At 34.4% G+C, this 72,089-nt stretch overlaps 1 protein-coding gene across 2 annotated transcripts; it reads right to left on the reverse strand.

Moving 5' to 3' along the window:
* Positions 1 to 18,962: 18,962 nt before the first annotated feature.
* Positions 18,963 to 31,598, reverse strand: LOC139852534 (zinc finger CCCH domain-containing protein 3-like). 2 transcript variants are annotated; one of them, XM_071841829.1, is made up of 7 exons: positions 31,329 to 31,598; positions 30,901 to 31,067; positions 30,723 to 30,779; positions 30,508 to 30,624; positions 30,205 to 30,420; positions 19,465 to 19,686; positions 18,963 to 19,384 (listed from the first exon to the last, which is right to left on the reverse strand). In XM_071841829.1, exons 1-7 carry the CDS (start codon positions 31,363 to 31,365, stop codon positions 19,112 to 19,114), a joined length of 1,089 nt encoding a protein of 362 aa, XP_071697930.1. In that variant the 5' UTR covers positions 31,366 to 31,598; the 3' UTR covers positions 18,963 to 19,111. The 2 variants fall into 2 exon arrangements, with proteins under 2 accessions (XP_071697930.1, XP_071697931.1); XM_071841830.1 differs by having other exon boundaries at positions 19,172 to 19,384; positions 19,508 to 19,686.
* Positions 31,599 to 72,089: the final 40,491 nt, after the last annotated feature.

The following is a 72,089-nucleotide window of genomic DNA, read 5'->3' on the forward strand; positions in this document are numbered from 1 at the left end:
TACCATTTGCTAATTCGAGTAAAAATTTACTATCCAAAGGCGTCAATGGACAACTTAATTTAGCACAAAAATCTCTACTCATATAGCTTCTATCCGCACCCGAATCAAATAAAACGTAAGCAGGTTTATTGTCAATAAGAAATGTACCTGTAACAAGCTCTGGGTCTTCCTGTGCCTCTGCCGCATTAATATTGAAAACTCTTCCGCGGCCTTGTCCATTCGTGTTCTCCTGGTTCGGGCAATTTCTAATAATGTGGCCCGGTTTTCCACATTTATAACAAACTACATTGGCATAACTTGCTCCGACACTACTTGCTCCGCCATTACTCATTCCGACACCATTTGTTCCTTTCGTTCTATTAACCCCTGGTCCGTAGACCTCACACTTCGCCGCGCTATGACCATTTCTTTTACACTTGTTGCAAAATTTGGTGCAGAACCCCGAGTGATACTTTTCACACCGTTGGCATAGCTGCTTCTGATTGTTGTTGTTGCGGTTATTATTGTTGTTGGGATGATTGTTGTAGTTGCTGTTGTTGTTGTTGTTGTTGTTGTTGTTGTTGGGCCGTTTGTTGTAGTTGCGATTGATGTTGCGATTGTTGGGATAATTGTTGCGATTATTGTTGTAATTGCTGTTGTTGTTGTATTGGTGATTCTTATCACCGTTTTCCTCCCACTTTCTTTTGACTTGCTTCACATTGGCCTCTTCAGCAGTCTGTTCTTTAATTCTTTCTTCAATCTGGTTCACTAGTTTGTGAGCCATTCTACATGCCTGTTGTATGGAGGCGAGATCGTGTGAACTTATATCTTCTTGGATTCTTTCCGGTAATCCTTTCACAAACGCGTCGATCTTCTCTTCCTCATCTTCGAACGCTCCCGGACACAATAGGCACAATTCTGTGAATCGTCTTTCGTACGTGGTAATATCAAATCCTTGGGTTCGTAACCCTCTAAGTTCTGTCTTGAGCTTATTGACCTCGGTTCTGGGACGGTACTTCTCGTTCATCAAGTGCTTGAATGCTGACCACGGTAGTGCGTACGCATCGTCTTGTCCCACTTGCTCTAGATAGGTATTCCACCATGTTAACGCAGAACCTGTGAAGGTATGCGTAGTGTACTTCACTTTGTCCTCTTCAGTACACTTACTTATGGCAAACACTGATTCGACCTTCTCGGTCCACCATTTCAATCCGATCGGTCCTTCGGTTCCATCAAATTCTAAAGGTTTGCAGGCAGTGAATTCTTTGTAGGTGCATCCTACACGATTTCCTGTACTACTAGATCCAAGGTTATTGTTGGTATGTAGCGCAGCCTGTACTGCGGCTATGTTTGAAGCTAGAAAAGTACGGAATTCCTCTTCATTCATATTCACGGTGTGTCGAGTAGTCGGTGCCATTTCCTTCAAAATAGTCAAATGGAACAAGTTAATCATATAGAATATTAAGAGTAGTTAATAGTATTTCGTAGCATAATATGAACTCATTTATAAAAGCTTTTTCTTCATATTAGCATTTTATAAGTTTAAATTCGGGTAGTACCTACCCGTTAAGTTCATACTTAGTAGCTAATATACAATTCAACTACTACAATTCTATATGAAAAACTGATTATAATAATATTTCGCGTTCAAACTTTTACACAATATTTTACAAACTTACAATACCGCTTATTTTACATATAGCATGAAATATATCACACAATAAATTTGATACAAGATGGTTGTGAAGATAATTCTAGCTAGTACACAAGTCGTTCAGCAAAGGCAATAAAGACACGTAATTCATACGTCCAGAAACAAGTCATGCATTCTGGTTTTACTAGGATTACTTCCCATCCTTGGTCTTGTGGAACATAACCGTTATGACCGTTGATAAGACAGCGTGTTATAACGTCGTCAAAGGGACGAGGGTTACGTAATGTCCAACAGTCCCTTAACAATCTAAAAACCTCATTTCTTACCCCAATTACCGACTCCGTCACTTGTGGAAACGTTTTGTTTAATAGTTGTAGCCCGATGTTCTTGTTCTCACTTTGGTGAGAAGCGAACATTACTAATCCGTAAGCATAACATGCTTCTTTATGTTGCATGTTAGCCGCTTTTTCTAAATCACGAAGTCCAATATTCGGATATATTGAGTCAAAATAATTTCTTAACCCATTGCGTAAAATAGCATTTGGGTTCCCCGCAATATATGCGTCAAAGTAAACACATCGTAACTTATGGATTTCCCAATGTGATATCCCCCATCTTTCGAACGAAAGCCTTTTATAAACCAAGGCATTCTTGGAACGTTCTTCGAATGTCTTACAAACTGATCTCGCCTTAAATAGTTATGCCGAAGAATTCTGACCGACTCTAGACAAGATTTCATCAATCATGTCTCCGGGTAGGTCTCTTAAAATATTGGGTTGTCTATACATTTTGTGTTTTTATACTGTAAAATAGACAAGAGTTAGATTCATAAAAAAAAAATACTTATTAATACAAGCAATTTTTACGTATATCATAAAGCATAAGCACACTATATTACATATATTACACCACACGAATACAACTATCTTATTCCGACTCGCTCGTTTCTTCTTCTTCGGTTTTGGTTCGTTTTGCCAAGTTTCTAGGGATATATGATGTTCCCCTAATACTAACTGTCATTTTCCACAACAGTTTAGAAAAACCTGGTGGTTTAGAGGTTCCCGGGTCATTGTTACAACTTAAGGACTTCGGGGGTTGACGATACATATAAAGTTCATCGGGGTTGGAATTAGATTTCTCTATTTTTATGCCCTTTCCCTTATTATTTTCTTTTGCCTTTTTAAATTCAGTTGGGGTAATTTCTATAACATCATCGGAATTCTCGTCGGAATCCGATTCATCGGAGAATTTGTAATCCTCCCAATATTTTGCTTCCTTGGCGGAAACACCATTGACCATAATTAACCTTGGTCGGTTGGTTGAGGATTTTCTTTTACTTAACCGTTTTATTATTTCCCCCACCGGTTCTACTTCTTCATCCGGTTCCGATTCTTCTTCCGGTTCCGATTCTTCTTCCGGTTCCGACTCTTCTTCCGGTTCCTCTTCGGGAACTTGTGAATCAGTCCACGAATCATTCCAATTTACATTTGACTCTTCATTATTATTAGGTGAGTCAATGGGACTTGTTCTAGAGGTAGACATCTATCACATAATATCAAACGCGTTAAGAGATTAATATATCACATAATATTCACATGTTAAAAATATATAGTTTCCAACAAAATTTGTTAAGCAATCATTTTTCAAGTAAACACGGTCGAAGTCCAGACTCACTAATGCATCCTAACAAACTCGATAAGACACACTAATGCAAAATTCTGGTTCTCTAAGACCAATGCTCTGATACCAACTGAAATGTCCCGTTCTTATTGATTAAAAACGTTCCATATTAATTGATTTCGTTGCGAGGTTTTGACCTCTATATGAGACTTTTTTCAAAGACTGCATTCATTTTTAAAACAAACCATAACCTTTATTTCATAGATAAAGGTTTTAAAAAGCTTTACGTAGATTATCAAATAATGATAATCTAAAATATCCTGTTTACACACGACCATTACATAATGGTTTACAATACAAATATGTTACAACAAAATAAGTTTCTTGAATGCAGTTTTTACACAATATCATACAAGCATGGACTCCAAATCTCGTCCTTATTTAAGTATGCAACAGCGGAAGCTCTTAATAATCACCTGAGAATAAACATGCTTAAAACGTCAACAAAAATGTTGGTGAGTTATAGGTTTAACCTATATATATCAAATCATAATAATAGACCACAAGATTTCATATTTCAATACACATCCCATACATAGAGATAAAAGTCATTCATATGGTGAACACCTGGTAACCGACATTAACAAGATGCATATATAAGAATATCCCCATCATTCCGGGACACCCTTCGGATATGATATAAATTTCGAAGTACTAAAGCATCCGGTACTTTGGATGGGGTTTGTTAGGCCCAATAGATCTATCTTTAGGATTCGCGTCAATTAGGGTGTCTGTTCCCTAATTCTTAGATTACCGGACTTAATAAAAAGGGGCATATTCGATTTCGATAATTCAACCATAGAATGTAGTTTCACGTACTTGTGTCTATTTTGTAAATCATTTATAAAACCTGCATGTATTCTCATCCCAAAAATATTAGATTTTAAAAGTGGGACTATAACTCACTTTACAGATTTTTACTTCGTCGGGAAGTAAGACTTGGCCACTGGTTGATTCACGAACCTATAACAATATATACATATATATCAAAGTATGTTCAAAATATATTTACAACACTTTTAATATATTTTGATGTTTTAAGTTTATTAAGTCAGCTGTCCTCGTTAGTAACCTACAACTAGTTGTCCACAGTTAGATGTACAGAAATAAATCGATAAATATTATCTTGAATCAATCCACGACCCAGTGTATACGTATCTCAGTATTGATCACAACTCAAACTATATATATTTTGGAATCAACCTCAACCCTGTATAGCTAACTCCAACATTCACATATAGAGTGTCTATGGTTGTTCCGAAATATATATAGATGTGTCGACATGATAGTTCGAAACATTGTATACGTGTCTATGGTATCTCAAGATTACATAATATACAATACAAGTTGATTAAGTTATGGTTGGAATAGATTTGTTACCAATTTTCACGTAGCTAAAATGAGAAAAATTATCCAATCTTGTTTTACCCATAACTTCTTCATTTTAAATCCGTTTTGAGTGAATAAAATTGCTATGGTTTCATATTGAACTCTATTTTATGAATCTAAATAGAAAAAGTATAGATTTATAGTCGGAAAAATAAGTTACAAGTCGTTTTTGTAAAGGTAGTCATTTCAGTCGAAAGAACGACGTCTAGATGACCATTTTAGAAAACATACTTCCACTTTGAGTTTAACCATAATTTTTGGATATAGTTTCATGTTCATAATAAAAATCATTTTCTCAGAATAACAACTTTTAAATCAAAGTTTATCATAGTTTTTAATTAACTAACCCAAAACAGCCCGCGGTGTTACTACGACGGCGTAAATCCGGTTTTACGGTGTTTTTCGTGTTTCCAGGTTTTAAATCATTAAGTTAGCATATCATATAGATATAGAACATGTGTTTAGTTGATTTTAAAAGTCAAGTTAGAAGGATTAACTTTTGTTTGCGAACAAGTTTAGAATTAACTAAACTATGTTCTAGTGATTACAAGTTTAAACCTTCGAATAAGATAGCTTTATATGTATGAATCGAATGATGTTATGAACATCATTACTACCTTAAGTTCCTTGGATAAACCTACTGGAAAAGAGAAAAATGGATCTAGCTTCAATGGATCCTTGGATGGCTCGAAGTTCTTGAAGCAAAATCATGACACGAAAACAAGTTCAAGTAAGATCATCACTTGAAATAAGATTGTTATAGTTATAGAAATTGAACCAAAGTTTGAATATGATTATTACCTTGTATTAGAATGATAACCTACTGTAAGAAACAAAGATTTCTTGAGGTTGGATGATCACCTTACAAGATTGGAAGTGAGCTAGCAAACTTGAAAGTATTCTTGATTTTATGAAACTAGAACTTTTGGAATTTATGAAGAACACTTAGAACTTGAAGATAGAACTTGAGAGAGATCAATTAGATGAAGAAAATTGAAGAATGAAAGTGTTTGTAGGTGTTTTTGGTCGTTGGTGTATGGATTAGATATAAAGGATATGTAATTTTATTTTCATGTAAATAAGTCATGAATGATTACTCATATTTTTGTAATTTTATGAGATATTTCATGCTAGTTGCCAAATGATGGTTCCCACATGTGTTAGGTGACTCACATGGGCTGCTAAGAGCTGATCATTGGAGTGTATATACCAATAGTACATACATCTAAAAGCTGTGTATTGTACGAGTACGAATACGGGTGCATACGAGTAAAATTGTTGATGAAACTGAACAAGGATGTAATTGTAAGCATTTTTGTTAAGTAGAAGTATTTTGATAAGTGTCTTGAAGTCTTTCAAAAGTGTATGAATACATATTAAAACACTACATGTATATACATTTTAACTGAGTCGTTAAGTCATCGTTAGTCGTTACATGTAAATGTTGTTTTGAAACCTTTAGGTTAACGATCTTGTTAAATGTTGTTAACCCAATGTTTATAATATCAAAAGAGATTTTAAATTATTATATTATCATGATATTATGATGTACGAATATCTCTTAATATGATATATATACATTAAATGTCGTTACAACGATAATCGTTACATATATGTTTCGTTTCAAAATCATTAAGTTAGTAGTCTTGTTTTTACATATGTAGTTCATTGTTAATATACTTAATGATATGTTTACTTATCATAATATCATGTTAACTATATATATAACCATATATATGTCATCATATAGTTTTTACAAGTTTTAACGTTCGTGAATCACCGGTCAACTTGGGTGGTCAATTGTCTATATGAAACCTATTTCAATTAATCAAGTCTTAACAAGTTTGATTGCTTAACATGTTGGAAACATTTAATCATGTAAATATCAATCTCAATTAATATATATAAACATGGAAAAGTTCGGGTCACTACAATGTGGACTTTTGTTTAAATCATATTTTGTAATAACGTAACACCGTTGTGTAAACTTAAACTTAATTACTTAGATTAATGTAATGACGCGACTTATAGCGTGTTTGTTAATAAAGTCTTCCGCTGTGTTTTTAAAAAAAAAAAAAATTGCCGGTGTTACAACTAACTTTAAAAAAAAAAGGAACGCTAAAAGAAACAACTTTCACAAAAGGAACAACCCTTCAATTTTAGATGTCGAAAAAATTCTTTTTTACAAAATAGATCAAGACTTTTTTTTAACTCGCATTCAAAACGGATCCCCCGGCGTGAAGCGAGGGCTCTACAACTAGTTGTTTTTAAAAAACTACATATTATTATAGTAGCCAGGAAGGGAGAAATGATTTCTACCATTTTCATGACGTCTGACATTTTTTTAGCCTACTTATTGGCTGGAGGTCCATTCGAAAGCAATCTCTCTATCCATAAAACATTTGAGAGGGATAACTTTCTCTACTCTAGGAGTGTTCCACTCTGGTGGAGAGAAATGATTTCTCTTTATTCTAAAATAGGAGAATGATTGTCTACATCTTACATCCACATACCCCACTTATGTGGGATTGAGTTTTGTTGTTGTTGTAGCCAGGAGGGGGTAGTAGCTTTGGATTTTATTGATAAACTTCAAATCAGAAACTCTCGGAAGGTTTTAGAGTATGTATCCAAAACTTGAGTCGTTTTTTTTGTGGGGTAATATAATCGATGTCGAATTGATGCTAACAAGAAGGAACCAATAGAGGATCCAAAATCAAAGCATCCAAGCGTTTGATAAAAACGATAAGAAAAAACGGAAGAGGGATGAGAATCGCCAGAGCCGGAAGGTTCCAGCGCCGGTGGTGAATTGAAAAATGTGAAAGGAAAAACAGTATTAATACCTGAAACAGTGATAAGATCAAAATACCCTTATTCCATGGTGTAAAATGAGGAAAATACTCTTTTGTAATAAAAAATAGTGATGGTAAATGACATTTGCTCAAATAATTTTAAGAATACCCTTTTGTATTAAAAGATAGTGATGAACGGTAAATGACATTTGCTCAAATGATAGAATAATGTCACAATCATATATTCATATATTCATATTCATATATTAGTAAGGCATCTTGTAGATCGTAACATTTTTATTTTTACTTGTATGATTGCCTTCTATCATAATTTAAGATACGGACTGATACTGATTTGATCTACAGGATCTCATTTTATTTATTTATTTATTTATTTTTATTTTTATTTTATAGAGTACCGAAAACTAGACATGAAAACGAGTATGCTAACGTGTCAAAACAGTGAAAGTGCAAATTGACGGGTTAGCTTGGCCGTGACCCTCAAATACATTACTCGTTTTATAAAGGGAAGTGATATATCCAACCTCCATTTTACTTCATCCACCAATTTTTTATGCAACTTCCCAAAATGCCCTCAAGATAAATATTTTATATTAATAAATTTATAGCATTACCGTTCATTCCTCTTTCTACTTCATTCCTCATTTCCTTGTTTTTGTCTCTTTGTTTTTCATCTCCTTCATGTACTCCTTTGTTCCTTCTTTTGTCTTTTTCTTTTTTATTTTACTTCTACATATTGAATATTAATGCACAGATACAACTTCGATCTCTTATTCATTTGTCATTTTATTAATATTTGAAGACTATTTTTCAACCACTAATTGTTTAGGACAGAGCTTCATTAAAAAAAATTTCACTAATTGTTTAAAATTGATAACTTAAAATCCACCACTGTTAGTTTAATAGGCTTTTGTTCATTTTGATTTTTCAACTCAGAAGGTAAGCGAATATGTAAACTTAAATCTTGAGAGTTCTAACTACGCCAAGTAGCTGTTGGAGTTATTGCAGTCACCATTAATCCAGATCTTTTTATGCTTTGTTCAGATCTGGTTCGTAAGTTTTCCGATTATAATTTTTATGAGTTGTAATTGATTTGTTAGGGGTGGTGGTGAGCACCGTACAATAGGTTTTCAAATTCTCATGTTGTATTGTTGTTGTTGTTGTGAAAGAAGAAAATGTAGTATAGTGTTCTTGATTTATAGTAGTAAAAGAGAAAAAAGAAGATCAAGGTGAGAAAGAAGATGAATATGAGTTAAAATTTAAAAAGACATGTGTGAGAGAGAAAAGGATAATAAGAAATGGATATGAACGTTTATCAATAATGTAAATTTATTATATTAAACATTTGTTTTATAGGGGTATTATAGGAAGTTATTTGAAAATGTGGTGGAAGTAGTGAAATTAATGTTGGATATATCATCCCCTTTTATGAAACAAAATCTATAATAATATAATTACTGACTATCAGGGCCGGTCCCGAGAATATAGGGGCCTAGTGCGAGATGAAAAAAAAGGCCCTCTAGCCCTTACGAATAAAATATAAAATAAACTATTTAAAAGCGACAAATAACACATAGTAATTCATAAGTTATCAACTTTATTTTTGTATTCTTTTTCATTCACGAAGTTGTTGCTTTTGTGAACTTATAGCTACTTTATATCTCTTTTATCTTATAATGTTATCATATCAAACTTTGATAATGGACCAAAAACAATAACTGATTTATGTAGTTCTATAAAAATTAGGGATGGCAAAATGACCCGTACCTGAAATGTCCCGTTCATATCGATTATAAACGTTCCATATTAATTGATTTCGTTGCGAGGTTTTGACCTCTATATGAGACATTTTTCAAAGTCTGCATTCGTTTTTAAAACAAACCATAATCTTTATTTTATCGACAAGATTAAAAAGACACCACTTAGATTATCCAGAAATGATAATCTAAAAATATCACACTTACACACTACCAATATATATTGGTTTACAATATTAATATGTTACAACAAAATAAATCTCGAATGCAGTTTTAAACAATATTATACAAGCATGCTGACACCAAATCTTGTCCACATATTAGCATGCAACATCGGAAGCTCTTAATAATCACCTGAGAATAAACATGCTTTAAACGTCAACAAAAATGTTGGCGAGTTATATGTTTAACCTATATATTTATCAAATTGTAATAATAGACCACAAGATTTCATATTTTAATATACATCCCATACATAGAGATAAAAATCATTCATATGGTGAACACCTGGTAACCGACATTAACAAGATGCATATAAGAATATCCCCTATCATTCTGGGAAATCCATCGGACATGATAAAACAACATCGAAGTACTAAAGCATCCGCAACCATGGATGGGGTTCGTTAGGCCCAATAGATCTATCTTTAGGATTCACATCAATTAGTAGATCGGTTTACTAATTCTTAGGCTACCAAGCAAAAGGGGCATATTCGGCTTCGATCATTCACCCATATAATGTAGTTTCATTTACTTGTGTCTATTTCGTAAAACATTTGTAAAACTGCATGTATTCTCATCTCAAAATATTAGATTTTAAAAGTGGGACTATAACTCACTTTCACAGATTTTTACTTCGTCGGGAAGTAAGACTTGGCCACTGGTCGATTCACGAACCTATAACAAATATGTACATATATATATCAAAGTATGTGCAAAATATATTTACAACATTTTTAATACGTTTATGTTTTAAGTTTATTAAGTCAGTTGTCCTCGTTAGTAACCTACAACTAGTTGTCCACAATTAGATGTACAGAAATAAATCGATATATATTATCTTGAATCAATCCACGACCCAGTGTATACACGTCTCAGGCTAGATCACAACTCAAAGTATATATATTTTTGGAATCAACCTCAACCCTGTATAGCTAACTCAAACATTACTGCATATAGAGTGTCTATGGTTGTTCCAAATAATATATATACATGGGTCGATATGATATGTCAAAACACTTGCATACGTGTCTATGGTATCCCAAGATTACATAATATATTAGAATTCATGTATAATACAATATAAGTTAGCTAGGATATGATTTGTATAGAATTGTTACAATATTTCTCGTAGCTAAAACAATCAAAAAATATCCAATCTTGTTTTACCCATAACTTCTTCGTTTTAGATCCGTTTTGAGTGAATCAAATTGATATGGTTTCATATTGAACTCTATTTTATGAATCTAAACAGAAAAAGTATAGGTTTATAGTCGGAAATATAAGTTACAAGTTGTTTTTGTAAGAGGTAGTCATTTCAGTCGAAAGAACGACGTCTTGATGACCATTTTGAAAAACATACTTCCACTTTGAGTTTAACCATGATTTTTGGATATAGTTTCATGTTCATAAGAAAAATCATTTTCCCAGAAGAACAACTTTTAAATCAAAGTTTACAATAGTTTTTAATTATCAAATCCAAAACAGCCCGCGGTGTTACTACGACGGCGTATATCCGGTTTTACGGTGTTTTTTCGTGTTTTCAGGTTTTAAATCATTAAGTTAGCATATCATATAGATATAGAACATGTGTTTAGTTGATTTTAAAAGTCAAGTTCGAAGGATTAACTTTTGTTTGCGAACAAGTTTAGAATTAACTAAACTATGTTCTAGTGATTACAACTTTAAACCTTCGAATAAGGTAGTTTTATATATATGAATCGAATGATATTATGAACATCATTACTACCTCAAGTTTAGTAGGTAAACCTACTGAAAATGATAAAAAATAACTTGAGCTTCAAAGGATCTTTGGATGGCTTGAAAGTTCTTGAAGCAGAATCATGACACGAAAACAAGTTCAAGTAAGATTTCCACTCGAAATAAGATTGTTATAGTTATAGAAATTGAATCAAAGTTTGAATATGAGTATTACCTTGTATTATAAAGATATATTAATGTAAATAAGAAAGATTTCTTGAGGTTGGATGATCACTTTACAAGATTGGAAGTAAACTAGCTAACTTGGAAGTATTTTTGATTTTATGAAACTAGAACTTATAGAATTTATGAAGAACACTTAGAACTTGAAGATAGAACTTGAGAGAGATCAATTAGATGAAGAAAATTGAAGAATGAAAGTGTTTGTAGGTGTTTTTGATCGTTGGTATATGGATTAGATATAAAGGATGTGTAATTTTGTTTACATGTAAATAAGTCATGAATGATTACTAATGTTTTTGTAATTTTATGAGATATTTCATGCTAGTTGCCAAATGATGATTCCCACATATGTTAGGTGACTCACATGGGCTGCTAAGAGCTGATCATTTGAGTGTATATACCAATAGTACATACATCTAAAAGCTGTGTATTGTACGAGTACGAATACGGGTGCATACGAGTAGAATTGTTGATGAAACTGAACTATGATGTAATTGTAAGCATTTTTGTTAAGTAGAAGTATTTTGATAAGTGTCTTGAAGTCTTTCAAAAGTGTATGAATACATATTAAAACACTACATGTATATACATTTTAACTGAGTCGTTAAATCATCATTAGTCGTTACATGTAAATGTTGTTTTGAAACCTTTAGATTAACGATATTGTTAAATGTTGTTGTCATGACCCGGAAAATTTCGACTAATTTTAAATCAAACTTTCGATACGATTTAATATTTTTTTGACACGATATAGCCATCCGTGAAAAACTGTCGGTACACTAATTCAATTCTTGTGATTTCAATTCTATTTACACTGCACGTTTTCAATCATCCATTTGAATTATAAAAAAAAATTATATTATATAATTATTACTATTAATTATTAAATTAGTTTTATGATTACATATATAGATGATAATACTTGTATATGAGCTGGATTACATTTCATCTAACAATTGAACACTCAAAACCAAAAACACCACTGTATATGATTGTATCTATGATTGATACTATGCTAGATATTAATATTATGATATTGATAATTTATTTATATCTTCTATCATATATATGTATATATGAATCATGAACCAGATAACTCACCACAACTACACAATCACAACCTCTCTTCTTTCTTTCTTTCTTTTGCACAACCACAAAACCAACCATACGTACATTACTACTTATATTTCTTTTCTTTCTGTTTTGATTCCTTCGTGAACCTGAAAACCCACCATATATCCATTCAAACCCTAAACCACCACCTTTAATCTCTTTATCTCATATTATATATACACACATATATTAGACATACACCTCTAATGTATCAACCATCGAGACCACTATGACCACCACCTCGTAAACCATTAAACCACCATCAAAGATCAACCATGACTATTGCATCTGCTATGTTTCTGTTTCACGTTCCATTCAACCCAGACCCAACACTATATAACCACAATTTATGATCGTCTCTTGCATACAATATATATTCGAGCGACTGTTGCAGCTAACCTCCTTCTCTTTCGAATATTGTACAGCTCGATTCCATTTATTTCTGTTACCTTTCGGTATCAAATCACACAACAAGAAAACCCATTTAATATATTATTCACTGTTGCTAGCTACTCCTACTATTCTTTTAGCGAATAATGATAGAAAGAGAGAGTGGTTGGCTAATGCAAAAGCTTTTTATGTTTTGTTGCTATTAGAGGATGATGAAACGAGTTTTTGTTTGTGCCTGCTTTATTTATTTCCATGTGGCCGACAAATTTGATAAACCAATAAACCCCACAAAGAATATTAACACTTTAGCAGTTTTTATTTTTTTGTTTACCTGCTACTTGTTTGTCTCTCTTGAAAGTCGAACCCCACATCACCTAAACTGCTACTTCTGTTTTTGCTGTAAAAACAAACGAGACCCAAATGTATACCACCGTTTATTCAACACTTGTGTTTTTTTTTATAGATTAACTGAGAACAAAACCCAACTCGCAATCACTATTACAGTTGCTGCTATTCCTTCTTGTTTTCTGATTCATGATGTCGACTACAATTAGTTTGTGAATGTTACTGTAACCGAAAAACAACCCTCATGATATAACCGTATGATGCAAATTAGATTTGTGATTTCACTTAGGCCGAATACCTTCTTATGTTGGGCCATCGTAATCATTAGTAAGTAGGCCGTACACTTGTGGTTTTTGTGTGGGCCGAGAGCTTGCTCTCTGTTGGATCGAGCTACACAAGGGCTTGTGGATTGAAATGGTAACAAGATGATATCGATCATCACATAAAATGACGGGTTATATGAGGGTGATGATTGTGATGTTTGTGTTCAATTAGGGAGATGATACATGATACGAATATTAGGATGATACAGATATGATGAAGGATGGATAAGATGATAATATATGATTATGATTATGGTCGAGTAATGAAAATGATTATGAATTTATGATTTAGTTAATGATCATGATGACGATTAAGTATGATGAATCAAGATGATACGTTACTATGATTAATTCATGATTTTATGTGTATGATAATGATACATTGAAAGATAGATGATGTCATAATGATATGAGACACGATGGAGATGAATAATAAAGATGTGAAATAGTTGCTATTTATACATTTTTTTTTCCGGACGAACTTAGTTAGAAAAACAAACAGGTTGAAAATATTGTTGCGGCTTATTGAATTGCAATATGGGCAGTTATGATCTAGTTTTCCTATTGTGGGCCGAAACCCAATCTTTTTCCATTGGGCCCTTAAATGCTATTTAGGCTAGTGTACAATATGGGATTTATCTAATGGGCCATGAATGAAAATGATAATAGAGATACTTGGTATACAATATTGATTCGATTATAAACTGGAAGTGGATGTGAATATGATACGTGATTTAGATGGTGTATTAAGTTGGACTATAATGATGAGGGTGATTATAATGATAACTAGATCATAATAATGATAAGTGATGAGGATGAATTGATTAGTGAAAAAGAAAGAACAAACGGAACAAACGGTTCTTATTTATATCTGTTGGTAGTAAAACAGAAAAGAGGACACAGAGGAGTGGTTTGGTATGTTAACGGGACGTCGCGTGTTCAAAATTCGGGCTTGGACATTTTTTTTAGGGCTACTTCTTTGAGGTAGTTTACTTATTACTCATTATTATTATTATTAATATCATTATTATTATTATTAATATCATAATCATTAGTAAGTATTATTATTATTAATATTATTATTAGTATTATCATAAAAATTATCATTTTTCAAATTATTATTATTAACAAAAGTATTTTTATTAAATTTATCAATTTAAGTATTATCATTCTTAATATCATTATTAAAATTATTATTATTATTATTATTATTATTATTATTATTATTATTATTATTATTAGTATTATTTTTATATAAAAAATTATTGATTTACAATATAATGCGATCTATATATATGTATTAATATAACTATATGTACAAATATTAATATACAAAGTAAATATATATAGCTTTAAAATAACAAATATATTACTAAATTAAATAAACTGGTTTGATTATTATTACATGTCCATTATATGTGTTAATATATATATATATATATATATATATATATATATATATATATATATATATATATATATATATATATATATATATATAAATGTTATAGGTTCGTGAATCCGAGGCCAACCCTATACTTGTTCAATGTCGTCATATGTATTTTTACGACAAAATACATTAGGTGAGTTTCATTACTCCCTTTTTATATATATTTTTGGGCTGAGAATACATGCGATGTTTTATAAATGTTTTACGAAATAGGCACAAGTACTAAAACTAATTATATGTGGGTTTAAACCAGAAATATACCATTAGCTTGGTAACATTAAACTACTTGTCTATGTACGGTAGGCGCGAATCCTAAAGATAGATCTATTGGGCCTGACAAACCCCATTCTGACTATGGGATGCTTTAGTACTTCGAGGTTATTTTAAACACACCTGATCTGATGTACTTCAGAGGGTAAGACATGAATGTTAAGGCTTGTTACCGGGTGCCTACAACTTATAGAATACTTTTATACACTTGCGAGTGTACATATATTTATAAACAGAAATCTTGTGGTTTATTAATTTATTGAAATGATTGTTACCATAAACCTATGAACTCACCAACCTTTTGGTTGACACTTTTAAGCATGTTTATTCTCAGGTATGAAAGAAATCTTCCGCTGTGCATTTGCTCATTTTTTTAAAGACATTACTTGGAGTCCTTCATGGCATATTTAGGTCAGTACCTCGCAATGGGACCAGATGTTGATGACTTCGTCCAGGTGGATAAGGACGGGTCGTCACAGTTGTTAACCCATTATTTATTATATCTAAAGAGATGTTAAATTATTACATTATCATGATATTATGATATATTAAAATATCTTAGTATGATATATATACAGTTAAATGTTGTTACAACGATAATCGTTACATATATGTGTCGTTTCGAAATCATTAAGTTAGTAGTCTTGTTTTTACATATGTAGTTCATTGTTAATACACTTAATGACATGTTTACTTATCATTTATCATGATTAAACATAGTGTATCAATATCTTAATATGATTCATATGTATTTAGTAAGACGTTGTTATAACGATAATCGTTATATATATCGTTTCGAGTTTCTTAATTCAATAAACTCAATTTTATGTATATAACTCATTGTTAAAATACCTAATGAGATACTTATTTATCATAATATCATGTTAACTATATATATAATCATATATATGTCATCATATAGTTTTTACAAGTTTTAACGTTTGTGAATCACCGGTCAACTTGGGTGGTCAATTGTCTACATGAAACTCATTTCAAATAATCAAGTCTTAACAAGTTTGATTACTTAACATGTTGGAAACATTTAATCATGTAAATATAGTTTTCAATTAATATATAAACATGGAAAAGTTCGGGTCAATACAGTACCCGATGAAGAAATCCGAAACCCGTTATAATTGGGTCGGGTCTGACCCGAGTCCGTCGGGTCATGGGCCGGGTATGGGGATGGTTAAAAAAAAAATTATGTGTTCGGGTTCGGGTATGGTTTTGGATACAAACCCGTTTACCCGACCCGCATACCCGTATACCCGGCCCGAAGGAATTTAATAATAATTTTTGTGTAAAATTTTAGTATTAGTATTGTATTGTTAATGTATGAAATATTTTTCTTATTTGTTTTGAAAATGAGTATAATTTTATTCAATATAATCATATACAACACGTTTTCGAGATGTGATATTTTATATACTTTGTGTATTTGTGTATTTTAGAAACTTTTCAATCAACTTTTTGTATGTGATATTTTATAATAGTTTAAAAATGAAGTAGTTAAGTTATTTTTCGATATTTTGATTTGGTAACTTATTAAAAAGTAGATACACAATGACTAATCGGGTATACCCGTTTACCCGTGGGTAAACCCAAAACCCGATAGTATGTAAGTAAATGGGGACCCGACGGGTTTCGGGCCGGGTTTGGGGCAAGGCTTCTTAATCGGGTTCGGGTTCGGGATTACCTAAACCCGACCCAAACACGACCCAAACCCGACCCGATGCCATCACTAATAAAAATACTCCAATATTATAGACTAGTTGTGGAGCCCTCGCTTCGCGCCGGGGACTCCGTTTTAATTGTGAGTTAAAAAAAAGTCTTTCCTTTTGTGATCTATTTTGTAAAAAAGAATTTTTTTCGACATCTAACATTGAAGGGTTGTTCCTTTTGTGAAAGTTGTTTATTTTAGCGTTAAAGTTAGTTGATCTATTTTGTAAAAAAGAATGTTTTCGACATCTTTTGGTAGCATTGAAGGGTTGTTCCTTTTAAGAAAGTTGCTTCTTTTATCGTTGGAGAAAAAAAAAATGTAGCACAGTAGTGGCCTATGTGGGTCCTACTGTTTGAGCGCAGTGTACAAGTCGATAAAGCGTGGTGGGTGTTATTATTTAGTATTTTTTGGTGTTAGTGATGAGATAAATAATAATTTAGAATATAAGTATAAAGTGGAGGGTTCAATTTGTAATTTAATAGAAGTTAGGGGGTTAGGTTTGTAAAAAGTGAAAAATTAAATAGTATTATTCATAACAAATAAGACAAATTTTGTCTATTAGTTATATTGGTAATGTAGCACAGTAGTGGCCTATGTGGGTCCTACTGTTTGAGCGCAGTGTACAAGTCGGTAAAGCGTGGTGGGTGTTATTATTCAGTATTTTTGTTGTTAGTGATGGGATAAATAATAATTTAGAATATAAGTATAAAGTGGATGGTTCAGTTTGTAATTTAATGGAAGTTAGGGGGTTAGGTTTGTAAAAAGTGAAAAATTGAATAGCATTATTCATAACAAATAAAACAAAATTTGTCTATTAGTTATATTGGTAAATATATTCAACGTGCAATGAGAATATGGAGAGCAACTCAAAAGCAACAGTGGAGATCAATTAGTAAATCAAATTGGCTTTGAAAATATATGGAGTTGCTTTTTTAACGTAGCTTTAGAGTGGGTTTTGAATGTATTAAGTCCTTTGGTTGAATAAATTAATTTGGTTTAATGTGAAAAAGTTAACGTGAAAAAGATTCAAAATCAAAGAAATATTATGACTTTATGAGATTGAATTTCACATTGGTGGATGGTAAAATAGGTTGATTGTATAAATTACTCTTGACATTTAACTCTAGGAGTGAAAAAGGTTATCATGGTGGGGAACCTTTAACCCCATGCACCCTTTGGATGCCAACTGTACGCGGGTCAGCACAGCCCCGGGCAAGTGTGGTCGGAATCAACCCCTGTCTCAGCGCCTAATACAACTGGTGGCCGAACCGAGATTCGAACCTTCGCCATCTATGAGTGAATTGCCAATTGACTAGGTCAACTGAGCATTTGCAGGGCACCCTGGCCACCCAGGCTATGCCCGGATGGTTTGGGCATTTAACTCTATTATGCAAATAAACAGTTTGGGCCATCTTGTGTTTAGGTTAGCCGGTTTAGGCTAATGTTACAATTAGAAGCGCTATAACTTAATATTTCTTGTGCCAAAACCATTTCGGGCCTTGAAATTTTTGGGCCCTCAAAAATCGTGGGCCCTGTGCAAGTGCTCAACTTGCACTACCTTTGGGCTGGGCCTGCAGACTATATTACTTTGAACTATTAAAATAATTATACGTTTTCTTTGAAGCGATTTAAGGTATATATACTTTAGAACAATCTTTAAATACCTTTCGACTAGCTTAAATAAGCATATGTTGCTTTGAAGGTGACATTATCCCAGTTATGAGGATAACCCCATTGTTTGGTAAAAACTTAAATAAATAAGCGTATGTTGTGCATGACCTTATATGCACATGACTCATCTATCATCTGTTTGGACCAAATGTGGGTAATTTGGTTACCTGGATTACAATTACTATATCAATTATCAAGTTATCAACCACAAATAAAAATCAGTTCATATGAAACGACAAAAATAAAGAACACTGATAAAGTTTACCGTGTTGCTTTCATTTACAACCAAAAACAACCTCACTAAAAGTTGCAATCAATCACCATTCACCAGTATCTATTTCGACAAAAGCAAGCAATGAATAGAAGTAACAAAACGATCCAGATTCATTCAATCAGATCAATTTTGTGACAAAAAATTAGAAGAAGATCCAACATGTTCACCAGAAGAATCATCCGTACATAACTTTTCATTGCTGGTTGAAGACTTTGATGAACAGAATTTAGGTGAATCCTTCTTACCATATGAATGAAAAAACGGGTTAACCATTGGTTGACTAGTCAACCCCGGGTTATAATTGTACGGATACACCACTAAAGGGTGATCAAACTTACAATTAGACCCGTATTTGCAAACTCCATGCCGAGTATAATACGAACAAACAGATTGCCCCTGCATTTCAAGAACCAAATAGTTACTACTTCACAAAGTATAATTCACATGGCCCGTTGTTTTGATGGAGTATAACTTACAGGTCTTAAAGGAAGCCCAAATGGGCTCAGAGAATTAACATACGATTGAACCATCGGGTGATTGTACTTGCACTTTGATCCATCCTTGCAGGTTCCGGTCGTCATGAAATAACGACATTCTGGTTCACCTAGCCTCTTAGGTAGTTGAGCAGTTGGTGTTGATGGATAGACATGGTCAACCGAAGTCAAACCACTGGTCGAGAATACCTGACTCATATTTCCCTACATACAGCAAACACAACTTTTAAGTGTATGATCACAAACAATGAAAATTTTGCCCCCGCCTTTTATGAAAAGATATCTAACTACTTGGAAAAGCGCACCTCTCGTTTCCATTGTTTAACCATTCCAAAATAGCCTAGTGGTTGGGGTCAACGCAGAAATTTTTTTCACCGAGGGCGGCATTTTTTTAAAAGCGTAGCAACTTATTTTAGGAAAAATATGAAAGTTTTTGGGCAAAATATGGATGCTTTGAGGGCAAAATATGGAGACTAATTGTGCAAAAAGTAAATCCACCGGGGAAAAATAAAAATGTTGGGAAAGTTAATCTGATGAGTCAAAGTATTTTGCAGATTTTAGAGTCTGATGATGTTAGAGTCTGAGGAGCAGATGATGTTAGAGTCTGAAGTTTTCAAAAGTCAACTGCCGAATGATTTCTTGTTGATAAAGCCATTTGAAGATTCTGGAAGATCTCTTTTATATTTAGAAGATATATGATGATGCGTTTTTGTGTTTATCTTCCAGAATTAATCTCCTTAAGTTTAGCTTTGATCCTTGTATATCTTTTCCTATTTTGTAGAGTAGTTTGTTAAGAAACCAAATCTGGAAGATTTGGTTCTTCTTGTATAAATACACGTTTATGTTTGCAGTTTTTATACGTATATCAAAAACACGATTGTGCTTAATATATTATTGGTTTTCTTCTAATTCGTGTTCTCTTAATTTTCTGCACTTTAATTCCTATTGTTTGTGTGAAATTAAGAGTCTGGTGTTCATAGTTGAATTACTGTGAACTAATAACTGGTATCAGAGCGGGTAAGGTGTAAATCCGTCAAAGGTAATCTTTAAAACGATCTATTTTTCATCTTTGAAGAAATCAAGATGTCTACCAGTACAATTGTTACTCCAGTCATGGCTGGAAAAGGTGTGCCGATTTTTGATGGCACAGACTTTGCAACATGGAAGCTAAAAGTTCTATGGTTTCTTGGATCTGTTCATGAAGATGCAGAAACTGTCCTTACCACAGGACCCATTACACCAGGTCAAATGGTCGATGCTGTTCCTGGATCAGATACTGTTGCTGCACAACCTGCTTATTTTCGTTCAACTCCAAGAGAAAGATGGACAGAAGCAGAAGCTATAAAGTTTAAGCTTGACAGCAAAATAAGAAGTATTATTGGTAATGCTGTCACTGTTCCTATTCTCAGGAAAATTAGTCATGCCAAGACTGCTAAAGCTATGTGGGATCTTTTACTTAATGATTATGAAGGAGTCACAGTTGTTAAGACTCAAAAGAGAAAGAATCTGATCAGATGCTATGAAAACTTTGCTGCTGAGCCTAAAGAATCCTTAAGTGATCTCCACTCAAGGTTTCAGGTTTTGATAAATGATCTTGAAAGTGTTGGTATAGAAAAGACACAACAAGTTTTGTGTCAAAAGTTCATTGAATTACTACCTTCAAACTTTGAATCGGTTATTACTTCTATGGTAATAAGTGAGAAGATTGAAGGGTATGAGCTAAGTGAGTTGTTTGGTATTCTATCAAATTTTGAAGAAACACAGTTGAAGAACAAGATCAATGTTAAGAAGGTTGCTAAAGATCCAGAGGCAGCTTTGGTGGCTACTACAAAGAAGAACAAACAGTTGTTCTCCAGTTACTCTAGTAAGGTTGAATCTGAGGATGATGAAACTTCTGATGATAGTGAATCTGAAGAAGATGAGGAAGATGATGATCTGGAGGCCCAGATAGCTCTTTTGGCTCAGAGAGTTGAGCAAAGAAAGTTTGGTTTTAAGAAGGGTAAAGGTAAGAGTTCATTTGATCCAAAGAAAGCTAAGTGTTTCAAGTGTGGTAAGATAGGGCATATAGCTGCTGATTGCTGGTCTAAGGTTGAAGGAGGTTCAGATTCCTACAAGTCTGTTGACAAAGCAAGAAAGTACAAGTTGAAGTACAAGAAATTAAAGAATGAAGCTGAGAAGGCAAAGGGTAAAGAACAGGAGAAGGCTTTGTATACTGAAACATGGGAGGATGAAGATTCATCATCAGATGATGAGGAAGACAAGTGTTTTATGGCTTTAACTGAAATGGTTGGTGGATCCAGTAATTTTGAAGAGGATCTGAAGGCTATTGAGAAGATGGATATGGATAGTTCTTGTAATAAAATTTCTGCCTATAAGGTACAAAACTTTGTGAACTATTTTGATAATGAAAAAGTGAGAATGTTTCAGTACTTGTTGCTTGACTTTAAGTGGTGTTTAGAAGACATTGATAGGTTAAGAACACAAATCTTTGATCTTAAACAGTCAATTATGGAAAAAGATGCTGAAATTAAAGGATTAAAATCGTGTGAGGCTGAATTAGACACTTATAAAATGGCATATGCTGAAGAAACTAAAAGATTAAATACAGAATTAGGAAGATCAATTAAAAGGTCAAAACATTATGAGTCAATTTGTAGATCTTGGTGTGTATCTTCTAAAAAGAATTCTGATGCTATTGCCAAACAAATTCCAGATGATGTTAAGGCTATATTAGGTGAAAACTACATATTAGACAATAATGTGGAAGCTGATCCTAATAGATTTAAACCTGATATTTTACCAGATACTTTTGTAAAGTTTGATGGTGATAAAAAGATTTTGACAAATGCTTTTGTAAAATCATTAGATCCTGTTGAGCCTTTAGACATCATTGTACTTGAGAGCAGAGATCCTTTAGAGTCTGAAATTTTGTTACCATCAGACTCTAACTGGTCAGAAAGTAAAAGTCAATCAGAGTCTGAACTTGAGAAATCTTCAGACTCTAACAGTTTAGATTTGAAAATTAAAAGTGAATGTTCTGACCAGGAGTCTATCACCCATGAGTCAAGTTGCAAGGACATATCTGATTTATCTTCTGTTACTAGTACCAGTCCAGATTCTAAAAGGTCAAAAAGAAAGTCAAAGTCCAAACAGACTAAGACTATTCGAAAACTTAAAAAGGAAATTTCAAAACTTAATAATGTAATCAAAAGTAAAGAGAAATCTCCTGTTAAGAGTACATGTTGTCTTCCAAAGAGAATTGAAAAGTGTTGGAAACCCAAAGTCTGTGAAAGTGAAAGTGTTTTGAAATCTGTTAAAGACAAGTTGATCTGGATTGGTAACAAAGCTTTTGTATGGAGAGTAAAAGATTCTCCTATTGAACCCACTGAAAAGTGGGTTCCCTCCAAGAATTAATTGTGTAGTTGTTTGTGTCTTGTGTAGCAGGGTAGTAAGTGGTATCTGGATAGTGGCTGCTCAAGACATATGACTGGATGCAAAGAACATCTTGTAGAGTTTGTAGAAGAGAAGGGTCCTCCTGTGAGATATGGTGATAATTCTGTTGCAAAGACAGTTGGTTATGGTACTGTGAAAGCTGGTAGTGTTACTTTGATGAAAGTTGCCTTAGTTGAAGGGTTGATGCATAATCTGCTAAGTGTTAGTCAAATTGCTGATGAAGACTGTGAAATAAGAATCAGAAAGAAAGCTGGTATTATTTATGATCCAAAAGGTAGGCCAACACTTGTGGCCTGGAGACATCAGAATGTGTATGTATTGGATCTGAATTCTGTTAATTCTGGTATTGAGACATGTTTGTATTCTCAGACTGTAAATGAGCTAAATTGGCTGTGGCATAAAAGACTTTCTCATCTTAATTTTAAGAATATAAATGAGCTGTCTAAGAAGAAATTGGTGAGAGGTCTTCCACAGCAACCCTTTAAGAAAGATAAGCCATGTTCTGCTTGTATTATGGGTAAACAAACCAAAACCAAGTTTCCTTCAAAAACCCTGGCTACCATTTGTGATCCACTTCACATGCTTCATATGGATCTGTTTGGTCCAATGAATACTAGTAGTTTGGGTGGAAAAAGGTATACTCTTGTGATTGTTGATGAGTATTCCAGATTTACTTGGGTTATTTTCTTGGCTGCAAAGAGTGATGCTCCTGAAGAAATCATCAGGTTGATCAAAAGAGAGCAGGTTCAAAAGGGTATTCTTGTTAAACAGTTAAGAAGTGATCATGGTACTGAGTTCAAAAATGTTACTTTAATTGATTTTTGTGAAGAATCTGGAATTGGTCAAAACTTCTCTGCTGTAAGAACTCCTCAACAGAATGGAGTTGCTGAAAGAAGAAACAGAACCCTTATTGAAGCAGCTAGAACTATGCTATGTCAATCGAATGTAGCTTTAAGGTTCTGGGCTGAAGCTGTAAACACAGCATGTTACACTCAAAATAGGTCACTGATTGTGAAGAAACATGGTAAAACTCCTTATGAGTTATATCACAAAAAGGTGCCTACTATTCATTATTTTCAAGTTTTTGGGTGTAAGTGCTACATTTTAAATCAAAGAGATCAGCTTGATAAGATGAAGCCAAAGTCTGATGAAGGTATTTTTATGGGATATTCTTCTGTATCTAAAGCTTATAGAGTTTACAATCAGAGGAGAATGAAGATTGAAGAATCTATCAATGTTTCTTTTGATGAAAGCTCCTTAGAAATGGATCAATCATCCAATTCTGAGAATTCTGCACTTGAAGAAATGTCTAAGTTAATTTCAGAGAACATTGTTCAGACTCTGGATTCAGAGTCTGAGTCTGATGAACAGTGGTCAGACTCTAAAAATATTATTGCTGAAGGTGTTCATACAGAAGAATCTACACAAGAAGAAGAGATTGTTGTTAATCAAGAGAGTGGCCAATCATCAGATACCACCTCAGATCCCATTGTACCTATCAGAAGATCTTCAAGAAGCATAGTTCATCCAAAGCATCTTGATGATTATGTTGTGGATACTACAGGGTTACCCAAGACTAGTTCTTCTAATCAGGCTGCTGTGTCTGAATCTGCCATAGCTAATTTCTGTTTGTTTTCAAGTTTTCTTTCACTTATTGAGCCTAAGAAGATTGATGAGGCACTAGGTGATGATGACTGGAATGAGGCTATGACTGAAGAACTTACAGAGTTTGAAAGGAATGAAGTATGGGAATTGGTTCCAAAGCCTGATGATAAAACTATCATTGGCACAAAATGGGTATTCAGGAACAAGGTGGATAAAGATGGTATTGTTATCAGAAATAAGGCAAGGTTGGTTGCTCAAGGGTACAGGCAAGAAGAAGGGATAGATTATGATGAGACTTTTGCTCCTGTGGCTAGAATTGAAGCTATCAGATTGTTTTTGTCTCATGCTGCTCACAAAGGGTTTAAGGTATCTCAAATGGATGTGAAGAGTGCTTTCTTGAATGGAGTTTTGCAAGAAGAGGTGTATGTGAAACAACCTCCTGGTTATGTAAGTAAGAAATTTCCAAAACATGTTTACAAATTGAAAAAGGCATTGTATGGTCTGAAGCAAGCTCCAAGAGCCTGGTATGATACCTTGTCAACATTTCTTCTAGAAAATAATTTTTCCAGAGGAGCTATTGACAAGACTTTGTTTGTCAAAAAGGACAAAGGTGATGTGCTACTTGTTCAAATTTATGTAGATGACATTATATTTGGGTCTACTAATCCTAACTTGGGAAAATGGTTTTCTGATATTATGTCAAAAGAGTATAGAATGAGTAATTTGTGTACATTAAACTATTTTCTTGGGTTGCAAATAAAACAAAGTTCTGAGGGTATTTTTATAAACCAGAGTAACTATATTGCTAACATGTTAGACAAATATGGTTTCAAAAATTGTTCTTCTATAAGAACACCAATGAGCATTTCTGAAAAACTTGATAAGGATGAGTCTGGTAAACCCACTTGTCAATCAACCTATAGAGGTTTGATTGGATCTTTGTTATACTTAACTGCAAGTAGACCTGATATAATGTTTGCTACATGTCTTTGTGCACGTTACCAATCTGACCCTAAGGAGTCTCATTACAAAGCTGTGAAAAGGATTTTTAGGTACTTAAAAGGTACCCCTAACCTGGGTCTTTGGTATCCCAAAGACTCAGGGTTTGATCTAATTGGTTACACAGATGCAGACTATGCAGGTTGCAAGTTAGACAGGAAAAGCACTTCTGGTGGATGTCAATTGTTAGGTGGAAAACTGGTTAGCTGGTCTAGTAAGAAGCAAAACTCTGTTGCTACTTCTACAGCAGAAGCTGAATATGTTGCTGCAGGAAGCTGCTGTGCTCAATTACTTTGGATGCAACATCAACTTTTGGATTTTGGGTTGACATTGTCCAACACTCCAATCATGTGTGACAATGAGAGTGCAATTGCTATTACTGAGAATCCAGTGTTTCACTCAAGAACAAAGCACATTGAAATCAGACATCATTTTATAAGGGATTGTGTTGAAAAGGGCAAAGTGTATTTGAAGCATATTGGTACAAAGGATCAATTGGCAGATATTTTTACTAAGGCACTTAATGAAGAAAGGCATTTTTATCTTCTTGGACAACTTGGAATGTTAAATCCATCTAGTGAAATGTTGTCTAGTGATGACTCTTCCGGAGTCTGATGTTTTAATGAGTCTGGATGAGGTAATGCTATTTCAGAGTCTGAGATGGTGTGACTCTGGTGTATTTTTGATGTAATTTTGTGTAAATTATTTTCTATCTTGAGTCAAATAAAGTTTTTTTTTTTTTCTTGTTCTGTTTTAGGTAAGTTTATTTTTCTTTATTCTATTTCTTATAATAAAAGGGTCAAAACTGTAACTTTTTGAGGAGGTAAATGGTAAAATTTTTGGCGGTGTCAGAATTATTTAATAGGGTTTAAATTTTAAATTTTTTTTTTGTCAAATCAGTCGATCATCTCAAAACCCTCATCTGTTTTTCGAAATTCTCTTGCGATTACAATGGCGAACATGAAATTCATCCCTTTTGTTCTGGAACCAACTGAAAGGATGCATCGAGCAAAGGATTTTAGAGGTAATAAGGAGGTACAGGTATCGGTGAACAATAGGGTAGCTTGTGGTAGAATTCCAGAAGGGTTTGCTAATGAGGGATATGAGGAATTGATGCTGTTTATGAGGAATCATCCTTTGAAGGATGCCTTCTTTAAGACAACGGTGATGTATCCTGAGATGCTGGCTGAGTTCTGGTACACTTGTAATGGGAACAGAGAAGCAAGGTCAATTACTGGTACTTACAGGAATGGTAACAACACCTTAACAATTACTGAAAATCATTTAAGGGCTGCTTTAAACCTTCCTTTTAATGAGAATTTTGTTCGAACAGCAGCAAAATCTGCTGTACGAAATTGTTTTAACCTAGTTGGTCAGCCCTTAACCAATTCTAGTGTCAAAATCAGTATGTTCAGTCCAAGGTGGATGTTTCTATTGTCAAATATAATCAGAAGTTTGAGTTTTAAATGTGGGAGTCTAACTGAAATAAATGATTTTGAGGCTCATATTTTTGATGCCATGGTAACAGGGAGAAATATAGACTTTGCACGTCTGTATTTTAATGAACTCTTAGTGCTTACTGAAAAACCTTTAAGAGATCACAATGTGCCATTCATAAGATTTATGAGTCTAATGTTTGAACAAGCAATGACACCAATTTTGTACAATGGTTTGCAAACTTTTAATGTCTATGAGTACAGGTATTTACCTGAATGCAGTGTCAAAATGTTTCATAGGCACATTGTTGATGGTCAAGAAGTCCCTCTTACAGCTGCTATGATGCATTGGGTCAATTTGGGCCGTGCAGACCAACCTGCAGATCCTGAGCAATCAGAATCTGAAGGGGCATCTTCTTCAGGATCTGAGCAATCAGAATCTGAAGAAGGTCACAACAATGGTCAACAACATTCAACAGAATCTGAACATTCAGTTTCTACCCCCCCAATTACTCCACCCCATATTGTCAATCAAACAGAGCAGGCTGAAGATATGGTTGAAGAAACACCACTTCAATCTAACCCATCTTCACCCACTGCTACTGAGCAAATATCTTCATCTAACAACCTTATGAACTCACCAGTTCATACAGAGAATACCACCATACTTGAACCCTTAGATGATTCAGCACCTGTGAATTCACCATTACAATTCACTAGGCAAGATGGTGCTAGTACTGTTTCTTCACCTCTGCTAGAGGTTGTTGCAAGCAGTGCTTTGACCTTAACCAAACCTGATAGGTTAGTTAACTTGGATACCCACATTACAGTTACTGATGCAACCCCCTCAGTTAACTTACAAACAGAGGTCCCAATCCTGGACTCATCAAACCAAATTCAACAACCTACTGAAATGGCCAAACCTACTTCTACCTCAGACTTAAGTCTGTCACTACCTTTCCAGAGCATGTCATCCTTACACACTCTTGCACAGGCTGCCAATGCCACACTCATGTCACAGGGTGTGGTACAGGCCTCAACACCTTCTTTATCCAAGGATTGCTTTTCTTCACAACAGGAAAGTCATGAGGATATACCAACCATACCCACATCTATTGACACTGCAGGTCAGACTGGGGCACCAGTTGAATTGGTTGGCTTGAATAAGGCTTTGACTAATTTGACTAAGAAGTTTGATGACAAACTATCTGTTGTGCAGTCTGATCTTTCTAAAAACTTTAATAATAATTTTGTTTCAAAATCAGAGTTGATGGAGGTGAGGAGGTTGGTTGGGGAGTTGCAGGGTGGTGCTGGTAATTCAAATTCTGTGGTGATGTTTAATGACAGGTTGGATGTATTGGAAAAGAAAGTTGATGGGGTAGAAAGTTGTTTTACAGGGTTTGCTTCTGATTTGGTTACTTTAAAAAATCAACAAGCTGAAATCTGGGAAATCATATCTTCTCTTCAGGTGGATGATGTCAAAAAGGGGGAGAAAAGAAAGAGAGTTGATGATGCAGAGGTTGCTGGTGATAAGAATAAGAGAGCTGCTGTTGAGGGGGAGAATCACATTGTTGTTGATGAGGTTGTGGTTTCAGAAAATGTGGTTGAGAATGTTACTGTTGGTGATGAAATTGTTGCTGGTGGTGTTAAGGATAAGGGTAAAAATGTTGCAGCTGTTGGTGAGATGATTGCAGAATCTGCTGGTGATATTTCTGAAAATCCTGCGGTCTTGAATGATCTGAGAGCTAAGTTGAATAAAAGGTTTAGATTTAGAAGGTATGAAGGAGAAGTGTTGAAGGTTGAAATTGATAGGACTGAGTATGATGGAGTGTGTTTGTTTCTGACTTTATCTCATGCTTCTGATAAAAGATTAAGGGTGAAGTTGAATCAAATATTGAGGTTAGGATTTTGTGAATGGAGAGGAATTGCATTTGGTTTGAGAGGTTGTGAAGGTGACAGGGTGATTTTAAGTGAGGTGTTTAAGAGGATTTTTATGTTTGTGCATCTGGTGTTTGAAGAAGGGTTTATTAGTTTGAAGGATTATGAAGTTTTCTGTGAAGCCTTTAATTTGAGAAAGAAAGAAAGAAGGGTCAAGAGGATAGTTGATACATATGCTGTTCCTGAACATATGGAGTTTATAGATGATTTTTATGTTGAGTATTTGGATGCATTGCTGGTTAAAACTTCTAATGGAAGGAGAATGTTGATTAGAGTGGATCAGTTTGAGGATGCTAATATTGAGCTGCTATTAAGTTTGATGACAAGGTGTGAATCTCTGCAGACCTTACCTTTTCGAAGAAAGTTGTTGATGCACTTGTACAGCAAGATCAGTATGATGAAGAAGATCTCACACATGAAGCATAAGTGCAAGCTGATTGAAAGAGAGGTCAAGAAGTTGATGGGTTAGTAGCTTGAATTGTTTTGACATCATCAGATAGGGGGAGATTGTTGGGAAAGTTAATCTGATGAGTCAAAGTATTTTGCAGATTTTAGAGTCTGATGATGTTAGAGTCTGAGGAGCAGATGATGTTAGAGTCTGAAGTTTTCAAAAGTCAACTGCCGAATGATTTCTTGTTGATAAAGCCATTTGAAGATTCTGGAAGATCTCTTTTATATTTAGAAGATATATGATGATGCGTTTTTGTGTTTATCTTCCAGAATTAATCTCCTTAAGTTTAGCTTTGATCCTTGTATATCTTTTCCTATTTTGTAGAGTAGTTTGTTAAGAAACCAAATCTGGAAGATTTGGTTCTTCTTGTATAAATACACGTTTATGTTTGCAGTTTTTATACGTATATCAAAAACACGATTGTGCTTAATATATTATTGGTTTTCTTCTAATTCGTGTTCTCTTAATTTTCTGCACTTTAATTCCTATTGTTTGTGTGAAATTAAGAGTCTGGTGTTCATAGTTGAATTACTGTGAACTAATAAAAAAAATCCAAAATTTTTGCACTAACAATTACAAATCCACTGGGGCGGGTGCCCCCTGTCTCTTCATATTTTCGCCCCTGGTTGGGGTCCCGATATTCTCATAAAAGGTGTTCAAACCTCATTAGCAGCATACCTTGGGGTGGCCTGATAAACGGGCAGAAACCGTCACGGGATAACCCGATTAGACCGCGTACATCTGAGTATCCCCGTCTGAGCAGGGAAAACCTTGTACTTATTTGTCTGTATAGTTTGTGGCTTTACTACTAATTACAAAATATAGTAAACGGATACTTACAATGTAAGGGCTCCACCCTTGAGCTGTATTAGATGATGGGAGAACATATGGCATGTAAGTTTGCAGACTCGGATATGACCAAAGATGTGCATATGACAAAGGTCCAACATAAGCTTCCTTCGACCAATCAACTGTCGGTTGTGGATGATTGAACTTGCATTTAACACCGTATTTACACGTTCCAGTTCTCAAATAATGAGGACATGATATCTCTCCCTAAAAACACCATCATACATTCTTTAAATCCGAATAATAAATAATAAACTTCCTAATGTAACAAGATTTTAGTAAACAAATTTGTACCTTTCGCATAGGTAGCCCAATCGTGTTCAACACGATAGGATTAGCACCACGCGTATCCTGTGGATGATTATATTTGCAGGTCGACCCATATTTGCAAGTGCCCGTTTTTAGAAAAAACTGAAAATTGATCATCAAGAATCACAAACTATACACAAAAAACAAATAAAAATCGCCCGTTTTCAATAAAACTTCTAATTAAAAGATCGCAAACTTACAACGCAATCTGGCTCTCCAACTCTTTTAGGAAGGTCATTTAGATTCTTCTTATTATCCTATGAATTGTTAAACAAATGATATCATGTACATGCATATGCATATAGTTCTATGTAAGTATAACATATCAAAAAACATAAGTAACAGAAATACGTGATCAAAAAGTTTATATTTTTTTACCTCCCCATTGTAGGATGGATGATTATACCTACAATTATGACCATAACCACAAATTCCAGTCCTCAAATAATAGACGCAATCGGGTTCTCCAGGACGATCTGGATAGCCCGTTGATCCGGTTACATCATGTTTTTCATCTTCTTGAATTCTCAAACTTTTTATACCATCTACATCCCATATATCAAATCATGAGTCAAACAAAAATTTCACATAAGTTCATAATTCAAGAAACTTATATGATCATATATTAACTATCAAATCAAACTAAACATAATAATAAAAACAGAGTAAACAGAGCAACAAAACATAATCCGTCAAACATTATCATCGAAAACATATTCAAAATACACATATTGCTCCCAATTCAAGTATAATTATAATAAAAAAAACCAATGTATGTAACATAAATGGATGGATGGATATTGTACCTTCAATGTAATCATCAGGAAGATTTTTAACCGGCATATCAAATATATGTATATGTATATGATCAAAACCCTAAAAATACTATGAAATTTTAATGATGATTATATGCGATTAAAAAAGAAACAAGGTTTTTACTAATGTTGAATTAACAGGACGCCCAATTTATGAATGATTTCCTATTCTTTTTTATATATGTAATGACTCGTGAATGAAAAAATCTTTAGTAAATATTCTGATCTTTTCAAAGAAATTTATTCGGTTTTCTTTCTCTCTGTAGGAAATCTGTAGGAAATTTCTTTTAAGTGTAATTTAGAATTTTGAATATTCGGATTTCTGGGATCATGAAATTTTGGTTTAATTAAGTAAAGTGTGGTTTTTCACCTAAATACTGAGATATTGTCGACAGGTAATTGACAAAACTGTCCCTGAATTTTAGGAATTGGTTCCACAAATTAAAGGGTTTTTAGTAATTAGTAATAAGAAAGAAAAAAAAAAATATGCTTTAGCACGGTGTTATCAAATGAATGAATGAATGAATTGGCTAACTGCAAAATTTGGGTAAGAGTATAGTTAAAGGAATAATTACTGTTGCAAAACACCCCGTCTCGAGCCGTCTCGACGCTCGTTGAGACGGTTTGGTGAATAGCCCATCTCGTCTTGAAGAAAACCGTCTAATATGATAATCAACGGTCAAAATTCGGGTCAAATTTGAAAAAAATCAGGTCAAAGACTCTTAAAATTCGGAAAAACCGGAAAGTCGGTAACATCGGTCAATTTGTTGAATTTTAGTTTTAATTTTCTGTACTATATTAACGGTGATAGCAATTATAAGTACAAATTAGTCAATTAAAGTTTTTGGCTTTAAAATATGTACACACACACACACACACACACACACACACACACACACACACACACATATATATATATATATATATATATATATATATATATATATATATATATATATATATATATATATATATATATATATATATATATATAAGTCAACTTTTGTGATGACCCGTCCAAATTCATTTGGACGAATACATCTTTCATTGATTTCACAGTGAGGTACTGACATCTACATGATACATTTTGTAAACATTGCATTCTTTTGAAAAGGCACACCATAAATGAATATCAAATTCTAAGGTTTTTGACATTTGATGATTTCTATATATAGACAATCACCGTAAATAATAGTTTACAATACTACATCCGTTGACAATGCAGTCAAAATAAGATACATGGTGATGATTTTGTGAATGCAACGTTTTCTCGAATAAAGCATGTATGACTCCATGCACGTAGCTTGTATAACATATAACGAAACAGCGGAAGACTTCTAGGGACTTGAGAATAAACATGCTTAAAAGTGTCAACACAAAGGTTGGTGAGTTCATAGTTTTAATGTTGCGCATAATCTGTATATAAAGGTGGATCACAAGATTTCAGTTGTTTCATCAAGAAACGTTTATCAAAATATTCTACAAGATTGAGCACCATGATAACTAAACTTTAACGTCTATATAATAAGTACCCCTGTTTTAACATACATGCAACCAACATGTACAATACACGCAAACCAACGTGTACTAAACTCAAATAACATACGTCTGTTTTATAGTTTAGGCTAGGGTTTCTATACCTGGAACAGACGAGGATGTCAAGCCCTATGGATCCATATACAACTATTCGCGCCCACCAGTTCTTATAACTGGCAGCTACTAGTTACCAAAGCTAAGGGATTTTCGGTTCAAACTCGGTGTAGAATTTAGTATGTACTTGTATCCATTGCGTTTAAAATAAAGTGCATGTATTCTCAGCCCAAAAATATAGATTGCAAAAGCAATTAAAAAGGGAGCATATGAAACTCACCTTAGCAGCACATAAGGTCATTCACCAAAATATGACCGAAACTCGGAATGCAAAGTAACCGTAGATCTCAACCTAGAGAACATATGTTGGTCAATACATGTCTAACAAGCTAGGTCGGGTCATAGTGTATCACAATCCTAATGCTCGAGACTGACATTCAAAAGTTAACAAAAGTCATTTCAAAAGTCAACCTGACCCAATATGATCTTTAAATCTATAAATGTTTATTAACATAGTATAAGTCTTGATAATTGAACGAATTTATAGTTTATCAAACTCAAAATATTATTTGTTTCAGGAGCTATATTATATTTGAATTATCATGGCAATCGAAAATATTTTATTATTTCACATAGTTTTCCAATACTTGTAAAATCAGATTATAGTGCTTATAAAGCTTTAAAACCTGATAAGACAGTCAATTTTGACAATTGTTTATCAAAACGAGACGTGCCTTATATAGAAATTCATTTACTCGATTAGTAATATCTAAAAATCCAATTTATCAATCTCATAGACAAGTTGTTTAAATATTAATTTATAGTTTCAAACACAATTTCAATTAACGTCAAACATAATTCAGTTGACCATATCTTTTAATCCGTTCATCGAAATCACGCGATTTCTAAATGAAAAGTTAATAATTTTTCGCTAGCTTTCCAAAAATATGCATATCATATACTTAATATCAGTAACATGTGTATCAAATTCGTGATTCATCATAAACTATCTAAGTACAAAATTAAAGCATACAAGCATGCATAAACATATATACTCGAGCACTAGACATGGATACACTATTAATATATAAAAGATAAGATATGAATGCTCACGTATCAATATTGTGATTCAATATTGCAGGAAAAGTACGTAGAAGCAACGGAAATGATAAACACTAGATTCACGATCAAAACCCCCAAACAATACCCATAACCTCCATAGCTATATCCCATAAATACCTTAGCTCTTAACCAATTTGAAACCTGAACTAAAAACGACTTTTACAGTTACAAAATTCGTAACCTCCACTTGGGTCAATAAGAAAAACCCAATACTAATTGTAATCATACAGAGATGACAAAAGAAGAAATAATATATATATATATATATATATATATATATATATATATATATATATATATATATATATATATATATATATATATATATATATATATATATATATATATATATAAAATAAAACCTATCCTCCCTTTTTATGATGACGTACAAGAGTATTCATGGAATAAATATGTGATACTTCTCGATAAATCAATCTCAAAAACTGCCCCCTTTTTCTCGAGTTCACGCAACCAAAGACTGAATAAAAATACAAAAAATGACACGGGGTCTTCTATGTGTATGTTGTGTTTATAGAAAATGGAACGGGGTATATATATTATAAATAAAATGGCAACGTGTAAAAGTATCTAACCATCATTCTTGTTTTTGCTACATCCCGTGAACTTTAGTTGTTGTATAGCGTGTCGACACATTATTAATTATTATTATATATAAATTAATATTTAATCTATATAATTAATTATATATTATATTATATTTACGTGCATAGTTAAATTGTAATTTTTGTTCCGATGACTCGTACATTGTCACTCGACTTATGTCCCGGTTCCCGTTTTTCGAACGCATTTTCGTACGCTTAGAAAACTAGCATTTTACGTTTCGCGATGTGTACCTTTATCAAAAATTAGACTTAATTATTGATAATTTATATTATAAGAAATGTTACTTGAACGTTTGAGTGTTTTGGTCATTTGCTTCTATAAATCAACGTCTCGTTATTTATCAAAGTATATTTAATTCAAAACGTTTTATATCTAAGTTAACATTATATTTTTAAATATATATATATATATATATATATATATATATATATATATATATATATATATATATATATATATATCGTCATTTAAAATATAAACTTGTACACATTATATATATAATTGAAATATTTATCTAATAATATAATATTTAATTTTTCAAACTAATTATATTTCAAAGTTCAATATATATAATTTAAAATCATTTAAATAATAGATATTATTAAATCACCTAACGTTTATGCTCTAGAACTTAATTTGATATAATTCATTTATGCGCCAACGTTTATTTTAATTTCTCAAACGTTCTAAAAATCAATCGAATCGAATAACCAAATGTTACTATCATTTACTTAACAAATTTTGAATTCATATATATTCAATATTCATAAACACGTTTTAAATACACATTGCGAGTTATTTATAAATTTAATTCTAATAATTAATATCATATTGTATATATTCAAATTATGTTATTTATCGAAAACAATTTTAATTATCAAGTTCTATTATATCGAAAAACGTTTTCGCACGTTTGAAGTTAAATCAATAGAATATTATGAACTTTAGTTCTCCACTAACTTTTGTCTAAATTTCGTTAACTGACACATTTGTTCTTTCATGTAAATCACTTTATCAATTATTCCGAATACCGTTAAAAATGAAACGATCTCTTAAATCATAGTGGACCTCACAACAGAGACTCGTACTCATATCACAATGTATCTGATAATTCAACCATTTGATATTATCTTTTAATTTCTGTGAATACACATATATTGAAACTGATACGTTTATGTAAAGTATTATTCATCAAATACTTTGTTAACGTTTTTAAGTCATATAATAATTTCATAACTTATTTTCATATCAATCAAACCGTTAAATGTTTATTTAATATTTCACAATTTAATAATCACACATATGCATATATTCATACATATCTATTTACACATAATTGTTCGTGAATCATCGAGAGCAGTCGAAGGGTAAATGAATATATGAACACAATTCAAAGTTTTTGAGATTTCAACATTACAGACTTTGCTTATCGTGTCGGAAACATTAAATCATTTAAAGATTAAGTTTAAATTTGATCAGAAATTTTCGGGTTGTCACAGTACCTACCCGTTAAAGAAATTTCGTCCCGAAATTTGATTGGGATGGTCATGGCTGACAATAAGTATGTTTTCATAACGCATACAAGCTGAAAATTAGAGTTTTATCATCAGTGAGTAATATGGATAAAACTATTCGTTTATGTGAAGATTATGAGTGAAGCTATCGCAAAAGAGTGAAAATGAATAAATGCAGGTTTGACTTAACCGGTGACGTAGTCACGGTTGATTTCTGGAATTCAAGGAATTTAGGAGGAAAATATTCGTAATAATATTTGGTTCTTCGGTAGTTAAGGAAATAGGATCTTCTTTGGTTAAATGCGGTAATCTGTTTTGATTGCTCTGTCAGATATTTCATTATAAATCCACCCTCTTCATTTCCTTATTTTCCACAGCTCATACCTTTTATTCTTTCTCCCTCAATTCATATTTTAAAGCATTCGTCAATATGCTCCATCCAGTTCTGCTTCTTGATATACTCCTAACTTTCATATCTGTCATTCTTATTTTCCATCTGCCACCAGAGGAAGTTATTTTCTTCTACTATTACATTGGGGTTATAATGTTTTTAATTCTCCCGTGTCTTTACGTTGCAATACGTATTGATATACACGGTTTGTAATTTATGTGTTGTTGTCAGGCTTTATATGTTCTCTTATATTTCGATGTTTCTGCTTCTGTCTTTCTATAATCATTGACATCCACAGTTAATGCTCTCTCCTATTTACTGCGATTTATACTCCAATTTCTATTTCGGAGCTTCATGCTTTTATTTTCTTCTTCTTCCCGACTTCAAGTCAAGCGAATAATGGTCCAGAATTCGTAGGTATGGAGTTTCGAATGATCATAATATACAAAGCAGAAAGGAAAGGTAATAGCACGATTTAATTTGTCAAATTACCAAAATATCCGAAAAAGACCGAGTCATCAAGAAAAATATTTTTCTTGATAGTTTAGAGGTTAAATAGAATGAAAGAGTTATGTAACATGGTTCATGATGAGGATATTTTCATGACCCGTCATAATCCATCTGGACGAATACATTACAATTGATTTCATCGCGAGGTACTTGACTTCTATATGATACATTTTATAAACATTGCATTCGTTTTTAAAAGACAAACTTTCATTACAACGACAGTTGACGGCATGCATACCATTTCATAATATATCCAACTATAATTGACTTAGTAATAATCTTGATGAACTGAACGACTCGAATGCAACATCTTTTGAAATATGTCATGAATGACTCCAAGTAATATCCTTAAAATGAGCTAATGCACAGCGGAAGATTTCTTTCATACCCGAGAATAAACATGCTTTCAAGTGTCAACCAAAAGGTTGGTGGGTTCATAGGTTTATCATAAAACAATAAAATTCATCATTTTAATTGACCACAAGATTTAAATGCTGCATGGTACAAATAGGCCCGAATCCTATACCCACCTGTAATGTACATGCGATATCTTTTAAATACAGTACACCTTTCTCGTGTACGAAATCATCTTTCATAAATCTTAGTAACCGTACACATATCCTGTGCACAAAAATAACATACACATAACCTGTGTATAAAATCATTCTCTCGATACATAACATTCACTTTTCATTGCTTTCATAGCTTAGCTTGGTAACCGACCTTAACATATAATACGCATAATAATATCCCCAAAACAGAACATCTCGTCTGTATAATAATCATATAAACTTCGAAGTACTAAACACCACGCCAACTAGCCCTTCCGTCTAGTGAATATTCTGGGTGGGGGTGTTAAACCCGGTAGCTACCTTTAGGATTCGCGTCAATTAGGCGTGCACTAATTATCAAAATTAGTGATGTTCCCTAATTCTTAGGTTACCAAGCAATAATAATCAGGGAAAAAATATTCATATCAATTGTGGCAATTATCACGTCCACATAATTCAATGGTGGCAATTATCACGTCCACATAATTCATTCGAGGAATGTTTTGCTTGTTTCTATCTCGTCAAACATTTATAAAAGCATTTCATGTATTCGCAGTTCAAAATATATTTCAAAAGCATTTAATAAAGCAGTTGTAAAAGTAGCGCATGTATTCTCAGTCTCAAAAATGTAAAGAGTGAAAGGGAATCACATGAATTCATTATACTGTATTTTATAGTAAAAATACATATGACGACATTGAACAATGCAGGGTTGGCCTCGGATTCACGAACCTATATCATTTATATATATATATTAACACATATAATTGAAATCGAACAATTTACATATTATTAGTGATATAATTGTTATTTTAATAAATTATATGCTTTATTTAATAACTTAATTAGATATATATATTTTTTTTGTATACTTTAAATAGGTAATTAATATTTATTACAAACATATTAATATAGTTATGTTTTATGTAATAATTATAATATTCGGATTAATTAATACGTATCGTGACCCGTGTACATGTCTCAGACTCGATCATAACTCAAAGTATATATATTATTATAGAATCAACCTCAACCCTGTATAGCTAACTTGATCATTACTGCATATAGAGTGTCTATGGTTATTCCAAATAATATATATAGATGCGTCGATATGATATGTCAAAACATTGTATACGTGTCCCGATATTTAAAATGCGTAAATAACAGTATTTAAATGACGATAAATAAAGTGCGTAAAATAAATAACAGAAATTAAATGACGATAAATAAAATTGCGAAAATATAAATTGCGATAAATAAACTCCGATAAATAAATTGCGATAATAAAATGTAATAAGGAATTAACAGTTAGCTAGGAACGGTTAGCTAGGATTTTGTTAGCGTGGATTCTTAACCAAATTTCTCATAGTTAATTTGTTTGTTTCTAATAAATTTTATTTTGTCCAATGTTTTCTTCATTATGCCATTTGTCGGATTCTGATAGGTCAAAATCCAAATATGAAATTGAATGAAAAATGGTTATTCTGTGGTGAACGGATTCGTATATCGGTGGATGTAAGTAGGATAGTAAATGACTGTTGAATCTGATTCGAAGAATGTACAGTGTAACTTATTAATGTAAAACTAAATATTCCTCGGGTATTACCTACCCGTTAAAATATTTTCACCATTAACAGTTTGTACAAAAAAATTTTTAATTACAATCTTTATGAAAATATACTTACATATATATATTTTCTTCAGATGTAATTATGGATTTAATGAGTTAATATGATATTAATCTCATTTGGTTTACCGTCCGAACTAGAATACATAATCTCTAAAACATTAGAGATTACATAATCGCCAGGAAGAACGAAGATAGTTGATGTAAAATGATACGTAGAATGATGATTATACTCGAGATACAGAATGAGATGTTGAGGCATGGATTGTTGATGGTACTGTGCTGTTACTGATGGTACTGTTGGTGCCGGTGATGTTGCTGAAGCTGGTAAATTTTGCACCATATTCTCCAAATTGATTACTCGAGCGCGAAGTTCGTTGACTTCTTCTATTATTCCGGAATGATTGTCCGTCGGAACGAGCGGATGAATAAGATCTAGAATTTTATATAGAATATAATCGTGTGGAGATATTCGGGAAATGAGGGTGAAAATGGTGTTTCGGACTGGTTCATCGGCAAGTGATTCGGGTTCTTCGTCAAGAGGTGAATTTTGTTGATGGAAAGGATCGCCTTCTTCGCGTCTCTATTGATTAAATCGACTACGAACTCATCAGATGAATTGTGGATGGGTGATTGGTTGATTCATTCTGATGACACTGCTTTCGGAGCTTAGGTGAAACTCCATATCGGAATAGCTGTCGGAATCCGAGGAATTCGAACTGCTTGAGGGATTCCTCTCGTACGATTAGATGAAGGATTTTCGATAAGAAATAGATTATAGGATGTAGATTAGTACCCTGAAATACATAATTTACATATTCATATATAATACTAAAATCCCATAAGCTACGGAGGAATCTACGGAAGCTGTCAGGTGTGATGACCCGAAAATTTCTGACCAAATTGAAACTTAATCTTTGTATGATTAACATTTCCGATACGATAAGCAAAGTCTGTAAAACTGAATCTCAAAATTTTTGAACTACTTTTATATATTTAAATACCCTTCGGTTGTTTTCGACGATTCGCGAACAATTATATGTAAATAGATACATATATACAATAACTTGAAAAGGTAACAATGTATTAATTATTTGATACCGTACATTAAACTTATTGGTTTAAATATCTATTTGAATATATATGATAAGTTGAAATATTTATTATTAAAATTTATTTATAAATAACTTTCAATGTGTATTTAAAAACTGATTTATGTATATTAAAAAGATATATACATATATATAATTTCAAGTTATTTAGTAAACGATAGTAACATTCATTTATTGATTCGATTGATATTTAGATAAGTTAACTAAAGCGTTTAAGATGAATCAGTAAAACACTAATTTGCTGCAGTATTTTCAAATTGCTACAGTACCCAAAATGCTACAGTGTTTTCAAAAATCACTATTTGCTACAGTACTTTGCTACAGTAAACACTATTTAAAATGAAAATGTATACATGTATATGTATATATAACGAGGCGATAATTTATAGAAGTAAATGACCAAAACACTCGAAAGTTTAAGATATACTTTGAGTGATATAATTTAGGGATAATTTAAGGCTATATTTTGACAAAGGTACGTGTCCCAAAATGTAAATTACAAGTTTTCTCAGCGTATGAAGGGACACTCGAAAAATCGGAACCGGGACATAAGTCGCGTGATGACGTACGACTTATCGGAACAAAATTTACAAATCAACTGTGCACGTGAATTTAATATAATATATAATTAATTATATAAATTAAATATATTATATTAATATAATAATATGTCGACGAACTAGTGTACAAAACATATGTGAGCTGGAAATTGGTCCCATGCGATCGCATGGGAATAACCCATCAAAGTCATGCGATCGCATGGCTATGGGGGACAGGCCACATCTATAAATTCGAGCGTTTCTCTGATTTTTTTTATTCATTTTTCATTCTTCCTCCGTATTATTAGTTATATTTATATTTATTATTATTATTATTATTATTATTATTATTAAGATTAATAATATTATTAATCTTATTATTATTAGTAGTATTATACATAAAATACTACGACGAGGTTATGAGCGTGTCACTTTCAAAATGAGTTTTCGAGCGGGATAAAGCTAAGGAAATTATGGGTTATTGCCAAGGAGGTTATGGGTAATGTTCGGGGGTATATTTGTGAATCAAACCTAGTGTTTATCATCTCCGTTATGTCTACGTACTTTCCTACAATATTGAATCTCAATACTGATACGTTGAGATCTACGGTTATTTGGTAATCCGAGTTTCGGTCACATTTTGGTGAACGACTATATATGCTGCTAAGGTGAGTTTCATTTGCTCCCTTTTTAATTGCTTTTACAATATATATTTTTGGGCTGAGAATACATGCAAATGATTTAATAACTGTTTTACAATAATTATAAAGTGTGAGTTTCATTTGCTCCCTTTTTAATTGCTTTTGCAATATATATTTTTGGGCTGAGAATACATGCAAATGATTTAATAACTGTTTTACAATAATTATAAAGTGTGAGTTTCATTGCTCCCTTTTTAATTGCTTTTGCAATATATATTTTTGGGCTGAGAATACATGCAATTTATTTTAAACGCAATGGATACAAGTACATACTTAATTCTACACTGAGTTTGAACCGAAAATCCCTTAGCTTTGGTAACTAGTAGCTGCCAGTACATAGGATATGGACTGGTGGGCGCGAATAACAGTATATGGATCCATAGGGCTTGACATCCCCGTCCGAGCTAGAGCGCTAGCCTTTTAACGGATGTGTGTTATTTGAGTTTAGGACACGTTGGTTTGCGTGTATTAAGACGAATGGGGTATTTATCATTATAACCTTAAAGCTTAGTTACCAGGGTGCTCTGTTACGTAGAATCTATTGACAAACTTTTGATAAATGTTTCTGGATGAAACAACTGAAATCTTGTGATCCACTTTTATATACAGATTATGCGAAACACTAAAAATATGAACTCACCAACCTTTGTGTTGACACTTGTTAGCATGTTTATTCTCAGGTTTCCTAGAAGTCTTCTGCTGTTTGCTTATATGTTAGACAAACTATGTGCATGGAGTCGTACATGGCATATTTTTCAAGGAAACGTTGCATTCACCAAATCATCACCATGTATCTTATTTTGACTGCATTGTCAACGGAAGTACTATTGTAAACTATTATTTACAGTGATTGTCTATATGTAGAAATCATCAGATGTCGAAAACCTTTGATTTAAATATTCATTTATGGTATGCCTTTTCAAAAGAATGCAATGTTTACAAAACGTATCATATAGAGGTCAAATACCTCGCAATGAAATCGATGAATGACGTGTTCGTCCATATGGATTTGGAGCGATCGTCACATCAGGCAAAGGTAACAATAAAAGATACGCTAAGATATGAATTTATCTATACACTGTCTATGCAATAGAGGCAGTAAGACGTGTCTAGACTTTAAGGATGATAAGCAAATAACTTTCGACATGAAATGATAAGCAAAACTTTTGACATGCAGACACGGTCGAAGTCCAGACTCACTAATGCATCTAAACAACTATCAGTTAGACACACTAATGCAAGACCTGGTTCGCTAAGACCACCGCTCTGATACCAACTTTCATGACCCGTCCTAATCCATCTGGACGAATACATTACAATTGATTTCATCGTAAGGTACTTGACCTCTATATGATACATTTTACAAACATTGCATTCGTTTTTAAAAGACAAACTTTCATTACATAGACAGTTGACGGCATGCATACCATTTCATAATATATCCAACTATAATTGACTTAGTAATAATCTTGATGAACTCAACGACTCGAATGCAACATCTTTTGAAATATGTCATGAATGACTCCAAGTAATATCCTTAAAATGAGCTAATGCACAGCGGAAGATTTCTTTCATACCTGAGAATAAACATGCTTTCAAGTGTCAACCAAAAGGTTGGTGAGTTCATAGGTTTATCATAAAACAATAAAATTCATCATTTTAATAGACCACAAGATTTAAATGCTGCATGGTACAAATGGGTCCGAATCCTATACCCATCTGTAATGTACATGTGATATCTTTTAAATACAGTACACCTTTCTCGTGTACGAAATCATCTTTCATAAATCTTAGTAACCGTACACATATCTTGTGCACAAAAATAACATACACATAACCTGTGTATAAAATCATTCTCTCGATACATAACATTCACTTTTCATTGCTTTCATAGCTTGGCTTGGTAACCGACCTTAACATATAATGCGCATAATAATATCTCCAAAACAGAACATCTCGTCTGTATAATAATCATATAAACTTCGAAGTACTAAACATCAAGCCCACTAGCCCTTCCGTCTAGTGAACATTCTGGGTGGAGGTGTTAAACCCGGTAGCTACCTTTAGGATTCGCGTCAATTAGGCGTGCACTAATTCTCAAAATTAGTGATGTTCCCTAATTCTTAGGTTACCAAGCAATAATAATCAGGGAAAAAATATTCATATCAATTGTGGCAATTATCACGTCCACATAATTCAATGGTGGCAATTATCACGTCCACATAATTCATTCGAGGAATGTTTTGCTTGTGTCTATCTCGTCAAACATTTATAAAAGCATTTCATGTATTCACAGTTCAAAATGTATTTCAAAAGTATTTAATAAAGCAGTTGTAAAAGTAGCGCATGTATTCTCAGTCCCAAAAATGTAAAGAGTAAAAGGGAATCAAATGAACTCACTATACTGTATTTTGTAGTAAAAATACATATGACGACATTGAACAATGCAGGGTTAGCCTCGGATTCACGAACCTATATCATTTATATATATTAACACATATAATTGAAATCAAACAATTTACATATGATTAGTGATATAATTGTTATTTTAATAAATTATATGCTTTATTAATAACTTAATTAGATATATTTATTTTTTTCATATACTTTAAATAGGTAATTAATATTTATTACAAACATATTAATATAGTTATGTTTTATGTAATAATTATATTTTTATATAGAAATTCTTTATTTGATATATATATATATATTTTTTTAATAATAATAATAATAATAATAATAATAATAATAATAATAATAAGACTATTAAAAATAAATAAGTGACTACCTCAAAGAAATAGGATAAAAAAATAATGTCACTGCTCGGAATCGAACCCGAGACCTCACGTTCAGCAACTCCCTTACTAAACCAATGAGCTGTTTAATACTTCTTATAATAAATCATGTTTTAGTTATTTAACACATACTTGTTGTTTATCAATAACATTTATACCCATCATCATCAACTTTATTTACTAGAATCGTAATCATCATGATTCACGATATCATTATCATCAGGTACTCTACTACCATATCGACATCATCATGCTTCACCCTTTATCATTGTTGTTCTCGTACCGCATTTCAATCTTCTCTTTCGTATCAACAGAAAAACTTGAACAATACATATCATCACTTCACACTACACATGCAGCTCGTTTGTACTCTACCCTATACGCGTAAATTTGATCAACAGAATACAAGGCCTAAAGTGAACTTGGCCTAGCTAAAAATCCAAGTCTTCGGCCCAACTAAAATGCATAAACCCACGGCCCAACAATTGAACTAGGCCTAATTTCAATTTAATGCCCATATATATCTAACTCTTCGGCCCACTTATCTTTGCTATAAAACTTCGGCCCAGCTGGTACTCGAATGCAACTAGCAGGAAACAACAATTTAGCGTAGATGGATTTCAATCATTGTGTTTGTTTTGAGTAGGTACACATCACTCTCCATTATCCACCCACTAGGAAAAAGTTACCGATACTTTAAGAAAAAAACTTTGTATTAATAATTAAGTAGTGTTATAGGAATCATCATATTTTATTTATCACCTCAAAAGTCTCGATTTACTTCAATCACCCATTCTCGTTTCTTTCACAGATACACAAAACATATATAGTAACTTTATCAGAAAAGAAGTAGCAAGCTTAATGAGTTATGGAGGTTTATGGCAACAATTATATCACATATCACTTAAATGGTGTTTTTTTTTTGTTGTTGTTGTTGTTTGAAACATGAAACAGGAATTTTTGAAGGTTTGAGCGATAGTGGTGAAGGTTTTGTCGACGGGTGGTGGTGACACAAGGTGGCGTATGAGAGATTATAAGGTGGCCGAAAGTGAACAAAAGTGGTGATGTGGGAGTGGTTCGGTTGAAATTGATTTCGAGCAGGTGAAAACAATATCGTTTAGAATGGGTAGCGAAGTAATGGTGATAGTTGTCAAAGATGGATGATATTTGATGTGTTGGTTCTCAAACGAACATATATAGTAGTTGGTTCTCGGTTTGTTTTTAAAGTTTTTTTTTTTTAATTCGATCAAGGAGATGTATTGGTTTTAATTGAGAATGATAATGGAAGAACTGAATAATTCCCCTAATATCAAATGTAAATTGGCTGTTTATAGTAGAATGAAGATCACAGGCTCATTTAAGTCGTACAGGAAAAAAAATATAAAATAAATAAAGTTTGATATGTATAGCTAACTGAATTTGGTTGCTTGTGTTTAGAATTTAGATTCGATCAGAGACAGGATTATCAATCAGAAATAGTTAGATTGATACCCTTAACAAACTTGTACAAAAATCTCTTGATTTTATACTTTATATAATTAATATTAATAACTATTAAATATGTAAATAATAATAATAATAATAACAATACTAATAATAGTTACTAATAATATTCATAATGATAATAGATAATAATTATATTAACAAAACAAATAAGAAAAGAAAAAAAATGACAATAGTATTAACCCTAATGCAAATAATAATATTACTTATATAAATACTAATTAAAATAATACTAATAATAATAATGTAATAGTTTATATATAACAAATATCATAAATTTTTATCTCTTAATTTTATATAGTTTCATTTATAGATTTTTAATTAATCTTATTAATAAATACAATAATCATACTCTTAATATTATAACTAATAGTAATACAATATAATACAATATTTTAATTATACATAAAAATCATATATATTTATATATAACGTCATTTTAAATTACACTTAATTATTTTGTATTTTATTTTACATATTTAATTCCAATGTTTAAATTATATTTTATAATTTCAATTGACTAAATTGTAACACCCTCGAAGCGGGCCTAGCTGTTAGATTACTATTTTGCCCCCGGGTTGTGTCGTGTTATTATATGCTTTTATTCTAATTTTATATTTTGTATTATTTAATGATGTGGATAGGATCAGTTTGTGACAAGGGTCACAGAACAGGTTTGTTTATTTAATTTGGACTTCGTTTGGGTCACCAAATGAGATACGAAAGAATTCAGATAACTGATAAATACTCGTGTGTTGTGATGTATGGGTTTTTAACCCTTAAGTGTGTAGGTGGGGAGAATTATCTTCATTTTTCTAGATTCTTCCCCAAATATTACTCCCGTACGTTCATCTCCATCTCACCAAACCCTAATCATCAAAACTTGTTCTTGGGCTCAAATTGATCTTAGAATCGTGTTCTTTGTTGTCTACTGATTCTAACAAGGTAAGAATCACAAGCCTTCATGCTTTAATCTTTGAGAAAATAGAGTTTTGTGTTAGTTTTTACAAAGTGTGTAATTTGGGTCAAAATAGTTAGATTTGATGTTGTTTAAGTCCAAACTTTCTGGGTTTATGTTTCTACATACTTAGTGTCTTTGATTTGGTCAGTTTTGAGGTCGTAATCGAGCTCTAGAGCAAGAATTGGTTGAATTTGGGTGAAACCCGTCACTTTGTTCTTCAGCTTCTGCAGATAAACACAGTCGGCCGAGTGTCTCGAGACACTCGACCGACCGACTCTACCATCGACCGAGTGTGTGAGACCCATGGCCGAGTGTGTCTGTTAGAGACCATCAACCGAGTGACTAGACATTCGACCGAGTGAGTGTAGACAGTCGGCCGACTGTATCTGACAGTCGACCGAGTGTCTTTGGCAGTGGAAAATTTTACTAAGTGTTGATTTTTAGCCGTTATGCTGCCCGTTTGTATTTTGATGATCATAATATTATAACTAACTTGTGAGTATTGTTTTCAGGTGATACAGACGAGGAGAAGACTCGGTGACATTAGACTACCGAGTGATGTTGGTATCGGTGAGTGAGACTAACTGGAGAATATAGTATAGAGAAGCATGTTATATTATGATTGCCATGCTTGTTAGATATACGTATTATTGTGGTTAGTTAGTACGTTGTGATGACTGCATGTTAGTTGATGCTTGTCTGCTGGAGCCCAGTGCGTCCCTATTGTGTGGTAGCCTCGGTAGAAGAGATCAACCTGCGAATTGGGTTCCTCATGTGGTAGCCTAGGCAATCGTGGTGTATATATATATATGAATGACGCGCCCATCGCGTGTGGATTATATATATACATACGGTGGTGGAGGAACTTCTGGTAAGCCCTAGTCCGATCAGCTGGTGGTTAATGGTTTGGCCGAGCCGCCAGAGTCTCTGTAGATGGCACTTGGGTGATGTTTATGTGTTAGACTATGTGACATGATTAGTATGACGGTTCCTGTATACTATTTCCTGTAGTTAGTTGCACTCACTTAGCTTCGTGCTAATCCCCCACATCTTCCCTGCAGGTTATGGATTTGTTGTATACTAGTTATCAGGGCGAAGATGGGATGTTGGAAGATATGTTTGACAAAGCCGAAAACTCTGATGTCGCGTCTTTTCTATTAAAGATGTATTTACGTTTTAATATAACACCCGGTCGTTTATTTATTAACGTGTTATCATTAAGTGGATTATATATATATATATATATATATATATATATATATATATATATATATATATATATATATATATATATATACACACATTTTTAACTTATGTATTAGTTAAATTGGTCTTCCGCTGTATTAAAAAAAAAATTATGGGGTGTTATAAGTTGGTATTAGAGCGTAGGTTTGGCAGCATGTGCACGGAAGTGACATGTTCCCAAATCGTGTGTCGAGTCAAACATATCTTAGGGTGGGTTAAGTGAGTGAAGTAGGTATTGACGAGTTACTTGGCAGAAACTAACAGATTATCTACTAAGCTTTGTGTGTGAGATGTTGTGTTAAGACAGGTATGAAGATCGATTCCATCCTGCTGGTGCCCTGTTGACCCTCAGTACTGACAAAACTTTGGTGGATGCGTTTGATGCTGATTTGGATGAAGGACTTGACGCGTATTAGTTAACATGGCTCCAATGATGAGGATTCAGTTGCAGAGTTGATGAGGGTTAAGGGTGCGGGTGCGATCGAGGTGTTGATAGATACAAAAGATGTCTTCTTATTCATAAAGGTACATTCTTGTTACATTGATGTAATTGTTATTATTGTACCTGTAGATTGTGTTCATGATTTTGTCAATTGTAAGTTTGTTGTAATGATAATCTGTGACGATTAGTGTTTCAAGTTACGATTGATTAATTGTACTTGTAATATAGAAGTAGATGATAGTTGACGGACACAGTTACGACGACTGTGACTAGAGCTACCCTTGCCACTATCGGGATTTTATTCCCTTAGACTGACTGTTATGTTCTGTGAGACTTTATAGACATGACCTTTGAAATATTGTGTCATGCTTTTGTAAATTGTTGTTATATGGCCTGTTGTACTATATGTGAGATTACTTTTGGCCTAGACTAGAAGAATTGAAGTGAATGATTTGTAGTATTAACAAAAGACGAATATGAAGTCATTTCCTAATCGTTGACTGATGGGACACACGTAGTGACCCATAAAGACTGATTAGGGTAGTGACCCCTTGATGAGTAGTGAAAGTCTCGAACCCTATTGTGTAACTATGTGAAGTGTAGTCTTCATGCTTGGTGACCGTGACTGAACCAGTAGATGACGGACCCTATGATATTATAGTATGACGTGACTTGTTGTGTTGGACTTAGGTGAAATGTAATTCTTTCCCATGGATCGACGGGACACACGTAGTGGCCCTTAAGGATTGAAATAGAGTAGTAGGTTTCTTGTCTTCTCATAAGAGGATCCGGACCCTGTTTGTTGTTGTCATATGTAGGTGGTTTGCGTGTCACGTATGATGTTGACTTTTGGTTTAGATGATTGTGGCCGTAGTAAGACTTTGAAGAATCGTTTTCCTACCATAGACTAATGTGAGTTAGTGGTGACCTTCTGGAAGTAAGTTTGAATGGAGTTTTTCATGTAGTCTTGACTGAAAATAGGAAAACCGTGTTTCATCGTTATGTGAGGAGTATTATTAGCCTGGATGTACTGTTGCAGGATTTGACTAGCTAAGTAGGACCTGTAGAGTTGCCCTGAGAAGTTGTTGATTTTTTTTGTGAATTGATATGACTCATTAGATGTCAGTATGTAAGACGTTCGTTTAGTGACTTTCTTGGAAGTAGAGCAGACCTTAACGGGAATAGAAATTCAGTTCAAGCTGAATTATGATGAATCTTGACTAGGTCGGGAGACGTGATTAGAACATTGATCATATTACTGTTAAGATAGAAGCATTGATCTGGTAGTTCGATAGTGACCGTTGTGAATATTTTATCTTTTGAAGATTTGAATATAAGGTCGAGGACGGACAATAATAGCATTTGCAAATAAGACGAAGTAAGTAGGTATAGTTTATTGGATGTTGGATCAGAGTTACTAACGTGGTTACTAAAGAGGACTTAGTAGAATTAAGATCGAATTAGAACCGAGTTAGGTGTTTTCTTTAAAGACTTTTGCGGTTTTGATAGCCTTAGATTGTAAAATCTATTAGTTTGGGGATATAGTGGAGATTTATAACTATCGGTGACTTAAGAAGATAGGCCGTGTTGTTTTGATGAACTCGACTAAGATCTTGTTCCGAAATACTCAAAATGAAAGTGTGATTTAGAATGATGTACTACGTCTGGCCAACGGAAATACATTATAGTAAATCATACAGTAGTTTTAAGAGTCGGAAGAGATGTAACGGGTGTAGATCGGGTGTTATTTGACGATGAATGTGATTTTCGATGAACTGTTGACCGAGTGTAGACTTTTCTGACATAGTAATGTTAGTTGAACAATATTTGGACCTAGGCTATTGATGATCGAATAAGCCTTAGTTTTGAATTTTGATAAAGTTCGAAGCAAAATAAAGTCGATGCAGAGATAGTTTTAGTGGTGTCAAACGCGTGTATTGATATCATTTGACGGACTTAATTGTTAGATGGATGTTTATTGCTTGTGGTAGTGGATATTGTTGACTTGAAATCCATGTTCGAATGATTAATGTTGGGTTAATATTGCATTTGTAAGTGTTTCTTTTAAGGATGATATGAATAAAGTCATACTTTAAGTGATGAATTTTGGGTAAGTATCAACCTAGATAAGTGATTTATGACGAAACCCTTAAATATCGAACTTGAATTAGGTATTTAATTGTGTATTCTGGTAGCATTTTAACCAAGTGACGATCTTTCTGATGTAACTGTAGTAGTGTTCGGCATGTGTATTGATGTTACTTGAGGAAAATTAATACTTAGATATCTACTTTCAGAATGTGTGGACGATTATTCTTTACTCTAGATTTGTGATGTAATGATTGAATTGATTTGAAATTGGGTTGGTAATCATTTCTACTATGATTGAGTAGACTAGAATCACGATTTAGTCATTGAATAATTGGGTGAATATTGAATCAGATAAGCGAATTTCAATGAAATTCTTGAATATCTGGATTGAAACAAGTATTAAATTACGGAATTTGGGTAAATTAGTGTAATCCGAGTTGATTTGGCTATGTTGTAGTGATGAAATTAGCTAAGTTTGTGTATTCTAAGGTAAATGATAGCCATTATTCAGTGTTTTAGAGTGAGTTGATCTAGGAAATTCGATGAAAGTGACTCGAGAATAACCTCAAATCATGATTGACAGATATAATGTAGTGGGTCATTAGTAGTGACTCGAGAGTTAGTGTGTAAAACCTAGACATGAGATGGAATTTTCGTGGTATTTCGTAAGATTATTGATAGATCAAGTTTGGAATTCAGACGAAATTATACTTGTTCAGTTATTAGATAGCGGCAGGTTGTCAGCATTGAATTTCTTTAGCTAGTGGTAAAGACTGTTTTCTAGACCAGAATGTGAAGAACGATTCGGATATCTTGTAGTGTAAGTAAGTAAGTTTGCAGATCAGCATATAGCGGGTCTTGACCCTTGGGTAGTAGACTAGCAGATGGTGTGTTTGACTTAGACCGATAAGATAACTTTTGACCTACGAGAATGAACGGAGCTTTGTAAGGCGTATGACGGTAGGACATGATTTGACTTAGTTCACATTGTGGCCCGTCGTGGCGGTTTGTAATACCCATGACCTTTGTTGATTTGATGATGTAGAATTGTAGGCTTAATTGAGTTGTATCTTCATGCGACACGTGGGCAACAGACTGATGACTTAGAATAAACTGAATATAAGAGTTAATGGGTTAACTTTATGGGTAATCTCGAAATTTGATGGATTAGTCCGATTCAATGAAATTGATAGTGTATAACCGTTCGTATCTTCAGAAAGTGGGGTGTAGTGACAGTTTGACGTGAAACTTTTTGTGGAAGTCAATTAAGTTGATGATGGGTCTATATAATACTTTTGGGTTGTATTGTATTTGAATGAATGTTGATTGCATCTAGTGTTGAATTATTTAATCGTTATCCTCTTAGCATAGCACTAGGATAAAAGATGACGTGCACGGCCCTTGTTAAACAGTAGATTGTTGGTACTTGGTTACCCCCTTCAAGCGATAATTATGATGCTATAGACAATTGCGGGATAACTTATCTGAATGTTGTGTTGCGTGATTGGAGTTGGTCGTAACAGAATGGGTTGGCATTGACTTAGTGACGGTGGGTTTTTAAATTGATGATTTTTGGCTTATGGATTGACAGATGAGAATACTAATGAACCTTGGCAATGCTTGTTATCTTAGGATGTGTTTTGGTGTATCTACCGGTGTTGTGATGCCCCGTACAAAACCATCGTGTATGAATCATCAACAATAGGATCATTACAAGGTTAAGTACTATATGCGTTTTCAAAAAGAGTTTGCATTCATTAATAAAGTGATGTGTAAACCAACATCGAATGTTTTACAATCCAAAAGCATGCTTCACTAAGTAGAAGCAAATAATAAGTGTATGTGACCACAACGGTCGTTACAAGTCATAGTTCAAAAGTACTAATGTTTGAATGCAAAATAAAGTAGTTCATGCGATAACAACTCTAAGCAGCGGGTGTCTACAGCACAACTAGTACACAGCAGAAGCTAACCTCAAGCACCTGAGAAAAACATAAAACGTCAACACAAAGGTTGGTGAGCTATAGTTTAAGTATAACAGTATGTAAGGTAGGCCACGAGATTTCAGTGCTACAAAGAGCGTTTCAAAACAGTATGATAAAGTATATGTTAACCGTGGGCACTTGGTAACTAACTTAACGTTTATACCCCCTGTAAGTACACTTGGCAAGTGCGTATGTCTACGAAGTATTAAACACCCGATAAATGCTAGCGCTACTAGCCCGAGTGGGGATGTCAAACCCTATGGATCCATATCTAAGATTCGCGTTCACCGGTTCAAAGACCAATGACTAAACGTTACCGAGCTAAAGGGAATATTTCTGCCGTTGTATAACCCACACATATATAAAGTTTAAGTACTCGTGCCTAGTATGTAAAACATAAAATCCGCATGTATTCTCAGTTCCCAAAATAAGTTAAAGTAAAAAGGGAATGCTATAACTCACAATGATAATGTAGTCGTAAAGTCGGTTCGGAAAAGGTGTGCAAGTAATCGGTCCGAAGGTCCTCAACCTAAGGCAAATAGTACTAAGTCAGTAAATTGTCTTAATAGGTTTAAAAGTATGTAAATAAGGTCTTAAGGGTCATCATCATTCATCATTTAACAAAAGGTGTAATGTAGGTTTCGTTCATGAAGGTAGTTTACAACAAAGGCTGACTTCAGTCAGTCACCACGGCCTCTACCCTTACTGAATTAAGGTGAGACCAGTGGTCATGGCTCTGTATATGAGTCTCTTAAGTGTGGTAAAATTTACAGAAGCAAACTCGTCTTTGTTTGACCGTGGCGACGGTCTAAGTGCGAGTAGGTCAGAAATTTCTGCACAACGTTAAAAGGACATAGTGACGATCGGAGGGCCATAAATCCTAAACCGTAACTCGGATTAAGTCGAGTTCTATATGAAAAGTTATCTACTTAAAAAGATATATTTTAAAATCAAGGTCTCAGTAGCCCAGGTCTACTGGTCTGTTACAGAAACAGTAGGACAGAGGGCTGTAAACAGAAAGCAGGAGGTTAAAAGTGAATTCCGGTGGTCTTGGTGCTTGATGCTTATCACGGTTCTCATCCTTGATGTGTATAGCTTCAAGTGTACAACTAGTTGATGTGTTTGAATCATCTTGACCAAGATTTGACCATCATAACCCAAGTGAAAGTCTAAGACATGAAGCACAACTCACTTAAGAGTTGTATGAAGTTTGATGAACCAAAGTTACATCAAAGTCTTAGATCTAACACATACATGAACTTTAAAGCTAATAACAAGTTACAAACTTGAAAGTAAACTAACTAATCAAGATCATAAGATGTAGAACATAGTTCTTAGTTAGATCTTGAAGATCCAAGACTCAAAAGTCTAGATCAAGCATAAGTATACAAAGTTATATTTAAAGAAAACTTATTTACATGTTCTTGAACTTTTAAGTTAACTTTTAGTTCCAAGAGATATGAGATCAAGACTAACTTGTAGTACTTGACCAACAACAACCAAAATCATAAAATTAAAGTGCAAGTAAAACTAAATAAACAAGTAAAAGGTTCATGGTTGTTCATACTTTTAAAGATTCAACCAAAGTTTGATCTTTAAGTAAAGTAAACTTTAAGTTTACTTCAAGAACTACAAGTATGATTTTAATCAACACATGAACTTGCAATCTTTTAAGAAAGTGTATGTAGAACATAACTAGTAAGTTTATGTTCTTGTTGTTCTTGTAAAACAAGATAAAAGAAGAATCAAACTAGAAAGTTTATTCTTGGAAACTAGTAAGTAAAGTAACTAACAATTACATGTAACTAAATAATAATCAAGAACAAGTAGCAAACAGCAATTGATGATGATGATTCATGTATGTATTCGGTTTTGTTAAAGAAAAAGAGAAGAAAAGAAGTCCAAGTTGCTTACAAGTGTTAGAGAGAAATGAGAGAAATTTGAAAGTGAGTTTGAAGTGTATGTTTTGAGAATGAGAAATAAATGAAAGATACAAGTTAACAAGTAGTCAAAAAAATGAAAAACTCTCCCTTATTACTTCCTAATGCCGACGGTTTGGCTCCATGGGGGGGGAAGGGATTAGTTCATTGGATTATTACATGTAAAGCCTTCAAAAGTGTGGTTATTAGGTGTATGTGCATGGGGATGATATGTAACAAGATTCTATAAGTCTTTAACTAACTAGTTGTAACCTAAATGATACTTACATGCAAGTATGGGCTTAAGAGTCCATGAATGAAGTAGGGTGGGCTCTTTAAGTCCACTAACATTAATTAAAGCCCAAGTTTCAAGTAGTAACAAGTTAATCCAATTAAAAGTCCATTAACACTACTAAATGCCCAAGTAATTAACTAATAACCATAGTTAATTAAAATGATTAATAAACTTAATCATGAATGTAAATAATACTTGAAAATATTATCCGTGTAAGTCTCGGGTGTCACAAAGACATTTCGGGCAATTAAAGTCAAGTACGTTTAGTCATGGCAACATGCAAATGTAATGACATACATTCGTTTAATCACACGTATTAATAATAATTATTATTAATAAATAAATGTTGGAATATCCAAGGTCGTTACATTACCCACCTGTTAAAGAAAATTTCGTCCCGAAATTTTAAGCTGAGGTAGATGGAGGAGTCGGGAAAAGGTGAGGATACTTCCGCATCATTTGATCCTCTCGCTCCCAAGTAAACTCAGGTCCTCGTTTGGCATTCCATCGTACTCGTACAATCGGAATCTTGTTACGTTTCAAAGTTTTGATCTCACGATCCATAATTTCAACAGGTTCTTCCACAAAGTGAAGTTTGTCGTCAATCGTAAGTTCCTCAAGTGGTATGATAAGTTCATGTGCAGCAAGACACTTCTTCAAGTTTGACACATGGAAGGTAGGATGAACTGAGCTCAATTGTGCTGGTAGATCCAAACGGTATGCAACGGGTCCAACACGCTCCAAGATTTCAAAAGGACCAATGTATCGTGGGTTCAACTTTCCACGTTTCCCAAAACGGATCACACCTTTCCAAGGTGCAACCTTCAACATCACATGGTCACCAACGTTGAATTCAAAGTCTTTACGTTTAAGATCAGCATAACTCTTTTGGCGATCACGGGCAGTCTTAAGTCTAGCTTGTATCTGAGCAATCTTCTCCGTGGTTTCGTGGACTACCTCGGGTCTGGTGATTTACTTTTCGCCTACTTCGGCCCAACAAATAGGAGATCGGCACTTACGGCCATACAATGCTTCAAAAGGTGCAGCGTTAATGCTCGAGTGATAACTGTTGTTGTACGAGAATTTGGCGAGTGGCAAATGCCTTTCCCAGGCCTTTCCGAAATCAATGACACATGCACGCAACATGTCCTTCAAGGTCTGAATCGTTCGCTCACTTTGTCCGTCAGTCTGAGGGTGATAAGCAGTACTCATATCGAGATGAGTTCCCATGGCTTCTTGTAAAGAGCGCCAAAATCTAGAAGCAAAACGGTGATCGTGATCGGAGATGATCGATAAAGGTACACCATGACGAGATACAACCTCCTTGATGTAAAGTTGAGCAAGTCTCTCCATTGTATCAGTTTCCTTCATCGCTAGGAAGTGTGCAGATTTGGTAAGGCGGTCAACAATAACCCAAATAGTATCGTATCCGCCCACCGTCTTTGGTAGCTTGGTGATGAAATCCATCGTGATCCTTTCCCACTTCCATTGTGGGATTTTCGATTGTTGAAGCAACCCAGAAGGTCTCTGATGCTCGGCTTTAACCTTCGAGCAAGTCAAACACTTACCAACATAAGTCGCGACGTCTTTCTTAAGATTCGGCCACCAATACTGTTCTTTAAGGTCGTGGTACATTTTGCCCGCTCCAGGATGAATCGAATATCTCGATTTATGTGCTTCATCAAGTATCAGGTTTCGTAGATCTCCATAAAGAGGTACCCAAATTCTTCCGGCATAACATCGGAGTCCAGACTCCCTAACCTCGAATCGAGAGACAAGTATGTTCAAATGTTCATGAGCTATGTTCTCCTCCTTGAGAGCCTCATCTTGGGCTACTCTGATCTGGCTATTGAGGTTCGAATGGATGGTGATGTTCAGAGCCCTAACACGAAGAGGTTCCGTCCTCTCCTTTCGGCTTAAAGCGTCAGCTACAACATTGGCCTTGCCAGGGTGATAACGGAGTTCACAATCGTAGTCGTTGAGCATCTCGATCCATCGACGCTGTCTCATATTCAGTTGCTTCTGATCAAAGATGTGCTGGAGACTCTTGTGATCGGTGAAGATAGTACTCTTAGTTCCATACAAATAGTGTCTCCACAATTTAAGTGCGAAGACAACGGCTCCAAGTTCAAGATCATGAGTAGTGTAGTTCCGCTCGTGAATCTTCAATTGGCGGGAGGCATAGGCAATAACCTTTGATCGTTGCATCAGTACACAACCAAAACCACTTTTTGAAGCATCGCAATAAACAACAAAGCCGTCACTGCCCTCAGGGAGTGATAGGATAGGTGCGGAGGTTAACTTCTTCTTCAAAGTTTGAAATGCTGATTCGTGTGCGGGTTCCCAAATGAACTTCTTGCCCTTGTGAGTCAGCGCGGTCAAAGGACGCGCAATCAGAGAGAAACCTTCGGTAATAACCGGCGAGACCTAGGAATTGGCGAATATGCGTTGGAGTAGTGGGGGTCTCCCACTTGCTGATGGCTTCAATCTTGGCGGGATCAACTTTGATACCCTGGTCGCTCACAACATGACCCAGAAACTGAACTTCCTGCAACCAAAATTCACACTTGGAGAATTTGGCGTAAAGTTGCTCTTGTCTCAAGAGTTCAAGCACTAATCGGAGGTGTTGCTCATGTTCTTCTTCACTCTTAGAGTAGATGAGGATATCATCTATGAAGACGGTAACAAACTTATCCAAGTACGGCTTGCAGACACGATTCATGAGATCCATGAATATGGCAGGTGCATTTGTTAATCCGAATGGCATCACGAGAAACTCATAATGGCCATAACGAGTTCTAAATGCAGTCTTCATTACATTGCTTTCTTTCACCCTTAACTGGTGATAACCGGATCGCAAATCAATCTTTGAGTAGACGCTCGATCCTTGTAGTTGATCAAAAAGATCGTCAATTCGTGGAAGAGGATACCGATTCTTGATTGTCAATTTGTTGAGCTCACGGTAGTCGATACACATACGGAAGGATCCATCCTTCTTCTTTACAAACAACATAGGTGCGCCCCAAGGCGAGAAGCTTGGTTGGATAAATCCTCGATCTAACAGCTCTTGTAGTTGACTCTGTAATTCTTGCATCTCGGAAGGTGCGATTCTATAAGGTGCGCGAGCTACAGGTGCAGCTCCTGGCACTAAATCAATCTGAAACTCTACTGCTCTCTGCGGCGGCAATCCAGGCAATTCCTCTGGGAAGACATCAGAAAATTCATTCACAATTCGAACGTCGTTCACGCTCTTCACCTCAGTTTCTACCGCTTTCACATGTGCTAGGACAGCAAAACGTCCCTTCTTCATAATCTTTTGCGCCTTCACGCAACTAATGAGGTTCAGCTTCGAGGTACATCTCTCTCCATAGATAACCAGTGGTTCGCCATCTCCTTGTGGTATGCGAAGTGCTTTATCTCCACAGATAATATCAGCTTTTATCTTGCTCAACCAATCCATACCAACGATCACGTCAAAGCTTCCCAGTTTGATAGGTATCAAATCAATTTCAAAATCTGCACCAGCTATGTTGATAATAGATCCACGACTAATATGGTCAACTTTCTCAAGTTTACCGTTAGCGACCTAGACAAGCATACTCTCTTTTAACGGGACTAATGACCAATTAATCTTATCGCAAAAATGTCTACATACATAACTCCTATCTGCACCAGTATTAAACAAGACAGAAGCTAAAAGATTGTTGATTTTGAATATACCTGTCACCAAATCTGGGTTATCGCATGCATCCCTTGCATTAACATTAAAGGCTCTACCACGGGGTGGTCCTCCGTCTTTTCGCTTGTTTGGGCACGAATTTCTGAAATGGCCCGTCTGTCCACATTCGTAGCACTTCTTAGGTCCATTGGTGTTCAGCTTCCCATTCAAAGTGGTGACCTTGCAGTCTTTCCCGATATGCCCAGCCCGTTGGCATTTCTCACAGACAACATTGCAATACCCAGTGTGGTGTTTGTAGCATCGCTTGCATTGTGGTAAGGTTCCTTTGTAGTTCGGGTTGGTGTTGGTGTTGTTGTTGGGATTAGGGTTTCCACCATTGTTGTGCCTCTTGGCGGGGGTTTGATCGTAGTTTCTCCCCCTGTTGTTGTTGTTGTTGTTGTTATTGTGGTTGTTGTGGTTGTTGTCCCATTTCCTCTTTTCGCTACTACCAGCCTCAAACTTAGCCTTCTCCGGCTCATCAATAAGAATCTGATTCATGAGAGTATGCGCCATGCGCATTGCTTCGGGAACATTCGGTGGTTTGGACGATGTGACGTTTCCTTTGATGGACTTAGGGAGTCCCCAGAAATACCTTTCCATACGTTTGAATTCCGGGGTGACCATTATCGGATACATGAGAGCTAGCTCCAAAAATCTCCTGTTGTAACCATAAAGGTTGTTCCCAACGGCCTTTAACTGCATAAATTCGATTTCTATCTTCTGGATTTCGGTTCTTGGACAATACTCATCAATCATAGCTGCTTTGAATTCCTCCCATGGCGTAGCATACGCCTCATCAATGCCTTTCGCTTGAGCTAACGTGTTCCACCACGTTAGCGCGCCGTCAGATAGCGTGCAAGAAGCAAATTTGGTCTTGTTGTCCTCCGAACAGTTGCTAACTCGGAATACTGATTCAAGTTTCTCGAACCATCTGGTGAGACCAACTGGTCCCTCAGTGCCGCTGAAGTTATGCGGTTTGCAGCTCTGGAATTCCTTGTAAGTACACCCATTTCGAACGGGTGGGATAACTGGTGGTGGTGGCGGTGGAGCTTGGAGGTTTCTTTCTGCTAGGGCTGCGGCTACACGTTCTTGGATCATCTCTTCAATTTGAGCAGCAGTAGGTGTGGATCGACCGTTAGCCATGATGTTCTAAACAAAAATTTTGACTCAAGTCAAAATCCAGTATGCAAGTAGTAATAATACAGTATATAGTAACCAACATGGAATCAAAACATCACATGTTACTAAATAACGCATCTAGGTACAAATACCACAGAATCATCGTACAGTAATGTAAATAGAACATCGTGCAAGAATTTAAATAATGCAAAGTTCCATTAATAATAATAAGCTTCATACATCTGAATAAGTTCGTACAATGCATAAATAATACAAGAAGCTACAACTAGATTACATCATGAAATCTAAATACAAAAGTCCTACGGTGAAGGTGGGTGTAGGATGTCCAAAACCTGAGCCAACTGCTCCTCGAGCTCAGTAACCCGAGCTCGGAGGATTCCCACCTCCCTTGTCAATTCCTCGACAGTGGGAGATGGTGGGGCAGGCGTTGCCGGCGGTGCAAAAGGTGCCGGTGGAGCGAGTGGTGCTGGTGATGCCGATGGTGCAGGTGGAGGGGGTGATGCTGGTGGAGCGGGTGGTGCAGACCGCACGAAACGGGGTGCAGATGTCCCGGCTCCAGAAATAGTCAGCACATAACGAGGTGCCTTACGTATGAGTGGGTCGGCAGGGTACGGCACTAGCCGTTTACAGGCAGTAACCCTCCGATGCCGACCAAAAGCGTCAGTGAAAGCACGACCTCCATTCACCCCTGGAATAACGGTGCCATCAGGACGGTACCGCTTCTTCGGCGGGGTGGAGGGTGCCTGTATAGGTATATCAGCAGGGTCCTCGTCGTCACTGGAGTCATCCGAAGAGGTGTCGTCTGATGGAGCATCAGTGGAAGACCCGTCGTCTGAATCATGTGGTGGCGACACGGGTGGCTCAACTGGCAGTCCGAAGGCGGCCAACATCTGTCTGTGTCTGCCTAGCGGAATCGGCACTAAACGTCCATCGGGAGTGCGTCAGCAAGGCGTGCGCATATGGTTACGAAATGGCCCTTCCCCAAACTCCGCGGGAATCTCAATCCCACCGATGCGGGGCTGTGACCCCGAGGGTCCGGAAGCAGACGGAGCTGGAATCTCCGTAGGGCCTACGTGTCCATCGGAAGCAGCCACTGGGCAGGTGTACTACTACTGGTTCCGGAAGTAGAAGCGCCGGGATCACTAATGGGTAGCGGGACCGGTGGATCGGCAATGGTGGTAGGTGGAGTAGCTGAAGAGTCTAAACTGCCCAAAACGCTAGCAGGTGGTACATCCGACATCTGAACACGGAAAATAAATTTTTCATGTCAGTAAATCATAAAGAAAACACGTATTAGGCCAACAGTTTAAATCATGTATAACATTAAGTAGCATGGCAATAACAGCAAATCGTACGAAGGTAGCATGCAATCGAAAGCAAGTAATAGCATGCAGTAGTGAAATCATGTAGTAGCATATGGCATATAGCAGCAACAGTAAGCAACAGCATGCAGTAAATTCAGCAGAAACACGTAAACTAGCAAGTTGTAGATTAGTCCTATTAGTGAATCCTACTCGGGTCGGTCTTAGACTCACTAATGCAACCTAATTCCCTACAACCAATGCTCTGATACCAAATGTGATGCCCCGTACAAAACCATCGTGTACGAATCATCAACAACAAGATCATTACAAGGTTAAGTACTATATGCGTTTTCAAAAAGAGTTTGCATTCATTAATAAAGTGATGTCTAAACCAACATCGAATGTTTTACAATCCAAAAGCATGCTTCACTAAGTAGAAGCAAATAATAAGTGTATGTGACCACAACGGTCGTTACAAGTCATAGTTCAAAAGTACTAATGTTTGAATGCAAAATAAAGTAGTTCATGCGATAACAACTCTAAGCAGCGGGTGTCTACAGCACGACTAGTACACAGCGGAAGCTAACCTCAAGCACCTGAGAAAAACATGCTTAAAAACGTCAACACAAAGGTTGGTGAGCTATAGTTTAAGTATAACAGTATGTAAGGTAGGCCACGAGATTTCAGTACTACAAAGAGCGTTTCAAAACAGTATGATAAAGTATATGTTAACCGTGGGCACTTGGTAACTAACTTAATGTTTATACCCCCTGTAAGTACACTTGCAAGTGCGTATGTCTACGAAGTATTAAACACCCATTAAATGCTAGCGCTACTAGCCCGAGTGGGGATGTCAAACCCTATGGATCCATATCTAAGATTCGCGTTCACCGGTTCAAAGACCAATGACTAAACGTTACCGAGCTAAAGGGAATATTTCTGCCGTTGTATAACCCACACATATATAAAGTTTAAGTACCCGTGCCTAGTATGTAAAACATAAAATCCGCATGTATTCTCAGTTCCCAAAATAAGTTAAAGTAAAAAGGGAATGCTATAACTCACAATGATAATGTAGTCGTAAAGTCGGTTCGGAAAAGGTGTGCAAGTAATCGGTCCGAAGGTCCTCAACCTAAGGAAAATAGAACTAAGTTAGTAAATTGTCTTAATAGGTTTAAAAGTATGTAAATAAGGTCTTAAGGGTCATCATCATTCATCATTTAACAAAAGGTGTAATGTAGGTTTCGTTCATGAAGGTAGTTTACAACAAAGGCTGATTTCAGTCAGTCACCACGGCCTCTACCCTTACTGAATTAAGGTGAGAACAGTGGTCATGGCTCCGTATATGAGTCTCTTAAGTGTGGTAAAATTTACAGAAGCAAACTCGTCTTTGTTTGACCGTGGCGACGGTCTAAGTGCGAGTAGGTCAGAAATTTCTGCACAACGTTAAAAGGACATAGTGACGATCGGAGGGCCATAAATCCTAAACCGTAACTCGGATTAAGTCGAGTCCTATATGAAAAGTTATCTACTCAAAAAGATATATTTGAAAATCAAGGTCTCAGTAGCCCAGGTCTAATGGTATGTTACAGAAACAGTAGGACAGAGGGCTGTAAACAGAAAGCAGGAGGTTAAAAGTGAATTCCGGTGGTCTTGGTGCTTGATGCTTATCACGGTTCTCATCCTTGATGTGTATAGCTTCAAGTGTACAACTCATTGATGTGTTTGCATAATATTTACCAAGATTTGACCATCATAACCCAAGTGCAAGTCTAAGACATGAAGCACAACTCACTTAAGAGTTGTATGAAGTTTGATGAACCAAAGTTACATCAAAGTCTTAGATCTAACACATACATGAACTTTAAAGCTAATAACAAGTTACAAACTTGAAAGTAAACTAACTAATCAAGATCTTAAGATGTAGAACATAGTTTTTAGTTAGATCTTGAAGATCCAAGACTCAAAAGTCTAGATCAAGCATAAGTATACAAAGTTATATTTAAAGAAAACTTATTTACATGTTCTTGAACTTTTAAGTTAACTTTTAGTTCCAAGAGATATGAGATCAAGACTAACTTGTAGTACTTGACCAACAACAACCAAAATCATAAAATTAAAGTGCAAGTAAAACTAAATAAACAAGTAAAAGGTTCATGGTTGTTCATACTTTTAAAGATTCAACCAAAGTTTGATCTTTAAGTAAAGTAAACTTTAAGTTTACTTCAAGAACTACAAGTATGATTTTAATCAACACATGAACTTGCAATCTTTTAAGAAAGTGTATGTAGAACATAACTAGTAAGTTTATGTTCTTGTTGTTCTTGTAAAACAAGATAAAAGAAGAATCAAACTAGAAAGTTTATTCTTGGAAACTAGTAAGTAAAGTAACTAACAATTACATGTAACTAAATAATAATCAAGAACAAGTAGCAAACAACAATTGATGATGATGATTCATGTATGTATTCGGTTTTGTTAAAGAAAAAGAGAAGAAAAGAAGTCCAAGTTGCTTACAAGTGTTAGAGAGAAATGAGAGAAATTTGAAAGTGAGTTTGAAGTGTATGTTTTGAGAATGAGAAATAAATGAAAGATACAAGTTAACAAGTAGTCAAAAAAATGAAAAACTCTCCCTTATTACTTCCTAATGCCGACGGTTTGGCTCCATGGGGGGGAAGGGATTAGTTCATTGGATTATTACATGTAAAGCCTTCAAAAGTGTGGTTATTAGGTGTATGTGCATGGGGATGATATGTAACAAGATTCTATAAGTCTTTAACTAACTAGTTGTAACCTAAATGATACTTACATGCAAGTATGGGCTTAAGAGTCCATGAATGAAGTAGGGTGGGCTCTTTAAGTCCACTAACATTAATTAAAGCCCAAGTTTCAAGTAGTAACAAGTTAATCCAATTAAAAGTCCATTAACACTACTAAATGCCCAAGTAATTAACTAATAACCATAGTTAATTAAAATGATTAATAAACTTAATCATGAATGTAAATAATACTTGAAAATATTATCCGTGTAAGTCTCGGGTGTCATAAAGATGTTTCGGGCAATTAAAGTCAAGTACGTTTAGTCATGGCAGCATGCAAATGTAATGACATACATTCGTTTAATCACACGTATTAATAATAATAATTATTAATAAATAAATGTTGGAATATCCAGGGTCATTATAGGTGTGACCAATTGTGTTGGTATTTGTTACCTGTGACCCGTGTTGGCTATGTCTTAGTAGATTCCGAGGACGGAATCTCTTTAATGGGGGTAGATTTGTAACACCCTCGAAGCGGGCCTAGCTGTTAGATTATTATTTTGCCCTCGGGTTGTGTGGTGTTATTATATGCTTTTATTCTAATTTTATATTTTGTATTATTTAATGATGTGGATAGGACCAGTTTGTGACAAGGGTCACAGAACAGGTTTGTTTATTTAATTTGGACTTCGTTTGGGTCACCAAATGAGATACGAAAGAATTCAGATAACTGATAAATACCCGTTTGTTGTGATGTATGGGTTTTTAACCCTTAAGTGTGTAGGTGGGGAGAATTATCTTCATTTTTCTAGATTCTTCCCCAAATATTACTCCCGTACGTTCATCTCCATCTCACCAAACCCTAATCATCAAAACTTGTTCTTGGGCTCAAATTGATCATAGAATCGTGTTCTTTGTTGTCTACTGATTCTAACAAGGTAAGAATCACAAGCCTTCATGCTTTAATCTTTGAGAAAATGGAGTTTTGTGTTAGTTTCTACAAAGTGTGTAGTTTGGGTCAAAATGGTTAGATTTGATGTTGTTTGAGTCCAAATCTTGTGGGTTTATGTTTCTACATACTTAGTGTCTTTAATTTGGTCAGTTTTGAGGTCGTAATCGAGCTCTAGAGCAAGAATTGGTTGAATTTGGGTGAAACCCGTCACTTTGTTCTTCAGCTTCTGCAGATAAACACAGTCGGCCGAGTGTCTCGAGACACTCGATCGACCGACTCTACCATCGACCGAGTGTGTGAGACCCACGGTCGAGTGTGTTTGTTAGAGACCATCGACCGAGTGACTAGACACTCGAACGAGTGAGTGTAGACAGTCGGCCGACTATCTCTGACAGTCGACTGAGTGTCTTTGGCAGTGGAAAATTTTACTAAGTGTTGATTTTTAGCCGTTATGCTGCCCGTTTGTATTTTGATGATCATAATATTATAACTAACTTATGAGTATTGTTTTCAGGTGATACAGACGAGGAGAAGACTCGGTGACATTAGACTACCGAGTGACGTCGGTATCGGTGAGTGGGACTAACTGGAGAATATATTATAGAGAAGCATGTTATATTATGATTGCCACGCTTGTTAGATATACTTATTATTGTGGTTAGTTAGTACGTTGTGATGACTGCATGTTAGTTGATGCTTGTCTGCTGGAGCCCAGTGCGTCCCTATTGTGTGGTAGCCTCGGTAGGAGAGATCAACCTACGGGTTGGGTTCCTTATGTGGTAGCCTAGACAATCGTGGTGTATATATATGTGAATGACGCGTCCGTCGAGTGTGGATTACATATATACATACGGTGGTGGAGGAACTTCTGGTAAGCCCCAGTCCGATCAGCTGGTAGTTAATGGTTTGGCCGAGCCGTCAGAGTCTCTGTAGACGGCACTTGGGTGATGTTTATGTGTTAGACTATGTGACATGATTAGTATGACGGTTCCTGTATACTATTGCCTGTAGTTAGTTGCACTCACTTAGCTTCGTGCTAATACCCCACATCTTCCCTGCAGGTTATGGATTTGTTGTATACTAGTTATCAGGGCGAAGATGGGATGTTGAAAGATATGTTTGACAAAGCCAGAAACTCTGATGTCGCGTCTTTTCTATTAAAGATGTATTTACGTTTTAATATAACACCCGGTCGTTTATTTATTAACGTGTTATCATTCAGTGGATTATATATATATATATATATATATATATATATATATATATATATATATATATATATATATATATATATATATATATATATATAACTTATGTATTAGTTAAATTGGTCTTCCGCTGTATTAAAAAAAAAAAAAATTCTGGGGTGTTATATAAATATACTTACATTTATATATATGTATACATATTTATTTACAAACAATTGTTCGTGAATCGTCGGGAATAATCACAGGTTAAATTAATCCATGTAAACAGTTCAAAAATGTTGAGACTCAATATTACAGACTTTGCTTATCGTGTCGAAAACATATAAAGATCAAGTTTAAATTTGGTCGAAAATTTTCGGGTCGTCACAGATATGATATGTGAACCTTTATCACGTTCCATTAGAAACTCAGCATGACTTACTATAATATAATCACGTTGATCAAGTGTCATTATAATATATTAACTCATGCTTCAGTTCCTAACACTACTTCAAAAACATTCATAATTTAAACTCGAAGGTTTACAGAATATAGAAACTAAACAGTTTCCTTTATGGTGTACTATAGATAACGTGAAGAGATAAATGATTTTAGATAAGAGTAGTTATGCAAATATCTTCAGAAATATCGAGGATATTTATAATGAAAGATATGATGATATCTTAGAATTTTTAATATCAGAGGATAATGAAGAATATTGTTCGCAAGGGTTTAGAGTCAGGAGCAAGGTATTCGTTAATGACTTCAGCAGATACTGAATCATTTGGATTCTTTGAAGGCAGGTTTAGTCTTTGTGATTTGTCCATAGCCTCCTTCATAGTTTGCTCAATCCGTTTTTCAATTCCAAACCTTCTCTTTTTCTGAGCTTTGCCAACACACTATTCTTTATCATCAAACTTTTGACTGTTAAGGTCATTTACAGTTTTTACTGCTTCATCAGCATTTTTCAAAATTTTGAGAACTAGTTCGCGGTTTAGGGTGTTTTTTAGAAACTTCACATTCGAAATATGTAAGTCTTGGAGATAGACGTTATATGTATATGTGTATATATATATATATATATATATATACTGCGAAATTCGAGAATAATGATTCAAGCTTTTTGGTATGACAACTACCATTACAAGATGCTATGAGTACATGATAGGGTTTCAATGAATAAATACAGTGATTTTTCGGAGAGGCTTAAAGATCAATGAAGTTGTTGGTAAGTTTACTGCTAATGTGGCGAGATATAAAAGGTTCCCCGGTAACGATGACGAAGGGCAACCTTATATATCAAAGTTATAATAAGGCCTATTCGAATGAAAGGTCGATGTTGATTTGCTGGAGATATGACAAAATTGACTACTTTGGAGAGGGATTGTAAAGTTATTTTCGGTAATAACAACGTCAAGAGATTATAGATGCGTTTTAAACTTCTACTTAGGTTCCGGGAGTTTTCCAGGTGCATAACTGTGGATAACATGTGGTTGGATCATCATCTCGATTATTTCTTAATTGAGATGTTTTCAAGAATTATGCAGGGTTTGAATGCAGATTGTAATCGTCATTATTTTTCTGGGTTTTATGAATAGGAGTGAGGTTCTAGCATAGTTTTGAAATCAAAGTACAGCTTTGAAAGATGTAGGGATCTAAGAGTGATGATATCGGTTATATCTCGACTTGGATTCTGATATGTTAAAATCAAAATATGTAATTGAATTTGAATGAGTATGATTGTTTTGATTTCTATGAAAGAATATATCTCGTTATGAAAGTAGTGAGTATAGTTGATGATTTGTTGAATCAGAATCAATGAATGTAACATATTAATTGTGAATTTATATATCTCTCGGGTATTACCTACCCGTTAAAATATTCTCGCCATTAACAGTTTGTACAAAATAATTTTCTTAATTACAATCTTTATGAAAATATACCTACATATATATTTTCTTTAGATGTAATCATGGATTTAATGAGATAACATAATATTAATCTCATATTGTTTTTGACTAGGACTAGAACATATAATCTCTAAAACTTTTATAAACTACATATTCTCTGCAGAATATTTCTTCGATGAGATTATGAATCAATACTTCATCGTTTGTTGTTGTTGGTATTCCTTGGTATCTACAGGGCGTATGACACTGGTGTTTGTGGGACGGATTGTAAAGTTGAGGTGTACGACGCGGTTGTGGTTGGTGGTGGTAATGGTACTGTTGGTGTTGGTGGTACTGTTGATGCCGGTGATGCTGCTGGTGCTTGTAACCTTTGCACCAGATTCTCTAAAGTCACTACTCGAGCGCGAAGCTCGTTGACTTATTCTATTACACCGTAGTGGTTGTTGGTTCGGACGAGATGATGAATAAGATCTAGAATCTGAGATAGTATATAATCATGACGAGATACTCTGAAAATGAGAGAGAAAATGGTGTTTCGAACAGGTTCGCCGGTAAGTGCTTCAGGTTCTTCGCCAAGAGTGGAATGTGGTGGATGGAAGGGATCACCTTCTTCTTGTCTCCAATAACTAAGTAGGCTACGAACCCATCCCCAATTCATCCAGAATAGGTGATGGCTGATTGGTTGATCCATTCCGGTTACACTGTCTTCAGAGTTCAGGTGAATATCCATATCAGAATAGCTGTCGGAGTTTAAGGAATTTGAACTACATACGGGATCCATCTTGTATAATTAGAGAGATAATTTTTGATATGAAATAGATTATAGAATTTAGATTGGTACTCTTCAATACATAATTTACATATGTATATATAATACCAAAATTTCATAAATCACGGAGGAATTTTCGGAAGATGTCAAGCAAAGTTTACAGTAATAGATATGCTAAGATATGAATTCGTCTGTACACTATGTATGCAATAAATGCAGGAAACGTGTCTAGACTTAAGAATGATAAGCATGTAATTTCTGAGAAGAAATGATAAGTAAAACTCGGTAAAAACAGATACGGTCATAGTCCAGACTCACTAATGCATCCTAATAATTACCAGTTAAACACACTAATGAAAATTCTGATTCCCTATGACCTCAAGCTCTGATGCCAACTGTGATGACCCGTCCAAATTCATTTGGACGAATACATCATTCATTGATTTCACAGTGAGGTACTGACCTCTACATGATACGTTTTGTAAACATTGCATTCTTTTGAAAAGGCACACCATAAATGAATATCAAATTCTAAGGTTTTTGACATTTGATGATTTCTACATATAGACATCACCGTAAATAATAGTTTATAATACTACATCCGTTGATAATGCAGTCAAAATAAGATGTATGGTGATGATTTTGTGAATGCAATATTTTCTCGAATAAAGCATGTATGACTCCATGCACATAGCTTGTATAACATATAAGGAAACAGCGGAAGACTTTTAGGGACCTGAGAATAAACATGCTTAAAAGTGTCAACACAAAGGTTGGTGAGTTCATAGTTTTAATGTTGCGCATAATCTGTATATAAAGGTGGATCACAAGATTTCAGTTGTTTCATCCAGAAACGTTTATCATAATATTCTACAAGATTGAGCACCCTGGTAACTAAACTTTAACGTCTATATGTAACGACCCTGGTTTTTCCATCCTTAATTAATAATGTTTATTATTAATACGTGTGATTTAACTAATGTATGTTATTACATTTACTTTTTGCCATGATTAACCGTACATGACTTTTGGATGCCCGACACGTCTTTGTGACACACGAAATTTTAACGAATAATATTTTTGAATATTATTTACATTTATGATTAAGTTTTTTTTTAATCATTTTAATTAACTAAGGTTATTAGTTAATTACTTGGGCTTTGTTGGATTTAATTGTTAAATTACTTGAACTTGGGCCTTTATTAGTATTAGTGGACTTAAGAAGCCCACCCCACTTCTTTAGTGGACTTATTAGCCCAACACTATATGTAAGTAGTCCATTTAAGTGTAACTAGTTAGTTAAAGACTTGGAATCTAGTTATCACCTTTTTCCCATGAACACACCCTTAATAACCATCTTTTTGGAGCCTTTACATGCTAAGAACTTGTGGACACTTCCCTCCCTTTTTTTGTGTGATGAAACCGTCCCCTTTACCTAGCAAAAGAGGAGTTCTTTTTTCAAAATTTTGTTACATGTTACTTGCATTCTTTCATTTTTACACACACACATACAAACACCACTTCAAACTCTCTCAACTTTTCTCTCTTTTTCTTGTAAGTAAGATGTTTATTTCTCTTCTTTCCTCCTTGTAAAACCCCTAGCCTTTAAGCTACATCATCATCATTTGTTTGTCGATTACTTGTTACATGTTTATTTCTATACTTTGAATGGTACGAGTTGTACATAACCCTAGTTTACTAAAACTTCGTTTCTTTCCATACATTGTCACCTTAAACAATTTCTATAAAAATTTTCTTTGCTTGCTATATAAAATTCTCCGTTACTCATTCATACCCAAGTCATCGTGAAGACTTTATAATCGTCGAAATTGAGAAATTCATGTGTGCGTGTGTTGAAGACGCTTCTGCCACGTCATACAGAGCCTTTGGGCGTCCACTGACACTTAAACCATTTAAAAGTCATTGCGTTACCCCAAGAACCTTATTTGCCACCCCTGTTGGAACAATGCTCTTTCTTACATAACTCTAAGTCCTGACTCATTTCAAGGGATCCTCATTTAGTGGTATTAATACCATCATTATTCCGACTTTATGTGACGACCCGGAAATTTCCGACTAAATTTAAACTTTATCTTTATATTATTCTGACACGATAATCAATGTTTGTTAAGTTAAATCTCAAGGATTTTAAACTATGTTTATACATTCATTTAAACCTCGACCAAATTCCTATGATTCACGAACCATTAAATGAACATATATGAATACGTATGTATATGTGTATATGTTATAAATTGAAAATGTCAACAAAGTATTTAAACGTATAATGCTTTATATGAACGTATTTGTTTCAATATGATTATCGATGAAATAAAAAAAATATATTAAATGATTGAATTATCAGAAACATTGAATTATGATTACAAGTCTCTGTTGAGAGGTCCACTATAATTTGAGAAAATCTATTCATCTTAACGATATTCGGAATAATTTGTAAAGCTATTTATAAATAAAAATAAAAAGTGTCATTTACGAAAGTTAGACAAAAGCTAGTGGAGAATTGGTTTCCATAATATTCTATTAATCTATTTTTAAACGTACAAAAACGTTTTCAGTTTAAAAAGAACTTTATTATTAAAACGTAAATAACTTTTATAAATTTCTAGAATCACTTTTGACAACTCAATACTTAACTAGCATAATAAATATAACGATATTTATATTTTATTTCATTAAATATATATAACGATTTAAATTAATATTATATATATTTATACGCGTATTATACATACATAGATTTTATACTTTTACTATACTTTAACTTTACCTTTACTTTACTTTTACTTTACTTTAACTTTAATAATTCATACTTTAATAATTCACTTTAATAATTCATACTTTAATAATTCACTTTAATAATTCATACTTTAATAATTCACTTTAATAATTCATACTTTAATAATTCACTTTAATAATTCACTTTAATAATTCACTTTAATAATTCATACTTTAATAATTCACTTTAATAATTCAAAAATTTATTATAAATAGAATTCAATAGATTTCATTATTTGATAGAAACTTGAAAATATTTTCTCTAAACTCTCTCAATCAATTTACATATATATATTTACTCCGTATTATTTCAAGATATTATCAGTATACATAAAATATTACGACGGAGTGCTGTCCGAGTGATTTCAAAATTATTTTTTTGAGCGGGATAGAGCTAAGGAAATTATGGGTTAAAGCTATGGAGGTTATGGGTATGGTTCGGGAGTATTGCTCGTGAGTCAAACTAGTGTTTATCATCTCCGTTGCGTCTACGTACTTTTCCTGCAATATTGAATCTCAATATTGATACGTTCGTGAATCCAAGGCCAACATTGCACTTGTTCAATGACGTCATATGTATTTTTACTACAAAATACAGTATTGTGAGTTTCATTTGCTCCCTTTTACATATATTTTTGGGACTGAGAATACATGCGCTGTTTTTATAAATATTTTACGAAATAGGCACAAGTAC

This window comes from Rutidosis leptorrhynchoides, chromosome 6 (assembly GCF_046630445.1).
Source record: "Rutidosis leptorrhynchoides isolate AG116_Rl617_1_P2 chromosome 6, CSIRO_AGI_Rlap_v1, whole genome shotgun sequence".
NCBI lineage: Eukaryota > Viridiplantae > Streptophyta > Magnoliopsida > Asterales > Asteraceae > Rutidosis > Rutidosis leptorrhynchoides.

Bases quoted from the DNA above. Each gene is read 5' to 3' on its own strand.
- LOC139852534 (XM_071841829.1), bottom strand. From the start codon at position 31,365: ATGCCGGTTAAAAATCTTCCTGATGATTACATTGAAG. The intron at 19,687-30,204 runs GTAAGTATCCGT...TGCTGTATGTAG, and splicing joins AAGGGTGGAGCCCTTACATT to GGAAATATGAGTCAGGTATT. The intron at 19,385-19,464 runs GTAAGTTATACT...CTTGAAATGCAG, and splicing joins TTGGGCTTCCTTTAAGACCT to GGGCAATCTGTTTGTTCGTA.